We start from the raw sequence: 72089 nt of genomic DNA, 5'->3' as shown, positions 1-72089 counted from the left end.
GTGTTAACCCTTCCACAACCAAATCTGCTTCGAGGGTGTAACCCTATCTAGTTTGCATGTAGCCGTCTTCAGACGGGGCTGTGCAGGCAAAGTAATAGGTGCTGTATCAAATTAAACGTGTTGAAAAGACAAAAAATAACCAGGTTCAATTGAAAGAGAATCTATTGCCTCTGACAATTTAAGATTGTCGTGGATGGATGGATGTTTATTTTTGGCAAAATGCTGTTGAGATCTGTATTTCTAGAATATATTTCTATATTTCTATAGATAACACAGTCTCAAAGAAAACCCCAAATCTGTTTCCAAAAATACTGTAGGGCTGTCTCTAGCGAATCTTTTTAGAAACTTATTTCGTTGAGCACTCAAGTAATCGCCACCCCCAACCCCAACAACAACAACAAAATTAAAGAAAATTACGAAAATGTTTTCTCTATTTCTTACTTTCTGCACTGGGTGGCAAGGAAGGCAGGGGAAGAAGAAGTTTGTTCTCATCTCTCACTTCCTTGTTTTCAACCAATCACACATTTGGTAGTGTCACTGGCCACTATTATTATTACCGAGCTGTTTTTTTAATTATATATATATATATATATATATATATATATATATATATATATATATATATATATATATATATACACACACACACACACACACACACACACACACACACATTTATATATTAGGGATGGAACATTTCATAAAATCCACTGTTCGGTTCGTATCTCGGTTTTCGGCTCAGTTCAATACCGGTTGACTCTTAGGAAAATCAGTTATTTTGTGCACAATTTTTACATTTACTTTTTGAAAACAAGACTGAAAGTATACCTCCACAGAATTATTATTATTATTTTATTTTTGTAGTATTATTTCAATTATTTTTTATCAATCAGAAATATATTTGCTGTTCTATCTATGCCAGCAGCATAGTGATCGGAAGAACAATTAAATGCTCTTCCATTGGATGGCAAAAGGTACAATAAAGCTGTGGATCCACCTGTTGCCATTCATACAACAGAATAGGTCATGGCTTCCTGCAAATACATCAGCTTTTTGTTCAATTAAACCATGATATTTGTGTTTAGTAGTTTACCGCAAGGTTTTTCCTAATGTAAAATAGATGCCTTGGCTCCACAAAGGTTGTAAAACACTGGTCTTAATCTCCTTTAACAACTTAAACTCTTCTGGGAAAGGTTTTCCACAAGGTTTGGGAGTGGGTTTATGGGAATTTATGACCATTTTTCCAGAAGCGCATTTGTGAGATTACACACTGATGTTGGATGAGAAGGACTGGCTCTCAGTCTCCACTCTAATGAATTCAAATGAGTTCTATAGGGTTGAGGTCAGAATTCTGCAGGCCAGTCAAGCTCATCCACATAAAACTCTCTCATCTATGTCTTTATGAACCTTGATTTGTGCACTGACGCGCATTCAAGGTGAAACAGGAAGGGGCCGTCTCCGAACTGTTCCCACAAAGTCGGTATGCTTTGGCATACCAAGACAGTTTGGGTATTACCCACTTCCTGTTCCCACCTGTCTGTGCACCAGTGCACAAATCAAGGTCCATAAAGACATGGATGAGAGAATTTGGTATGGATGAAGTTGACTGACCTGCCCTCAACCTGATAGAACACCTTCGGGTTGATTTCGAGTGGACAGTGACCCAGGCCTTCTAGTCCAACGTCAGTGTGTGACCTCACCTTGTAGAAAGCCTTCCCACAAGAGTTGAAGCTGGTATAGTTGCGAAAGGTAAACCAACATAATATTAAACGATATGGATTTAGAATGTGCCCTCCAACGGACTGGCGACCAGTTCAGGGTGTCGTCTTCCTTTTGCCTGAAGTCAGCTGGGTATGGCTCCAGTGCACCGTGCCCCTGAACACAATAAGTGGAATTGAGAATGGATAGATGGATGGATTTAGAACAGGATATCACTGAAAAATCATATGTGAGTCGAGGCAAGTGAGCGAATACTTTGGCAATATACGTATATATATAAATTGCATTGCCATAAATATATGCAATGCAATTTTGTTACCCCTCCTTGTCTTTATTGATAGTTTCTAACCTTTTTAACCTTTGACATTACTGCATAGATGCAACATATGCGTCTCTTTGTTGCCCCATTTTTTTGCCCCCCCCACACCCCCCACTATCCCCATCCTCTCACCATACATGGCAGATTAATGACAACTAATAACATCTGATGTTCCTCAACATGGTGTCCAGTAATGAGACTCATTCCCAATGGGTAGGCAAGGTGTCACACCTAACAAATTCACAGACTCGGAGTGCAATTAGTCTGAAAAACGCTGGAAAAATACATTATATCAGCACGGGCAAAGACAGTTGAAGGCCGCTAAAAGAAAAATGCCCCTTTGATATCAGGCACCCAACATAGAGGAATGGGGGGGCTCTTTTCCTTCCTCCACATCTTTTTCCACGAGGAGATGTGGACAGGTTACCTTTATGGAAACATTATTCCTCAACTGCTCCATGGCAGGAGTTCATTACAGCGCAGCCCGATGTTGAAATATTCTCAGGGAAATGTCAGCATATGTAAATGAGAAGCCAGCCCTCATTTGGATGTCATGTTTAGTTAAAAGTTGTTGCAACCTTTCTTTCTCACTCACGTCTGGCTTTGTCAAGCGGCGATACTTCCAAAATGACGTACAATAGATCCACTTGGGAAAATAAACAGGAAATGACAAGAACATGTACATTACTGCATTGGTTCGGTTTCCAAAATAATAAACTCTACTGTTTACTGTTTTTCATTGTAGTTGTCCCAACAAGATGACATCAGCTATGGCGTGTCGAGCAACATCCGCGCTGTGACAACTCCTCCGAGAAGCAATATTAGAATAAAATGCTAGCGTTGTAGCAGGATTTCAGAACATCAGAGACATCGCTTTATTTAATTGTTAATTTTCCACCAAAATCGATTAAGGAAATATAGCCAAATGCCCATCCTTGGTATACCATGTTGAAATAAAATGGAGAAAAAACATAGTGATTTGAAGCCTGTTTTAGCAATATTGATTTTATGTTTTGTGGCTGTATTTGTATCAGTACTAGTAAGCCACATTAAATCATGTTGAACTGCATCGATCCCTCAGGGCAGTTTAAATATTAGTGAGCATTAAATCAATATCAATGCGGTCTGTTGTTACACACTAAAAAGGACTCTGGCATGATTCAACATTTATGCAAAACAACAGCTAAAGCCTGGCATGACGTCTTGGCTGGTGCCATGCTCGTGCACTGTGCAGCCCCTGTGGCTACTCCTAGTGATGAAAATGGATAGAGCTTCTATTCACAGTCACCCCGTGCGTGCCGAGCGCCTCCATTCATCGCCTTGCCCAGTCGTTCCCTCGACGTGACAGCTACCATGGGAGGCTAAAGCTAACGCCGAAGCATCAAGCATCCGTGCTCGCTTTGATGCTGGGCTAAATAATTCCCCGCTTTTGCATGTATCAATGCAACAACATCTTAGGGTTCTTTTTTTTTCCAAAAATTCATTTTGTGCCGGGGCAAAGACGATGCCAGCGAGTTCACCTCGAGCCGTGAGGAAATGTGTGTCTTTGAAAAGAATAATGCATTGACTCCAAAAATGAGTCTCTACTGTACCTCAGCGCATGGGTTGAAACTGCGAGAGCGCCGTCAGCCTGATGAAAATTACATTCACATCCCCAGAACTTCTACTTATACAGTCTACATTATGCAACATGAGCATTGGGGCCACGATGTCTAAGTTTGGTAGCATTTCTTAAGCGGGATCAAACTCTGGAGTGAATGTGCATTTGATGAGTTCAACAGTAAAAATATTCACTTTGCACATAGCCCAGTGCAACCTCGAAACTTGAACACAATCTGTTACGTGACTTACAAGTTGTTCCAATTTCATACATTCATCCATTTCCAATCATGCTCGTGCACAAAAGGGTCACAGGTTAAAGGCAGGGTACACCCTGGACTGGTTATCTTCCAATTTCAGTTGATATCCAACCATGTATCCTGTTCAGGGTAGCAGGTGAGCTGGAGCCTATCCCAGCAGACTTCGGGCGAAAGGTGGACTACACCCAGGACTGAACGCAGCACACACATATAGAGACAGACAATGACCAACCCCTATCACATTTATAGCGTCACTGAGTGGGAACTGAACTCATGCTGCCTGCACAGAAGTCAGGCGAATGCACAATTACACTCAGTAATTCCATATTCTATAATGTAAAGTGGATTACTAAAACCTTAACCCAACCCAGAGAATCATCAAATGTTCATTGTTAACAGTCCAGTCAATATTTAAAGCAACACTTTAACATTCGGCGTTTCCATACACATATAACCAATATTAAAAATCAAGTAAAATGAATTTGCAGAGGCGCAGGAATAGGAGCCTGCTGCAGCTGCCGAGGCGCATGAACAGTGAAAGCAGTCGCTTTTCCGCCTGCCGCCACAGAGGTTTGGGAGCACAGGAAACAAGAGAGGCTGAGTGCGCGTGAACTTAGGAAGGTAAGCTCGGAAATACGGGTGGTACGAGACGAGGTGTGCGAGACGACGCCGGGTGATTCCCGCTGGGTCCTTCAATGGTCGCTGCATTCTGTCGAGGTTTGGCGGTGATTGTGGTAAAAAGGCTGGAGGAACCAAGTGCAGAGAAGCAGCAGTGCAAGAATCTCAAAATGATGAATTTATAAAAACAATAAAGGCAAACAAGAATTATAGAGACAGAAAAACACTGAATTAACAAACTCCCAAAAAACTAAGCTCCAAGTCACAAAGAAACAGTAGGGGTAAACTCACAACATAAAACATAACATGACGAGAGAATCGTGACTCGCAGCAACAGGCGACAAATGACAACGCAGCAGCACAGACTGAAAGAAAGCAGGGAACTAAATACAAAACAAATTGACGAGACAAGGAACACCTGGGCCCTCGTGTACAAAGACTAGTGTGGATTCCCCACTGAAACATGGCGTACCCTCAAATCCGGAAAACGCCGTACTGCAAAGGTTCATGCGTAAATGTTGTATGTACGGTATTTGTAATAAATCTTTTGAATTCAAATAGAAGCATTTCGGCATATTAAAGAGGATATCAAAAACTTTGACTCCTATTTGATTACTCGATTTATTATTTGAATACACAGGAAAGGTGTGTACACAGTCACAGCCACCCGCGACATGTTCGGAGGCTTCGTCGTTCCCCGCCTTTCTCTAGTGTCACTCACAAGTTACTCTTTACTTGAATGTTGTTTTCATTGAGTGCTTTCTTACTCTTTCTCAAGTAAATATTTGGATGACGACTTTTTACTTTTACTTGAGTCATATTATTGTAAAGTAACAGTGCTCTTCCTTGAGTACCATATTTGGCTATCTACCCACCTCTGCTCATTAATATGTTTGTTTGTCTCCCACTAACACTTCTTTTTCCATCACTTCCAACTTCATTTTGCGCTGACGGTAATATCACCCGTATCCAAAAAAAAAAAAAAAAAGAAGCCCTCCCTTTGCATGTTCCCGACCCTCCAGCCACGGCACCCTGTGCGATCGCACACTTCACACTTGCCAATTACTGCCACTGCTTCTGTGCTGTCACGACAAAGAAGCAAACGAAAAAGCAAAACCCACTCGTGGAGTTAATATTTTGGAAGCTATGTTATGTCGTGGATAAAGAACGTTTGAACTCCCAAGTTTTGTTTGACATTAGGTATATTTTTCAAGAAAAATGCATTCCACTTCAGAGATTCCACTGCGTATATTCAAAATGGCGAAGTGGTAGATGTCGGGTTTGTTTTGGGGGGCTTGTTTGGAAGGACTCTTATTTGTAATAATACTCCATTGGATGGAATTGATATAAAAATGAACTTTTTGGTCTCATTGACTCTATGCTTATGGTGTGCAGGGTTTCCATCATTTGTTATGAAGTAAATTTATGCTACAATATTGGAAATCCAGTTAGGGAGAAAAGTGATGAGTTTCAGGAAGGCACTGGAATCTCCATGCAAATGCATAATAATCACACATCTACAATATTACAAAAATACCTTGAATTCAATTATCATGTGGACTGAAATAATCCTAATGTTATTGGAAACTCAATTACAGAGGCAAGCCATGTCTGGAAATTAGCTGAACTTAGCGAAGGCAAGTCAGCTCCTTGAATTCATCAAGTATGGATTATCACGATATTACATGTTCACTTTGATTGTGCTGTCCAAAGACAAACATTCACAGTCACTGCTGCACACTCCCCACGTTTGTTTTATTCATGAACTGCTCTCTGATCTATTATACATACAAAACCGATTCTATGCCGATCCCCTCGGGCTAAGAGGCTCAGACATAGAATTAATTATATTATATACACATGCATGATAATTGTGTATGATTCGGTCAAACACTGAGGTATTCCTTTATGTGTGATTACCATTGTTGCTCCACTGGCAATTATTTTCATTAATGTGGCTAATATTGTTCACGTTATTGTTTTGTTATTATGGCCTTTCTCTTGGACCGACTTGCAAATGATCAGCATGTACATACAGTATTTGGCTGCTAATTCATGAATCATGGCATTGCTTGGAAAGCCCATGACTTTAGCATATAATCGACACGCTTATACAGCAAGAAAATGACTCTGAAATTAAACACCAAACTAACACAGATCAGCCGCGAGAGATAAGGGTGCTTATTAAATTAATTTAAAAATATTAATGACATATAACGTCTGCGGGGTGCATAGAGGATACTATGTTTTGTCGTATTGCAATGTTAAACTCATTCACTGCCATTGACAGCTGTTAAATTCAAATATCCATGTTAACATGGAGGACTGGCAGTGAATGAGTTTTAAATTTTGCTTTATTAGTATTTGTGTATAGGTGGACTGATTTGCATGCATGAGCATGATTACAAATACAATTTACCTTCGGAAATTCCAACACGAGGTGAAAGGAAGACTTTAGCAGATTGCAGGAGAATTCAAAAGTCTGTTTTATTTCTCTTTGGCTTTTCTTGTGACACTAGCACAGAAGGTTACCAGTGATGACAAAGAGACGAGGTCTGATGACCAATGAACCGGATGTGGAAGTTATTGCAATGTAAGAAATCTTAATTTAAAATGTTATCTGAAAAAAAAAAAAAAAACTGTCACATAACCAAGTAATCCAAATCAGAGTGCACATTAACAGTTGTAATTGTGTATCCTTGCTGGGAAAATCCCCTGCAATCCGGCATCTGCGGTCCAAGTAATTGATTGTGTTTCAGTCAGTGTGCCCATGTTGATGTCTACGCAAATCGTCAACTTGAAGAGTTCTTCTCAGTTCGAGCTGAGCTCCCCCCCCCCCCCCCCCCCCCGCACCGTCTTTCCAGCCATGGCTGAGCTGGGGGAACGCGCTGCCTTGCTCCGAGACGACTTCAATCCCCTATTATCAGGAGAGTGCACATTGCCGCTCATAAGGGTTTAATTTATTTGTGCCTGTTTCAGCCCAAGATTAAAGTTTAATTGGCACTGACTGGCAGCTCCCAAGTTTGGACTAATTCTCCTTATCGGGAATCCTTACCGAGTCGCTGTGGGCGGTGTGAGGGAAGTCTGCCTTTACACACACACACACACACACACACACACACACACACCTACACACACGCAGACACACTTCAACCAACAGCCAGTAGGCCTACAGTAATCCTTTAATTTAATTGGTTAATATGTTGACTACCTGTGACTACGTGTGTGATCTTTAGGTGCATTTGAGTGGAATTGGGAAAGTTCAAGTTAATACCCCAAAAGTTAATGCATTGCATGTGGATTTGACAGAAAGTAAATAATACACAACCCAATTTGACCTCTTTTATCAGTTTGTTCTAGATCATCATCCAGGTGTGTTTTGTGTGTGTGTTCACATTACCTCAATTGTACATGGTGACCCTTGGTCTCAGGCTAAATATTTGGACATTCACTCATCAAATCTCCAGTTTCATCCATGATGGATTCAGATTTTGTACAGTACTGGAGCAGGGAGGCACACACCTGGGAGCAGTTGCAATCAAATTCCATGGCGCATTTATTTTGTACTTTGTGTGGACAGACTATATCCACTTGTTCGTAGCACATTTTGTTGCAACTTTAGTGGAGTAAAGAATTGAATTGCTTCTACGCTGAGTGTCTGCATTTGTGGTCCAACCAGTCACAAACCACAACAACAGCACTGTGGATGATGCCGCCGCACTTCCCATGAATCATTCTAGCATAAATCATTATTAAGTGCATTACTGTCGAGAGATCCCATTTCCATAAATGCATGTTTATGCCAGAATGATACACAAGCGTAAATAACACTGATAATCTCGGGCTGTGTTTGATCAGCCAAACGTCGGAGGGAGCGATCGCTTGTGACCTGTAATATTAGTGGCAGCTCTTAAAATGCGCCGTACGATTTGCAAAGCTTCATTTAGTGAGTCGGGGAGACGTGCGTGAAATAGAGTTCCTTTGGTCGTAACTAATGTCTCCCGATTTCTAATGAGCGTCACAGCCACAATGCTCCTAAAGTGATAAACACCGGATTAACAGACTCTCTGGAGATGAAATGGAGCCATCATTCTAAAGTCATCTGCTTTGAACAGACAAGCAGATGTATACAGCAAGACAGCACTGTTATCAAGTGAAACTGATGCATTTCATAGCTAAAATCAAATTGACCTGTCATTAAGTCACCTTTTTTTGCATGGCGTGTTGATTTTAAGATGGACTGTCACCTTCTCTCTGTGTCTATTCAACCTCATTTGGCTGTTGTTTCAATAATTTATCCATTGGGCTGGTTGCCATTTTAAATGTTAATATTGTTATTAGAAGTATCAGATGTGTACTTCATATATTTTTTATAGACTACAGCTAGATATCTGTGGTGTTCTCTATAGAATATGGATTTGGGTAGGGTTGCTGAAGGAGCTACTGAATGAATGGAAATATAAAATGTTTTTGGTTTTTTTTCTTCCCTTGGAGCTGTTATGCCTCCAATGATTGTATTGTCCAGGTATCCTAATTCTGTACTTTACGAGGCCATTGTATGGAAAATGTACTTTTTAATTGTTTACATACAAATGGTTGGGCCTGGCCACCCATCAAGAGTGAAGTTAAATAACCAAATGAATCTTTTGTGAGATCCGTATTTCTCAAAATGTGTCTGCGAGCGAGCCATGCTGAAATTTGCGAATTGTGTCAACACAATTCGGCAAATTTACATCATAAACAGACCCGCACTTATCTTCTCCCACTTTATTTCAGAGTTTAAGCGTTTCAGAGCCACCAGAAGAAATAAAGGAATACAAAAATATGAACTGGACATTTTCAGACCGGCTGATGTGTTTTTGTGTCGTTGCAAGTGTGAAGTTCTGTCAGCATGTTTAGATGTGCCGTGTATGTATGGGGGTGGGTGCGAGTGCGTGTGTGGGGTGGGGGGAAAGGAGTAATGAATCCCTAATGAATCCCCCAGGTCTGGTGGTCTTCATTGGTGGCTGCTAATTTCACCTGACACTGGCGAGCCGCCGCTGAGCACGGCCTGGCAACCAATCGGCATGCATCAGTCTCAATCAGACACGCGGACTCACACACACAAACACGCACACACACGGGACCTAGTGCTTATTGCAGGGTCAAGATAGCTATCAGGGTTTCCACATGGAGAGCACCTGATCCTGGCCAGGAGGAGAGTCAACTCCGCCATCCTTCAGGTGCTAAACGTTGTTCCCACTCGTTGTCGCCTCAGTCACACCCTGAGGGAGGGAGAAGGAGCAATCCCGTGTGGCAACGAAACACTTCGACACCTCATCGAGCCTCTTTACGTGACATCTACTCTGAAGCCCTCTGCGCTACCTGAGGAGTAGCTTCTTCAAGATGAGGTTAAGGAATAATTCAATACCAAAAATACTACGGTAAATACCAGCACTTATTCACTACACAAAAGCCATACTCATCTTATTATCGAAATCCGTTGAACAACTTTTACGGAGGATGACGGTGCGATATACGGTGCCGTGAAAAGTTATTTGCCCCTTTCTCAAATTGTACATTTTTTGTATCGTTTCCCCACTTTGATGGTAAAGACCATCAAACAAATGTAAATATCAGACAAAGATAACCGAAGTAAACATAAAATGCAGTTTTTAAATGTGATTTCATTTATTAAGGAAACAAAAACAAAAAAATGAAAGATTTCTTGCCCTGTGTGAAAAAGTAATGGTCCCCGAAACCGAAAAACCGGTTGAGCCGCCCTCACCTATAATCAAGGGTTTTCTGGAAATTGGCATATCTCTGTAGAGATATTTTGGCCCACTCTTCCTTGCAGAATTGTTTTAATTCGGCACCAACTTTCGGCTGATTTCATTTTGTCAGACAGGTTCTATTTACGTGATTTCTTGATTGAACAGGTTTGGGGGTAATCAAGCTTGGGTGTGGTCAGTGAGAGCGTGCTGGAGCCTATCCCAGCTGTCATCGGGCAGGAGGCGGGGTACACCCTGAACTGGTTGCCAGCCAATCGCAGGGCACATACAAACAAACAACCATTAGCACTCACAGTCACACCTACGGGCAATTTAGAGTCTCCAATTTACGCGTGTTTTTGGGATGTGGGAGGAAAGCGGAGTGCCCGGAGAAAAGCCACGCAGGCACGGGGAGAACATGCAAACTCCACACAGGCGGGGCCGGGGATTGAAGCCGGGTCCTCAGAACTGTGAGGCTGACGCTCTAACCAGTCGCCCACCGTTCCGCCCACACAAATAATACAAAAAATAAAATAGAAAAACATGTTCACACCTAAGTATAATTTTTAGAGTTTTCAATTAACCTAACATGCACGTTTTCCTAATGTGGGAGGAAACCCGAGTACCTGGAGCAAGCACAGGGACAACATACAAAAGCCACACAGAAAGGCCACAGTCCGCATACGAAGCCACGACCTCTGAACTTTGAGGTGTGTGTGATAACCAGTCAGCACCACTGTGCCACCTAGTATTACAATGGCAGAAAAAGAAAAAAGAAAAACATAAAATGTATGTAATGGGTTCGATTAGTTTTTTTCGCTTTAGTTGATTTCTCAAATCATACGAGACATTTGCAAAACATGAAGTGCATTTCTTAATAAAAATGTACAAATACCAAAACACCATGGATTACCTGCAAAAGCCTCTTGCAGTCTCTTGCTCAACATCCTTAGTTCATCTCTCAGGAAATATCTGTGCCAACGATCGTGTCAGTGCCATGAGAATGACAAGTCCTTTTTTTTTTTTTTTATTTGTACTGTAATTTGTTGAAAAACCATCTCATTGGGATTCAGAAATGAAAAGACAGAACTGCATAGCACAAAGGGAAAACTAAAAAAAAAAGTAGAAATGTGAACATAGGACAATCCCCTTAGGCAAAACTGTGCATGCAGCGCTGTAGGAATTCCAATGCAGTCTTGCTCCACCTAAGCCCATGATTGAGAAGGCTGTCTACAAGTGGGGTTCTTACAGTATCTCACCAGGAACATACCTTTGTCCTTGGCCTCTTCTGCATCTTCCTCTGTTTTGCCTCCCAACTCCCTCACCACGCAGCCTCACTCCTGGCCCTCTTCTTCTTCTCTCTGGCTGTTGATCCTGCCCAATTCCTTGCCCCTCCAACGTTAGACATTATAACACCGTGTTCTGCTCCAGCTTTGTAGCGTATATACTTGTCAGTTGATGGTTCACGAGATGAACCTTTGAGCTATTTCAGAAAACCGGTTGATCATTGGTTGATCTAATACGTCACACATTTCCCTCTGTTAAAATAAAGTCAAGATTCACCTGGGGGGGAAAAAAGTCTGATGGAAATGTATAAAAAGATGCTTGACATACTTGTTAAACCTATTTGTATGTAAGGACTTAGGCGATCAACCAAAAAGCAATATAAGCAATTGATAATGTAGGAAACAGCAGAGAATTGCACATCATCATTTGCGTGGTTGTACCAAAGAGTTTGCAACTTGTTAAACATAAATGAGAAAATGACCCTTTTGATATGCACAAGTGACACAATGATGTGAAGATTGAACAGGTAGTTTTGAGAATTTCAATTCTGATCTGTGAAATGTACCAAAACAACTTAGAAAAACTGTAATACAAAAAAAAATAAGACTAATCTGTAATCAGCTACAGTACTTTCCACCTACTTATCATCTGCCCACTGGTCCCTGTATTATTATTTTGTTTCCTACTTTGGTCTTGAGCTATGACGAACAAGTTTTGAGTCAGTAGTTGTTTACAAGAGGAAATACAAGACGCAACATTGAAGAATGGCCGTCGTAGTTTACTTTTTTTGGGAAACAATGAATGGTGCTAGCGGTGGGCAAAATTGCTCGAGGCAAATAACACGTCGCTCTCGTCCCCCTCAGTGTGTGCGTGTGTGTGTGTGTGTGTGTGTGTGCTCTTCACATTGGTGGTTTCTCACTGCAGTGGGAAAGAACATTCAAATGTGTGTGGCTATTAAATGTTAATTTGCACAACAGATGAAAGGTAAGTAGAGTGCTTCATCAACTAAAATTCCCTCTGTTGCACAAGTTAAACGGCCTCTTGATTTTGGCATTAATGCAATTTTCCGAATGTAGCCATACTTATCTATCTATTTATTTGTATGCTCTCCGAGTAAGAAAAGATGCAATTCTTGTTTTGTTGGACTAACCAAAACATGAAAAGAAAAAAATCTGGAATTTTGATAGGCACAGAGGTGAAAATGCTTTCTGACAATATAAACAAAATCACAGAAGATATATTTATTGAATACAGCAAGCTTAATGTGTTGATAGATGGGGATTACCACAGCGGTCGCAGAGCTTTCAACACCAATGGATCCGGACAAAGTGCAGAACTCACAAAAGTGTGGACTTAGTGGTTTTCATGTCAGTTTTTAAAGGTAGTCTTAGACATTACTGGTTCCAAGTAAACATATTCTGTACTTAGCAAATGTCATTCAAATCCGAAAAGGGAGGGCCTTTTCTGCAAATGTGTTGTTCTGATAGGTACTTGTTAGTTAGCAACATTATGAAATATAAAGCTTGTGGCACATACTGCATGCAGAGCATTTTTTGGGCAGATCAACATTCTTTTGCGCTTTTCCACAGTGGGGCCACGGCTGACCTACAGGCTATCCCAGCTGACTTTGGACGAGAGGAAGGTTACACCCTGCAGTGGTTGCCAGCCAATCAAGAGCACAATTGTCTGTAAATCCAGGCAATCATTCACCTTCATACAAAGGGGACTATTTAGTTGCTCAATTTAAGAGTCTTCAATTAACCTGGCATGCATGTTTTTGGGATGTGGGAGGAAACCGGAGTGCCCGGAGAAAACCAACGCAGGCATGGGGAGAACATGCAAACTCCACACAGGCGGGGGCGGGGATTGAACCCTGGACCTGAGAACTGTGGGGGAGACGCTCTAACCAGTCAACCACCGTGCCACCACAGTATAATCAAGTATTTAAAAATTACATTTAAAAAAGTACCGTATATTGAACTTGAGTGGACTTTGTTCATAGTTTTAATAGCCGCTACGGTACGTTTTATACATGCAGCAAGAAGAAAAAAAAAGTATTGTTTTTCCCAACCAACTGCAAACACATCGAGACTGAATCATTAAAGACGTGTACACCTGGAGCATGGAGGTGAGTCAAGCACTGCACTCATAGACACCCACACAAAAACCTTCCTGTCAGCAGTGCTCTGATGCTCTCCGTTGGCGTGTAAATACCTGACGGTGTCTCCTAAGCACATCTGTAACAGAGCCACAACACTCAGTCACACCACAGATGCTGAAACAAAGACCCGGCACCAAAGCTCCCGGGTGCTCCCTCTCCCGCTCCCCAGCTTTTGAGCTGATGTCGCCTGACACGGTCACAACATTGTTCTTGCATCGCTACGTCGGGCACGAGGCTGAGCGCTGCGTCGGGACGTACCTGCTTCCTGTTTGAAGGCTCCGTGGAAAGCCATTGTGACGAGCACCTGGTCAGTGTCAGCAGAAGTCAGCATGAGGGCTCCACAGGAGAAAGGGAGACCTGGAGGAAACTAAGGCCTAACATTTCCCTTGGAAGCCTCTTTCGTAGGAATAAATGATGAAAATATCCATCCATCCATCCATCCATTTTCTGAGCCGCTTCTCCTCACGAGGGTCGCGGGCGTGCTGGAGCCAATCCCAGCTGTCATCGGGCAGGAGGCGGGGTACACCCTGAACTGGTTGCCAGCCAATCGCAGGGCACATAGGAACAAACAACCATTCGCACTCACAGTCATGCCTACGGGCAATTTAGAGTCTCCAATTCATGCATGTTTTTGGGATGTGGGAGGAAACGGGAGTGCCCGGAGAAAACCCACGCAGGCACGGGGAGAACATGCAAACTCCCCACAGAGGCGGGGCCGGGGATTGAACCCGGGTCCTCAGAACTGTGAAGCTGACGCTCTAACCAGTCGCCCACCGTGCCGCTGATGAAAATATTAAAAACACAATTTTGCTATTACTTGCTCCATGTTACATCACAAACCACAACTCCTAATGGCACTTTATTAAGGTGTCCATTCTTTATTATGGTTATTATTATTCTCATCCTAAACGAGGAATGGATGTTTGCATATTTTGATTAGAGGATGACAGATTTATGCACATGGTGGCGATGTATCAGCTTTATCGTAATGGGAAAAGGATCATAGCATATGTATGCTGCAGTTTGGCTTAACAATTGTGTTAAAGACGTTAGCTGCAGCGCACCGTCATCCCGCGATTTTCAATAGCGCCTGTCCGTGGGTGCCCGAAGATAGCTGCGATAGGCTATCTGCCATTGGAGAAGGTGCCAATGGCAGATACGACAGCAGTTGAAGTTTTCACCCCTCTCGTCGGCGCGCTGGACAGGGTCGGAGTGGACCGGTCCCGCGCTGTCAGTCTGGCTAGAGATGGTGCGCCCTCAATGACTTGTAAAAAAAGCTGTTGTTGTGACAAAGTTCAAGGAGAAAGTGCAATCTGCAAATGGAGGAGGTGATTTTTGGACTTTTCACTGTAAATTTGCACCAGGAGGCTTTGTGTTGCAAGTCATTAAAGATGGATAACGTCATGAAGGTGGTCATCCAAACTGTTAATTTCATCCAATCCAGAAGCCTGAACCAGCGTCAGTTTGACAGCCTTCTCAGAGAGTAAGACCACATCTGTAGCCTGCCATACCACCCTGAGTTAAGGTGGTTGAGCCGAGGTGCTGCGCTGAGGCATTTCTTTGATTTACGAGAAGAAATTGAACAGTTCACGGCAGGAAAGGGCAAACCAGTGTTAGAATTTCATTTAGCAGAATGGATGCAGGACCTTGCATTTATGGTGGATGTTACAGAGCACCTGAATAACTTGAACAAACAGTTGCAAGTATTATGGCAGCATACGCTCTTTCAAGCTGGAGCTGTCATTGTGGGAGACGCAATTCGCCGGTGGTGATGCAGCTCACTTCCCCCTTCTGGAAAATGTGCGCGCAACCCAACATGTCGCAGACATGAAGCGTTTCGAAGATAAAATAACGGGACTGTTCCGGGAGTTGGCGGCACGGTAGTTGACTGGTTAGAGCGTCTCCCTCACAGTTCGCAGGTCCAGGGTTCAATCCCCGCCCCCGCCTGTGTGGAGTTTGCATGTTCTCCCCGTGCCTGCGTGGGTTTTCTCCGGGCACTCCGGTTTCCTCCCACATCCCAAAAACATGCATGAATTGGAGACTCTAAATTGTCCGTAGGTGTGAATGTGAGTGCAAATGGTTGTTTGTTTGTATGTGGTCTGCGATTGGCTGGCAACCAGTTCAGGGTGTACCCCGCCTCCTGCCCGATGATAGCTGGGATAGGCTCCAGCAGGGCCCGCGACCCTAGTGAGGAGAAGCGGCTCAGAAAAGGGATGGATGGGTGGATGGATGGATGGATGGACGGATGTTCCGGGAGTTTCAGCAACGCTTTCAGATTTTTGGTAAACTGGAGAAAGACTTCAAAGTTTTTTGCTCGCCATTCACCGTCAATCTCTCTGATCTGCCCGTCAACATCCAACTTGAAATAACAGACTTGCAGTGTGACTCAGATTTGAAGGGCAAATTTGCCGCAGCTGGTTTGGACACATATTATCAGAATCTCTTGCCAGGTTACCCCAACTGGAGAGCCCTTGCTGCAAAACCTTTTGTGCATGCTTGGAACCACATATCTTTGTGAGCAAGTTTTCTCTGTAATGAGCATAAATAAAACAAAGCTGCGCTCAAGTAATTCAAGCACAAGCACTTGAATTACATCCTGAAGTTGGCTGCCACTCAGGATGTGACGCCTGATATTGATGTGCTGGTGAAAGCTAAAAGATGCCTGGTATCAGGAGTCAAATACACATATAGTTCTGTGATTTGTGATATACTTCTGTGAATCACTGAGGCATCGTGTGTTTGTGTGTTCTTTGTCCTCAGAATTTTTTTATTTAATAGTGATGCTGTGTTTTTACTATTTTGGACACACTGTCCTCAGGCTCAAGCTTTATGTGTTTAAGTTGATGCGCTATTGTTTTTAATTGATTTTATTTGAACCACAGTCACTTTATTGGTGACTGTGGTTCTTGCCCGTGTTTGGGGAATAGGATTTCATTATTTTGTATCTACATTTCTGCCTGAGAAATGACACCGTGATATAGTTCTAGCATCTAGGTCTAAGCATAACCAAATGCCCGAGCCGCCTCATCTAGCTCCTGTCTATGCGGAGGAGCATCAATATTTATATATAAATATAGAATGCAACTGTGGTTAGCATGTTGGCGTTGTCCTTGATAATTGTTCCAGTTTCGTACATCGCACATAGTCCCTTTAGAAAATTAATTGCCCACCCCTGTGTTAGATGGACAGTTTGGGAATACAGATACTCATTATACACATGGAGTTATAAAACATGTTTTCATTGGCTGTTTGGCAACATACTTTTAACAGTATGCGCAGGACAACAGGGAAAATCTAATTACCGCAATTTCTCTAGATGGCGGCATACGTTGATAAAATGTGAGTCTTTTTCATTTTCTCCTATACCTATGTATAATGCGCACTAGTGACTTTTGACAATTTTTGGGGAGTTAAAAATTGCGCATTATACACAAGAAATTACGGTATGTTAAGCAGTCAAAAATCATTAATTGGAGATACAGGATTTTTGATCATTTTCTGAAATGATTTTACATAATGACATCTGCTTAATGAAAGTAGAACAGCTGCTTTGTGAAAAGAAGTAGGGCATTACAAACAAACGCAACACAAGGAGGACTAGAATGCTTATGAATGTTTTCAGCCTTCCCCCAAATTGAGGACACACTTTTAAGGTCAGCGGAGTGCTGCGGAAGTGCAGCGGGTTGCAGAATGTTGCCGGCACTCGGCTCGGTGAGTTGCTGAATCTCGTCGACGTCTGTGGCAAGGTCACGGCAGGAGGCATAAATGGGACTTGATGGCTCTGTTGTTCCATGTCATCCGCCGTGCTCTCCTCCATACCATTTGGGGACGGCACTGCTGAGTGCAGCTGACATGGTGTACGCACAAAAGAGGCAAGCCGTGCTCGAGAGAAAAAAAAAAAAGGGTGGCAAAAATAGAGCCTATTCCTACTGTGTTGAGACACAAGCTTCAGTTAGCCCACACAATGAATTGCTGATGCATTTCCTGTATTCATCCCAAAGCTTTTTATCCTGCCCGTCACACACTCATCTCTGTGACAAACTAAGAGTATTTTTCGTATTTGTTAAATGGCATGGGGAAAAACTAATGGAAGTGGACCCTAATGCTACTCCAGACTTCTTTTTCTCTTCTTTTGCAAATGCATGCTTTTACTGCAAATTATAACCATAAAAAGAGCCTCTGATCCAACCCATTCTGTTAAATTAATAGAAGCACGCAAAAAAATGTAATGATAGCAATTAAGTCTGGAAAATGCTAATTTTATAGTCAAGGACGATTAGCTCATTTATAGCATGTGCTGGAATTATGCCAGACGAAGGTAATTTAGATCTGGGTTGCTCACGGTTACATCATGATGAATAGGAGATGAGCGGGGCGAAATCACGCACACCTCCAATCACACAACTCTCGATAACATGAGGAACGCGAATGCTGTCAGGGACAACTGCTGGTCCACAGGAAAGAAATGAGAGTGTGGCTGTGTGAGGGTAAAATCTATTTTGCAAAAGAGGGAGAAATATTAGAGTGTTGCAAAAAGGGCACTTGAGCTCTGACCATAAGCTTGAAAAGCTCTGGTGTTGACATCGGTGGCAAAAGATAATGCATTGAGCGGATAAGCATCGTATTTCTTTCGAATAAATGCTGACTTTTACACTGAAAAACATTTCAACAGATAGACACCATAACAGTCTTTTTTTCCTTGCATGCCCTGGTAACCTCGGAATGGTCATTGCCCAAGATTAAAATATTCACATCAAAACTGACATTTGAAAGCAAGGATTTTGAAAGCCTAACTGCATCGGGTAGTGTGAAATGCTCACATAAGTTAATTATTAGAGAAAGGCAGCTGTAATGACATTAATCTTTTATAGGAGGTCTGCCTGGTGCAATGATCTCTAATAGCTTAACATTTCACTTTAGCACTCCCTCCATGCTAGTACAGTACATGATGAACATTGATAGGCCTCATTGGTACCAACAGCTGCCTTTTCATGTGTCATAAAAATGGTTGCTTCCATGCAACTTTTCTTTTTGTCACCTTTGCTGGGAGTCATGATTTTGTTCATTTGCACAAAACTGAGTCATGATAAGTAGAATTCTCTATCATGCATCGTGTATGTGCAGATGTGAACGGGAACAAAAGCAGCAAGAATAGGCAGCATGTATGCGGTGACGATGGATGAATTAGCAATGCTTCACATACAGTATATGGAGATGGGAATGATATCAGCAATATTAACTGACAAATCAAAGAGACCACATTTGGTAACCGTACGTCTGCCTAAAGTTCCAATCGTCACTGTGCTACATGGTTTTAGTCACTCACCTCTTTTTAAACAAAAACTATAGCGTTAAATTAGGACCTTTTTGGTTTTTGCATCTTTTAGCGGTGGTTATCACCCTGGAACTCATTATTTCTATTTTCATTATAGCCCATGGGAGAAAATGTTGTGAAAATGAAATCAGATAACTAAATCAGGCTAACTAAATCTTCAAATTAATCAGAGTCCGAGAATGATAAATCTCAATATGCTTGAGACGTAACGAAACATGATGGTTCATGTTTGATTTGCCCGTCTCAAAAATAATGAACATATCAGAATATAAACAGAGGGAGACACAATTTACTGAGGAATGCGTGTAAATACTCCAGGACAGATTCCAGTATACTTTTAACCTCACTATATCAAAGAGCAAGACATTTGGCTCAAACAGAGAAAATGACCAGTAACGGTCACAAAACCAATAATGCCGTATCACTTTGACAACAGTGATCAAATAAATTCCCAATATTCCTCTATTCACTTGGATTTCTACCGCAGGAGAGGATTTCAGAGCTGGAAATGTATTGTGATAGAATGAGATATATTTCACAGATACTCATTTTTATTTCTTTAAAAAATATATATATATTCTGTAGTTTTATGAGTAACAATTGCACGCAGGTCATACAATGCACCTGGGTTGGACTCTCTTCGGCCCCCATCCATCTCTCACACAGATTGTCCCCTGGTAGGCAGAGGCCTGCCACGTTAATGGAAAAGAGGCGATGCTGGGAGCATAGAGCCTGGAGAAGCCGGAAATGATCCCTCAGGCCATTGCTGCCACAGGATGAAATAGCGAGACTATTACCGTGGAGTTGTAAAGCCCCACACGCTCCACGCACTATCATAATAGAATATTGATTCTATCAGATGCCAGGCCACGGCCTGTCCCCGCAATGAAGAAACGAGCACTAAAGGTCATTGTGCGAAAGAACCGAGTGGGGGAGAGTGAGAAAGAAGAGCAGGAGCCATTGAAACCATCACGATCAAGAGTTGCAACTGTGTGCATAGAGTTAACCCTATACACAGAATTTCCGTTGTTCAATTAAATTCTTGTTCTGTTCAGCATCTGTGTCGCGCACAGCCATAAGTAACGGGAAGCAATTTGAACTATTAATTGTTGATCAAGGCAGTTGGGAAAAGCGCCAAAGGAAAAGGATGACAAAAAGGCACCCACCATGTGAACAGCAGCACAAGCAGGAGACGTTTATGCTTGATTGGAGCAATTTAATGTTTTCTTACCAAAAAAAAATAAAACGCTCACAAATCCTGGGAGGACAGTTAAGAAAATGAGTTTTTAATCATCCAAAAAGCTGCGGTGCCTTGCTTCTCCTGATGGCCCCATATTGAAGACTTAGAGCTATTAGAGGGGGCTTCACTGGAGGAGGCTGTTCAGAGCAACAGTTGGACTGATGTTCCTTAAGGCGCTCGTGGAACAATGGCGTTTATGATGGAACAAAGAAGAAAATTCAGAATTTAAAAAAAGTGAAAAAACCTATAGTATTTTACTGGCAACAACAACAAAATAACACCATCATCGTTATCATCATCGTCATCATCGATCGATTAACAACAGAAATGAATATCCCCTATATTAAAGTAATTAAAAATTTCTTAAAATCAAATACATAAAAATACAACAAATGAGTAAAATATACTAAAAATGTAAACACATATAATACAATCCATTATTTGAGAAATACAATTTCAATGTATATTTTTGATATCATTTATCAGGAGTAGGAATCAACTTAAGCTGGTTAGAAATTTAGAACATTCTTCATGTATTTGAACAATATTTTAGCAAAACAACAAAAGAAACACTGGACTTTGTAAGGGATTCAGGGAGGCATAATGCTAAACATCGCCACACAATCCATTAGGAAATTGACGAATCTTTGCCGTGACATTCTGGCCTTCACAAACTTCATGATGAATTTTGTTTTTGTGGAGCCCTTCCGGAAAATATATTCATGAAATCTCAATGTCAGATGAAACGAGTCATCTTTTAAGCAGAGCTTGACTGTGACACACTATCCCTCATTCCTATTCCAGCCAGGCTTTATTTCGTCAAATAAACACCCATTTGTCTTGTGGTTTTTCTATTTTTCTTTCGCCACTCAGTTCTATGTGTTTTCTTTCTTTTTCTGTTCTCTCACACACACACACACACACAGCACTGGTAATTGAACAGCAGTGATTAAAGAAAACTGCCATTGTAGCATCAAGTATAATCAGTTTGATGAGTCGCGTATATGCTCTCATACTCAAAGTAATGTGATATTGATTTGGCGTTCTCATATACTAGTACTCCTCGCTTACGCCACACTGATGATTGGCTTTTCACAAATTCTGGCATAATGTTTTATTCCCTGAGCCTTCTCTGTATCCCGACATTCCCTCCTTATCCCCAGCTGCGTTTCCATTGTGTTGCCTGATGAAGTTTTTTTGTAACAATCATTTCTTTAATGCCAAAGAACAGGTTTGCATACAATTTGACCAAATCTAGGAATAAACAACTACATTTTCATCCCGTTTCATTCATTGTGCTGCTCTCATTTGTCCCCTCAACTCAACTCAATTCAATTCAACTTTATTTCTAGAACACTTTAACATAATCCACATCGTGTAAGCAAACAACTGCAGTTTTCTAACAGCCTTTCGTTCATCCGCTGTCGAGTAAGACACATTCAGCATGAAAGGTTCAATTCTCCTGTCCCCTTTCGTTCGCTCTCTAATTTCACTTTACTTTATTTTAGTGCCAGCTCTCATCCCTCTCCATATCTCCTCTAGGATGCATTCTTCGTCATTCTAGCATTGCAGACAAACAGCGACGCTTCACTAGCACCGATTTTATCTGCTCAACAAAATACAACTGTCAAAACACTACCATAGTGCAAATGGCCCAGGACAATGCAAAAAGGATGTAAAGTGTAAAATAAGGGCGAAAGTAATGGAACAGCTTGAAAACAATCTGCTGGTGAAGGCACAGAGAACAGCAAGCGCTGATACTCTCGGCTTGGGAATCTCATGGCCAAAAACGCTGAAAATGGTCCACAAAGGGGTAAGACAAACATGTGCTTAGCTTTAACAAATTGGGGATGATCGCTGAAAAAAAGGAATGTATCATATATTGTAGGACTGTCCCTTCTTTCTCATGCAAAATCATGCGGGCAGAGTGATGGAAGTCATAGAGAGGTGGATGAATGATTGGAAGAAAATGACAAATGATGAATGAATCACAGTGGAGGCGTGCAGAACTTTGCAGGTCTCAACACCAAGCCGGTCACTATTGATTAGCGTGTGCGTGATAAAGAAAGTCGAGGACATATAGTACATGCACTTGGTGACTACTTGACATGTGATCTGGAGTCACTGAATATGCAGATGTGTGCATTTTACACACGTGCATGGGTGTGCATGTTTGGTCTATGGATGAAAACATCTCACACACACAACAGAGGGCCTACTCATGGAAAATCAATATGCCAGTGATAGAAATATGCTAGATTGATCCGAGCTCCTCCCAGGCTCTGTCCAAAAGCCAAATAATCACCTCCTGATCTCCTTGCAAAACATTAATATGAATCATAGTGCATGTTCAGGCCAGAAGTAAGATGAAGCTGCCCTAAATGAAGCTGCACAAAAAGTTCAATTGTGATTTTTCATAAATATCTGTGCACTTGTGTTGGTTTATTGTTTATGTAAGAAATATCCAGGTGAGACCTCCTTGGGTTTAATGAAAATACACCATCGTAACACTGTATACATGTGAAATAACCCTCTATTGTTGCTTAAAATTAAAAATAAAACGATTTTCCGAAAAGTGTAATTGATCTGAACAGATGACCAATTGCTTTCAAAATGTCTGATTGTAAAAGATCACCAGATGTTGCAATAGCCCCTAACTATAACAATACAGTTATGTCGCCTTCCATAACAGTGGGAAATTTTATATGTCAGAGCTCCTACTTATAAAGTCTTTGTAGACTGAAGCACAATAATGGTACAACATCCACTCTGCATCAGCATTAATTCAATTAACAAGTAACAAAAACAGAACAAGGCTGCCAATACTCGTTATTTTGTCAGCTATAGTTCAACTCGCTGTATGGATTGTAATGCAACTCTGATGTTAAATGACACACTGATTGAGCTCCTCAGCCATTTTTTTATTTATTTTTTTTAACTTTTGACTGGAGCTCAAACCTTGGAAGTTCCACGTGTGGAATGTCCTACTTCCCAGCAGTTTGGAATGCAGCATGCAGCAGTCATGAACTGGACGTTGTCAGAGTTATTTGTAGTTCCACACTTTTTAAGACGTCTTTTAGTCCTTGTTAACCCTAGCAAGAGTTGAGCATCCATACTTAAAAAAAATATATATATAAATTTGCAATAAAAACATTAAGACATTAATTGATCAATAATGTGTATATCTAGTGATGATGGTTATTCGCTTAAAGAAGTACCTCAAGGCGACGACTTCAGGGTTCGGTTTCAAAGTCAGCTGGGAAAAGGCTCACTCATAGACCTAATGAGGACAAGCAGCTTAGAAAAAAGTTAGATGGACTTTATACTAATGTAATTGCCCGACTTGACAAAAATGTGATATAGTTACTGCAATGTCATTTGTTGTAGATAGTAGGTATGTTCGATACCACTTTTTTTTTCAGACCGATACCAGTACGAGTATTCACTCTTGAATACTCGCTGATATCGAGTACCGATACCGCTAGTACTTTTGATACATAAAATTTCAATTAACAAAATGCCACAATTGTGAACAAAGACCCTTCTTTATGACGCACATAATGATTTGCCCCCTCCTGGTAGCCGTCACCTTATTGTGGTGGTGGGGTTTGTGTGTCCCAATGATCCTAGGATCTAAGTTGTCTGGGGCTTCACGCCCCTGCTAGGGTCACCCATGGCAAACAGGTCCTAGGTGAGGAACCAGACAAAGCACGGCTAAAAGACCCCTATGATGAAAATGATAAATGGATCTAGGTTTCCCTTGCCGGGACGCGGGCCACCGGGGCCCCCCTCTGGAGCCAGCCGCGGAGGTGGGGCTCGAAGGCGAGCGCCTGGTGGCCGGGCATCCATGGGGCCCGGCCGGGCACAGCCCAAAAGGGTAACGTGGGTCCCCCTTCCCATGGGCTCACCACCAGTGGAAGGGGCCATAGGGGTCGGGTGCAGTGCGAGCTGGACGGTGGCCGAAGGGAGGGACCTTGGTGATCTGATCCCCGGCTACAGAAATTGGCTCTAGGGACGTGGAACGTCACCTCTCTGGCAGGGAAGGAGCCCGAGCTGCTGTGTGAGGTCGAGAGGTTCCGACTAGATATAGTCGGACTCGCCTCCACGCACGGCTTGGGCTCCGGTACCAGTCCTCTCGATAGGGGTTGGACCGAGCAGGTGTGGGTATACTTATTGCCCCCCGGCTCGGCGCCTGTACGTTGGGGTTCACCCCAGTGGACGAGAGGGTAGCCTCCCTCCGCCTTTGGGTGGGTGAACGGGTCCTGACTGTTTTTTTGTGCCTATGCACCAAACAGCAGTTCAGAGTACCCACCTTTTTTGGAGTCCTTGGAGGGGGTGCTGGAGGAGGACTGAAACAATGACAGCTTTTTTGCCTTCAGTATTGGTGGCTGGTATCAGCAGAACCTGACGAGGACCTGATAGCTTGAAAAAGGTAAGATACCTGGTTTCGATATGCGCCCATCCCTAGCTTAAAGCATCGTGTAAAATCGTATCACAGAGGTATTGTCCACCAAGCGAGTAACTCGACACATTTTGCGAACTGCATAGTTTGGTTAATTTGGATAATGTGCATCAGTTAATATTGCTAAAGAAAACAGGCAGACTCAAATGATCATGTCATCTTAATTGGAGCAAATCCATATTTTTCACATCAGCAGTTGCTTTAAATCATCTTAAATGTATAATGTATCATTGCCGCCATGCAATTGACTGGTGACCTCTATAGGGTCGCCTCACACTCAACGTCAGTTGGGATAGGTTCTTGCTCACCCGCAACCCTGAGGACTGGTGGTATAGGAAATAGATGAAAATTGATGACACAATAGTATCAAGATAGACATTCATAAAATAAAGCCATGTTGAATGTATGGTTGGACTTTTTGCAAATGCCAGAAATGCAGATGTAATTGAGATTTGGATGCAATTGTATGTGCTTATGTGTTAGCAGTGTGGCTGTGATGCAGATGAAAACAAATGTGGACAAAAGAAAAATGTTCCTCACATGTGTAGCATTTTTCCCAAGGCTGGATGAGCCAACTGAGTGCGCCATTGTTACCTTGCCACACTATCGTCAACACCGCCACTTTGTGAGTGATGACTCTCCTCCAGGAGCTAACAGCTGTATGTGCAAATCATGCATATAAATCAATTACAGGGGCCCTATGTACTTTAAATGTGCCCATTAATTAAGGCAGTGTCAGAGCCAATGAACCGTGAAGTTCATTACATTTTTAGCATTGAAACCCTGGATTATTTGAAGAGTCTGCGCAATGATTGGGCTGATAGCTCAATGTCAGGAAAATGACTTGGAAATGAAGTGTCAGTAATGTTGTGTGTTTTAATGTTGTGAGGGGAGGCGTCGAGCTGACTCATGAATTTAACACTAGAGGGTGGATCAAAAAGAAATGTGGAAGAACAACAGCAATATGACCAGTGACATGGGCCGCTTTAAACTCATTTTCCACTGCACAGCCAGCTTGACACCGCTCTGTAAACCACTGATCCCTTTTTTTCCATTGGCAAAAACATGTAGTACCAAGCACTATTATTACAGCATGGTCAGTTGTGGTGCAATACCATTTGGGCAATGTAAACAACAGCTGGTTGCCCATTGGTCAAGGAGTTTTGTCATCATGGCATCGATGTAACATTTAATGTAAACATGTAACAAGGAATGACAGAAAATAAACACATTTTGCTGTGCCTTATTTCTGGACAAAGCAGTAATATTACTGTTTATGATATTAGGTGCACTATTAGATACACATATAAATTACAGAAATATCTGTTTAATTGGAGCAGAATTTACATATGCAAAGTGTATTAGCAAGGTTTCAAATTGAACATGTGAAAGACATTTCAGAGGGGCTTCAAGTTATTGAAAGTTAATATGAATTTAAAATTAACATACTCAAATAAATATGCTCATCCATCCATTCTCTGAGCCGCTTATCCGCACAAGGGTTGCGGGCCTGCCGGAGCCTATCCCAGCTATCATCGGGCAGGAGGCGGGGTACACCCTGAACTGGTTGCCAGCCAATCGCAGGGCACATACAAACAAACGACAATTCGCACACACATTCATACCTACGGGCAATTTAGAGTCTTCAATTAGCCTACCCGGCACGTTTTTGGGATGTGGGAGGAAACCGGTGTGCCCGGAGAAAAACCACGCAGGCACAAGGAGATCATGCAAACTCCACACAGGCGGGGCCGGGAATTGAACCCCCGTCCTCAGAACTGTGAGGCAGACGGTCTAACCAGTCGCCCACTGTGCCGCCTAAAGTAACTATATCTATAAATACTGTATTGTATTGATTTAAAAAAATAATACATTATCTACATTTGCTGTGCACCAAATGTGAAACATACTGAAAGTTGGTGTGCAATGATACAGATAGAGACATTCAGCTGTAGTTTGAGTTTAGGCCACATGTGGACGTGTGCCATGTTCCTTTGTGCCACACTTCTTCAAGTTGCTGTGAGATGACAGGAGGGGGCGGGGGGGGGGTTCAGAGAAAAGAAGCTGGGCCCAGCTGCCTGGCATTAAGCAATGACCTCTGCATAATGAAAGATGGCGGCTACATTTCCCACTCATTACAAGGTTCCACACTGTGACAAGATTTGCATATTCATATATTTTTTTTCACTCCACCTCCCCTCCCTTTTTTCGCCCACTGCAAATGATTTCTCCTGTGAGCAGGACATCTGCCCACCCGACTCTACTCAAATAAATAAATATGTGTGCAGGCAGGCACGTGATCTATCCAGATGCCACTAAAATATGGCACAACGTTGACATGCTCGTACGGGCCTTCTGTCCTTTTTTCCTTCCTTTTGCAAGTGTTTTCCACGGCTTAAACACCAGGATATCATGTTCAGGGTCAGCAAAGAAGAATACAGCTAGGATGAAAACACCTGACAGAGGTCTTGAACGTATATATCTGATTTGCATATTAGCGCTTTTGAACAAAACAATGCTTGTAACTCTTGTTCTGTGTTCCTCTAATCACTGAATCAGTCCATAAGGGATTGGGCTTGACCAGGGGTGGGCAAACTACGGCCCGTGGGCCGCATCAGGACCGTTGGTCATTTCAAGCCGGCCTGCCAAAGTTTGGTGCAGAATCGCCCATATGATATCAAAATCATGACTACATTCATTTGACCTTGTCCTGTAATGCCAAGTGGTTCCACCAGGTTGTCCTGTAATGCCCAGTGGTTCCACCAGGTAGCACAGTAGGTACAGTGATACGTTGACTTGACTTTGGTTGTTCTGTTTTTACTCTGCTACTGCTCTGAACCCTTCTTCAACCATGAGTGGGCCAAAGAAAAGAAAAGTCGACAGTGACTGCCAAGTGTTTAATATAGAATGGAATACAAAATACTTTTTCAATGAAGTCCGGTCAAAGGCTGTATCATAATCAGAATCATCTTTATTTGCCAAGTATGTTAAAACCACACAAGGAATTTGTCTCCGGTAGTTGGAGCCGCTCTAGAACGAGCAGTAATGTGGTAATGCCGGTACAATTATTATTATTTTGGGACAATTTCACAAAAATGGGCAGAGTCCTCTTGCAATTAGAGAAGTTTGAAATGACTAATAGAACAATAGTTGGGTGCAATGACCATTGTGCAAAGGGCACAGCGATTTAAAGAAATTGATGCAGTTTAAAGTGACAAGTAGTGCGATAATCTGGGACAATGTCGATTGTGCAAATGTTGCAGATACTCCTCAGTCAGTGTGCAAGTGGTGCAGATGCTACTCTGGCATGAGTGGCCAGTATTGGTCAACAACAGATAGCAAATAGTGCAGCGTGGCAAGACTAATACAGTGAGTGCATGAGTAATGTATAATTGGCCCGACAGAGATGTGACAACAAACTCCAGAAAAAATTGTCATCATGTTGCAATGGAGTTGTAAGTTAACTGTTTAAGAAGTTAACGCAAAAAGAATGTAGCATCTTATCAATGTTTAAAACAAAGTTAAGTTGAAGGTGCAAATACTTTGATTAGCCCCCTAGTTTTCTTATGAAGGTTCAATGCACTTGTTTATGAAATTTGTTTTGATAAATAAATATGGATTTTAAAATATATTAAATATGTAAATCTACTATATAATATATACGTACAGTATTCATGAAATATTATATAAATTAACATTTATTTTTATTTTGTTGGGTAGTGTAGGACTTTGCGACTTGACCTGGGACTTGCCTGTCTCGACTTGGGACTTGACTCGGGACATGAGGGCAAAGACTTGAGACTTACTCTGACTTGTAAAGCAATGACTTGGTCCGACCTCTGCTATTTACTAATGTTATAGCTCCACAATTTTCTTTGCATATTTTTATTAACTTCTAACATGTATAATGTATTCAGAAACAAATCTGTGAATTCACTTTATAGGGTCTTAAAGTTTAGTTTTGGAAGGTCAAGTGAGGATAGTACGATTGAAACAGTTGTTAGTGTAACGTGCCAGCCTCCCATAACATGTAAATAACGTTTCAGAGTATAAGGCATAGCAACGAATTTCAATATAATTTTTTTGTGATTTAAAAATCAATCATGAAAGTATTGAAAGTACAAAAATAAACATGCAAAGCAGCCAAAGTGTGAATTTGAATCCCTTTCATTTATTGGGTAAGTTTAATTCAAATGAATCAGGCTTTGCCCAAAGAGTTGCCGATATCAACAAGTAGCATAATGATCTCGGCAGCACTTCTGAATGCAAACTGTGTTATGTGAATACCTCAAGCTGAGGGCTATATGAATATAGAATTTGACGTGTTTTATTTTTTCATCCCTCCCTCTCCTTGTCACTTGGGCTACATCCCCAGGTTGACTAGGCTCTAAGCAGAGCAGAGAGATGCAGACACACACATATACACACACACACACTAACTTCAAAAACTTGCAGTTCTTTCATAAAAGCTCTGCAAAATTTGTTTTTCTTTTAACATAAATCAGTAAATGTGTGGCGCTGACACCTAGCGGCATGTCTTTGCCCCCCCCCCTCCCATAATGTTTTTCTCCCAGGGACCAATTTGAATTTTAGATTATGTGGAAACGGTGTTTGTCCTCAGCAATCAAATATTTGAACCAGTGCAGTACCTTCAACCACTCTGCAGCTTCACCCTTTAGCAACATTTGTAAAAGGCTTTGTTGGTGCGATGAAAAAGGTGCGAGTATGGTAAAAGAAGCCTTTTTTCAAAATGATCAGTAGAAATGAACCAAAACGAAAACAGATCAGAAGAGAAAGTTTCTGTGCTTTATTGGAAATGCTTTTACCACTAAAATCTACCAGTGCACTATTTTCCAACTCGCACATTATTCTGGGTAAAGTCAGTTGCAGTATAAGCTCTTGAAATGTGCTCAAAATTGCTCATGAAAGCAATTAACAATACTGCACTGCTTACTTCAGCAAGATGAGAATATTTTGCTTACAGTACATTGTGAATTCCACCACTACATCCATGTTCTAATCCACGTTTTAATGAGAAAAAAATACAATATGAGACACATCTACTATTTCCATCCGTTTTCTTTACCGCTTCTCCTCACAAGGGTCGGGGGCGTGCTGGAGCCTATCCCAGCTATCGCCGGGCGAGAGGCGAGCTACACACCGACAGGCAATTTAGAGCCTTAAATTAACCTACCCCGCATGTTTTTGGGATGTGGGAGGAAACCCAAGTGCCCGGAGAAAAGCCACGCAGGCACGGGGAGAACATGCAAACTCCACACAGGCGAGGCTGGGATTTCAACCCCGGTCCTCAGAACTGGGAGGCAGACGTGCTAACCAGTCGGTCACGGCGCCACCACAGCTACTATTTAATAAACTAAAATGTATATAATACACGCAATAAAAAAAGAATACAGCAATATTATAACAATATAATAAAATGATAGAGTTGTCAGAAAGGTCCCTTGTCATCACATTGAACTTACTCAAAGTAAATGAGACTTTCTCATCTGTTGAAGTTTTTACACCCATCTCCTGTCTTGTCGAAGTAATGGATGCCATGCTAGGGCATCTTTTTAATCATGGACATACATAAAATATAGCTCGATCCGAACAGTAACAAACAGTACAGTGAGGCAGAGAACAGGGCGATGCTGGCAGTGTCAATGCGAAAAAAACCTAAATCGCTATGACAAATGATATGTGAGGAGTGACGAAGGTATAGGCCACATGGCGACGAGCAAGAGAATCTTGCCATCTATTCTGTGAGAGGCCGTATCTCTGCTTAATGTTGGTAATGTGAGTGCTTGAATTGGGCCGGGGGGGTCTGGGTTTTTTAGCTCTGGCTTGTGTCAAAGCAGATAGACATATAAGACATACAACATGGTCATTCTATCTAGCACAACAATATGTCTAATTTTAAAAATACACAAATGAATAAATACAAACTGCAACTTTTTGGATTTCATTTTTGTTCACCATTTACTGTTGAACACAAACATTAATCTTTTTATTTTTATTTTTGGCTTTTGTCTAAATAAATATGAGCTAACCCATATTAAACAAACTGCACGTTTGTCTTTGACTGATGTTCGATGTCTTGTGAAATAGATCCACTATTGGGCGCCATTAAAACCAGGAAAGGAATCACCATGAGTTGGTTGGAGTGCAATAATACAAACACCAATTTCAGTGAAGTTGGGACATTGTATAAAATGTAAATCAAAGCAAAACACATTCATCCATCCATTTTCTTTTACCCCTTCTCCTCATTGGGGTCGCGGGCTGCTGGAGCCTTTCCCAGCTATCTTCGGGCGGGAACCATCAACTGGTTGCCAGCCAATCGCAGGGCACATATAAACAAACAACCATTTGCACTCACATTCACACCTACGGGCAATTTAGAGTCTTCAATCAACCTACCACACATGTTTTTGGGATGTGGGAGGAAACCGGAGTGCCCGGAGAAAACACAATGATTTCCAAATCCTTTTCAACCTATATTCAATTGAATACACTACAAAGACGAGATATTTAAAAGTTCAAACTGATAAACTTTATTGTTTTTTTGTTGTTGCAATTATTCACTCATTTTGAATTTGATGCCTGCAACACATAACAAAAAAGATGGGAGAGGGGCATGTTACATCACCTTTCCTTTTAACACCACCCAGTAAGTGTTTGGTAACTGAGGACACTAATTGCTGAAGCTTTGCAGGTATAATTCTTTTTTATGTACAACATCAGTTGCTCAACAGTCCGGAATCTCCATGGTCGTATTTTGTGCTTCATGATGCACCACACATTGTCACAGAGACAGGTCTGGACTGCTGGCAGGCCAATCTAGTTCTCACACTCTTTTACAACGAAGCCACTCTGTTGTAGCACGTGCGGAATGTGGCTTGCCATTGTCTTACTGAAATAAGCAGGGATGTCCATGAAAAAGACGTTGCTTGGATGGCAGCATATGTTGCTCCAAAATCTATATGTACCTTTTAGCATTAATGGTGTCTTCACAGATGTGCAAGTTACCCATTTGATCACGCAGTTGCTCACAAAGTGGCGAACCTCTCCCAATCCTTGCTTGTGAACAACTAACTGAGTCTTTTCGGGGATGATCCTTTTTTTTTTTTTTTTACTCAATCATGACACTCACCTGTTTCCAATTAACCTGTTCGCCTGTGGAAGTCAATTACTTTAGTTTAGCACGGCGGATTAGCAATCTATAAAATCTTTAAAGGCTGGCCCTCTACGACATCTGCCCCTGATCCCTATCATCCCGGTGCACCACGGCTGGGACACATGCTAATAAGCTCCCAGCCTTTAATTAAGCAATATGTGTAAGTAGCCGGCCATTATGGCCTGATTTGTGAGCCACTTCATTACACTAAGCACCGACTAGCAGACACGTATTCAATACAAATCAAGATGGCTGGAATATTATCCCGCTTGGGAAGCCGAAAAGTGATGTTTTATCACTTAATTTGAGATCAGTAACTTTTACATTAGTTACTGCCTAGTTGCATTAACAAGTTTTCATCCAATTTGCATCTTCTACTTGTAATTGGATTGAATTTCTGGCTTTAACGTATAATTATCATTGCTATCTCGAAGTATCTGTTGATTCAACATTTCATTCATTCAAGTGTCAAAACATTGCTTCCAAACAAGCTGAAAGTTCGAGTTACGCTGGAATCAATGGGAGCGTTCACCTGAGTTCCATTTTAAAACAGTAAATTAATAGACCTAATTTCATTCCGGAAGCATTGCAGCGCTTCTCAGAATAAGAAAAGTACATTGACTCATCTGAATCAAATGCGAAAATTCTGATTCAGCGTTTGTTGTTTTTTTTAATGCAAAAATTGACTCGACTTATGAACCACTCGTTCGTAGCTCTAATATTTACTAATAGTATTTTTTTTATGAATTCCAGGATTATGAGAAAATTCTTGTTCTCCTTAATTTGCAGTAAAATTAAGGTTATGTGGTGGGAGGTGCCATCCCGTTATATTTTTATGGTGACAGTCTTATATAGGCGTTACGGTGGAGTAATGGTTAGCATATCTGCCACGCAGTTGAGAGGTTCTGGGTAAACAGCTCGGCTCTTGTGCGGAGTCTGCATGTTCTCTTTGTTTGTGTCGGTTTTCTGCGGGTCGTCCAGCCTCCTCCAACATGCCAAAAACATAAAACATTCATTCATTTTCTGAGCCGCTTCTCCTCACTAGGGTCGCGGGCGTGCTGGAGCCAATCCCAGCTGTCATCGGGCAGGAGGCGGGGTACACCCTGAACTGGTTGCCAGCCAATCGCAGGGCACATAGGAACAAACAACCATTCACACTCACAGTCATGCCTACAGGCAATTTAGAGTCTCCAATTCATGCATGTTTTTGGGATGTGGGAGGAAACCGGAGTGCCCGGAGAAAACCCACGCAGGCACGGGGAGAACATGCAAACTCCACACAGGCGGGGCCGGGGATTGAACCCGGGTCCTCAGAACTGTGAGGCTGACGCTCTAACCAGTCGGCCACCGTGCCGTCACATAAAACATTGAAGACTGTAAATAGTCTATAGTTGTTAGGTTGTATCAATGTTTGCCCAATGACAGCTCTCATAAGCTCCATCTCTCCCATGACCCTTACGAGGAAAAACACTATAGAAGAAGGATGGATGGATAAATTGATAAATACTGACAAAGCTCAACATATACCTCGCACCCTGAGTCAAAGTGACAGTTGTTATATGACAGTAGTTTAGTGTTCAAACCTTTTCGCCCCTTGCTTTATTCTTATTGGTTGGGGTCTTGTGCTTAACTGGAGTCATACCTGCTTCCTCCTTCTGGCTCAACACGAGGGCACCCTGAGGGAACAGAGACGCCATTAGAACTGTGCAAATTCAGTTAAACAAACGACGGGAAGAAAATGTTTGCACAAGTAGGAGGCTTGCATGTTTGACATGAGGCAGTTGTGTCTCCTCCAATGTGTACTTGTCATTATGTTTTATCATTTTGTGGGGAAAAAAATGCAAGCCTAATTCTTTTACATCACTCACGTCCAAAAAGCTTATGTCTTTTCCGTAGCTGGTGGGTGACGTCTGAGGTGTCCTGAGCCATCCTCTGAGGTCCTGATCGCTGGCCTGCAAAGGGTGTCATCCGGGTTGTATTGTCTAAGCCTTCCAGGTCACCAATCACCTTCAGGAAAATGTAACAAATATACAAATGCATGAACTAAGCGACTAGCTTGAACAGAGTAGCTTCAGCAAAGCCTGGGTTCATCGAGCAGACAGTTAGACAAAATACTTTGCTATTATTCTCTGGCAGGGCTGTGACCAGTGTTGTTATGTAAAGTCTACTTCTGTCCTGTGAATAAGTCGGAATGAAGACTTCATTTGAGACAAAAAGTCTCGGCCTACTTCACAGGTGTGAAAACTCAAAAGGCCCGGGTGCCAGATATGGCCCGCCACATTATTTTATGTTGCCTGCGAAAGCAAATCCTATTCGTCAACTTCCATGATTCTGGCTAAAATCTGGAACAAATTTTTCCATCCATCCATCCATCCATCCAATTTCTGAGCCGCTTCTCCTCACTAGGGTCACGGGCCTATCCCAGCTATCATCGGGCAGGAGGCGGGGTACACACTCAACTGGTTGCCAGCCAATCGCATGGCACATACAAACAAACAACCATTCACACTCACATTCCCACCGAAGGGCAATTTAGAGTTGTCAATTAACCTAACATGCATGTTTTTGGGATGTGGATGGAAATCGGAGTGCCCGGAGAAAACCCACGCAGGCACGGGTAGAACATGCAAACTCCACACAGGCGGGGCAGGGGATTGTACCCCGGTCCTCAGAACTGTGAGGCAGATGCTCTAACCAGTCGTCCACCATGCCGCTACCAAATTTTTCAATTGTCATATTTAATCAGTAATGTTGAGATATTGCAGGCATTTTTTATTTCCAAAAATCCCTTGTTACAGTAACTTGAACAATTGTTGATCAAACTATTATCCTTTACTTTTGATTTCAAAACTAGTTATCCATCAGTTTTTTTGTGTATATGTAATAATATGATGAGGCGATTAAACATTTATATGGTTTTGCTGTCATAACGGCCCTTTCAGGGAAGCCATAACTACATTGTTGCCCGCAACATATATGAGTTTGACACCGCTGGCCTGCGTGATGTTTGTGAAGTTTAAACGAATAATTGCATCGTTTACTAATAAACTGTTAACATCGTCGATGGGGAAGGGGGGCACCTGAACCTGTTTGGATGCCACCCCCCAATCCTAATATGGATCACTACCAAAGTAAAGACGTTCATAGATACAAACTTCTAGCATATTCCTGAATTAAGAAAATGTGATGGTACTCACGGATCTGCACCACCTCAAACTTAAAAAAAGAAAATTAGTTCTTCTTTCCTTATCTATCCAACACTATTTCAAGAAAATAATTTAAGTCATGTTTGCTAATCCTGCAATGAACAAATGAAAACCTCAACCATGACCTCCATGGCACTATAGGTACAGTGGAGACCTCTGCCAAGGCCAACCACATTATCGATCTAATTTAGATCGTTGACATTTGGTACGCTATACACACTTGAATTATTTTGTAATCAGGCATATGCGGTAACAATTGCCTGATGTAAAAATAATTTTATTTTGCAAAGTTGACAAAAGGTTTGTGGAAAAATTCCTGAAAATGAAACAACAACTTTATCTCATCCCTCAAGAACCCATCCATCCATCCATTTTCTTCACCGCTTCTCCTCACGAGGGTCGCGGGCGTGCTGGAGCCTGTCCCAGCTATCATCGGGCAGGAGGCAGGGTACACCCTGAACTGGTTGCCAGCCAATCCACTCCATTCACTTCTGTTCCATGTGGAAAAATGTCACCAGGCACTGGTTTTACAGTAGCAAATTGCAGAGATAAAACAGCCAAGTTGAAAATGCCGGAGAGAGTTTCTTTATCTGAAACTTGTACAAACTTGCCAGATAATTACATGCGGTGTACTTTGGAGAAGTCCTCCTGCTAAGCAGATATGGCTGCCAGCGAGGCATTAATCTCCTCATGCAACATACAGTATATAGCCAAGGACATTCTCCTCTGTCTTGTAGCCACACACATAGACACACACACACACACATGCACACACGCACACACACACACACACACACACACACACACGTGGCGTACAGAGCACACTCAATCCTTTATAAATCAGATTCATATTTCTGAGGGCTGACGATGACCTCATGGCAAATGAAGCGTGGGTCCTCCAGCACCAAAGCGGCAATCAAACTAGTGGCGGAGTAATTACAAAAAAGAGAGGCAGGGGGGAGAATTGATGTGTTTTGTCAATTAATGTTGCTGCAAGGTGTTTTTCAAAAGGTTAACCTCTTCATATTCTCTGCATGTTAAATTAGGTCAATATTGGTGCGGCCAAGACCCAAATGGCTTGCCAGGTGAGTGGTGATGACAAAGGGAAGCTCCTTCATGACAGAGTTCATGGGTTGTCAGCTAGGAATTAGTCCTACTTGCGCTTCTTAGTCATCATCTCTGTGTGGAGTTTGTGTCATATTATTTAGATAAGTCTATTCTTCCTAATTTGGTGGAACAGTTTGTTGAAGTCCCTTTCCTGTCCCCAGTTAACACCATGGGCTGATTGCCAGCCAAACACAAGTCAAATATAGACACATCTCCAGGGAGCAGACATCATCATTGCGGAGATCTACACAGAAGGGGGTCATCTGATCAGAGAACAGCTGATTGGGAAGATCTGGACCCCAGAAGAAATGCCCTAGGGGTGGAGAGACTCAATGATTGTCACAATCTACAAACAAAAGGGGGACACCATGGAATATCTCTCCTGTCAACCGCTGAAAAAGATTTGCCCCTTTCACAAACAATCATCTCAAGTCTATCGCTGAAAAGATCCTGTCCGAGGAACAATGCAGATTCTGACCATTTAGAGGGACAACATACATAATGTTCACCATCTGATAACCGCAGGAGAAATACAATGAACAGCATCAGCCACTCTAGCTTGCCTTAATTGACCTCACCAAGGCATTTGACAGTTTGTGCTGTCCCTTGCTGTGAAAGATCCTAAAGAAGACAGGCTGCCCCAAAATGTTGGTCAGCATCATCCTAATTCTCCACAAGAACATTCCCGCCTCAGTTCTCATCAATGGTGACAATACCGAATCCGAAAAAAGTTAAAACTGGCGTAAAACAGGGCTCTGTCTTTGCACCGCTCATTATTCTCTTCATCTTTGTAGCTACCATGCTCAACATGATCAGGGACAACATTCCACTAGGAATCAATATCGAGTATCAAACCGATGGAAAAGGTTTCAACCTCATTCAATTGAGGGCCAAGACCAAGGTACACCAGATCTCACTCTTGGACTTCCAGTATGCTGAGGACAACAGTTGTCTCATTGTCCACTGAAGAAGGAAAGATATCCTGGAAGTATTCAATTATGCTTCCACCAAGGACAACATCTCGAGAAGACATTTCGGATGTGTGTGCCGGAACAACATATGGCAGACTCCACACTCGTGTCACACTCACGTCTCCACCTTGGGAAAGAAAACAAGACACTGGAGTACAAAGTAGTTGTGATGCCAACACTGCTTTACAGATCCAAGACTTGGACAAGGTACTGTAGTGATATGATATGATATTATATGATGTGATATGAAGAACAATATCGCAGATAAAAGAGGCCCAAATGAGCTTCTTCCGCAGGGTGTCCGGGATCTCCCTTTGAGATAGGGTGGGAATCTCAGTCATCCAGAAGGGGCTCAGGTTTGAGTCGCTGCTCGCATGCCTGCTGTACATGGACACCTCACCAGTGAGGTGTTCTGGGCATGTTCCACCAGGAGGACGCCTCGGGAAAAACCCAAGACTATGTCTCTCGGCTGACCTGGGAATACCTTGTAGTTCCCCTAGAACAGCTGGATGAAGTGGCTGGGGACAGGGAAGTCTGAGCTTACCTGCTTAGGATGCTGCCACCGTGACCCGACCCCGGATAAGCGGAGGATGGCTGGATGGATGGACAGACAGTAAGCAGCAAGTTGAATATTTCCCAGTGGTCTTGAACGCATAAGTTTTGGGCAGGCGCCCCAATACTTCTGTCTAGCCTTTTTCAAAAAAATCCAGACTGAAGCATAATACATAATGGACAAAAGCAATTGCAGTATAAAACAGCAGAAGGTGTACAGTGTTTTGAAACGACATACCCTCTCCAAAAGTGTTTCAGCACATCGCCCAGAAAAAAAAGAGAACAAGCACTGCTGAAATTGCAAGTGAAAAGTCTTTTCTATTTATCCTTGTCGCTGGAGATACTCTTCATCAGCGTTTTTTTTTTCTTTTGGCGCCATAAATAATTTGCGGGGAGAGGTAATAGTCAAGCTGGCGGAGCCTTAGTTGTGCATCTTTAATGGAAGTTTTACAGAACCAGAGCCAGTTTTTGCATATGCTGCCGCCACCCATATGGAGTGAGGAGACAAAAACGAGAGCACAGTTGTCCGCCGACACTTAAGCACTAGCCCGCAAGGAAAAGAGCGACACGGGGGGACATAAACCCACTGTGGTTTTAGGAGGAAAGATAATGACTTTGCCTGCATTAATTTCTTCATCAGCCATCTTGTTTCTGCAGACAGAGCGCTTACGAGGCCTTCATTGAAGGTCCTCCGTTATATGGATGCCGTTCCTTGTGTCATTTCGGCCCTAACTGTTGTTGTCAGCAGTGCTTTTTGTGAGCTGGCATCTGTGGAACATCTGTTTCATAGGTAATGAGTGTTTGCAAAGCTACACCTCACTTTACCTTCAATGTCTTTTTTTCGCTACATGCATGCACACTGATGACAAGGTTTTGTCTTGTTGTGATTCCGCTCAACAATTCCACCGGCATGGTCAATATCACAGAAGCGCCCTGGGCCATATGCAGAGTGAGAGCATATGAGGGATCATTAATATTAACTTTCTTTGAGTGGAAGTCAATAAAGACCTCATTATTGTGACATTTTACCACACATTTGCACCATTTCATTCACACCAAATATTCATCTTTCAAAACGGGGAGAAAATACTTCAAACAACATACAGTAACTGGTTGAATAATAGCTTAATAATCAATAGGCATTTTCATTTTTCACAACTGCTTCGCTTTTTCTCACATTTCAGCAAACAGGACACACCTGACTGTTGGGTTCCTTCCAAACAGTGTCTAACAACGTCCATAGCTCAGAGCCATTCTTCGGGGACTTGAATTGTTAAGGTGTTCGTTTAGACAAATTTAGGCTGTAAATGTGTGAGTAATATGCAAAGCCGCTGGCCCCCCGGCGCTGTGGTCATGTTAGTCTAAGGGAGGAGCTCCTCCTCCGGGGCATTGGCGTCCAGGACGCTGCCTATGAAAACAGAGCACTTTAAAGGAAATGAGCCATCCGTCAATATTGCCTCAGTAAATGGAAGCAGCCGTCTTAAGGAGCACAATTAGCCTTGGTAACTAGCTGGGAAGAGAGTGGAGTCACGTTATTACATATTTAAATCAGGTTCAATATTTGTATCACTGTCGATCTCGGAGGGCAGGTTTCACCAAAGATTTTACAACTGAAAAAAGGTTGTTTTTAAAATGAAACACAAACACATTTTCTCTGCCATGTAGAAAACAACATCGAAGAATATAACTTCCTTAAATATACGTTGTACTGTCTATAGAAAGTCATATATTTGCATTCTAGATGCATTAACTAATATTACTTTAGTCCACCACTTTGGTCAATATATCCAAAGGTTTCCACACAAAACGGGGCCCTAGTCAATATCACAACTTACATACATATACAGTATACATGTATGTGCTGATGTTACAGCAATACCTGTTAGGTTTCAGTTTGGGTCTTCAGATTTGGTTTCAGAACCACGAATATACCTTATAATCAAGCTGCTTTCTGTTTTGTTTTCTATTGTCTAATCTATTCCTCTTTTTATTGCTATTTATCTCAAAGGAGCTATCCCTGTACTGTACATCTGGAGGGCAATTTGTACATAGCACCCTGTTGCGTGTTTATCTTAATGTCAAAATATAAACCGCCAATAAAAATCAGCTTTTGAGTGTTAGAAATGCCCCTTGGTGATTCTTGGATGCTCACATATACATAAAACCAGTCTATATATTCAGGGGAGGATTAGTTTGGAATATGCATAAGAGGCCAGAGCTGCAAGGCGGAGGGGGGGATGGCATGTTTCACTCTCTTGACGACGCCATTCTGTTGATACTGCGGGTCCCCTCTACCAGCGGGTGAAATGCCATCAGCGTCTCTTGTGGTGAAGTTGCAAAGAACAGACAGAAGCACCCAAGGGAAGCATACATCCTTCACTTCACCTGACTTTTATGAAACTCTTCTACATTAAAAGAACAGAAGTTATTCAGTGATGTATTTGTGATAATGTGCTTTGTTTGGATAGTTTGCCCAGATGTGTGATCTAAGTCTGCAGGCTACACACGCAAGCACGCACGCACGCACGCACACGCACACCATCGCACCATCGTTTACACTCTCCACCAGTCAAATAATGACAGAGGGCTATTAGGAGGTAATAGACCCTCACAGCTAATAGTTAGCATCTACGTATGTATATATACGCCACCTCCTTCCTTCCTTCCTTCCTTCCTTCTCCCCTCATTTCTCTGACAGCCAAACTTCCAAATATTAATACAGTGGAGATGATGCAGGTTGCTCTCAGGGGGACTGACAGGAATGATTGAGGAAATGAATAAATGCAGCACTTGTCACGTAGCACTAATGAAGCAATGTTTCACAGCGCAATGTCTTGTCAAAAGTCAGATGAAAGACTTGGCGATGTAATTAAATTCCCCAACTGCTCCTCTCTGTTGATTCAGTAAGGCTGACATTGTTGTCAAGCTGTAGTTTCAATGCAGTGTTAACAAGCACTTGGTATTTGGTAAGCAGTGACTACAACAGATCTTTTGAAAGAAGTTATGATTTGTTTCTGGGGGCAAATCCTTTCTCTTCTATTTGAGAAGGAAACACCATTTTACATTTGTTTTTGCCCAAGGAAAACCTTTTGATTATAGTTATTCACCCTCTTGCACCACACAGCTGTACTGTTGTCTGTGGATTTGACTCGATAATGAAGCAGCTAGTAACCTCCCTCCCTCCACACAAACAGAGAGGGCAGGGTCAGGATAAAAAGAGGGAGTGTTTAGGAATCAGAATCCCACCCATCTTTCCACCCTCTCTCCCCACCTTTATCCTGTTCTTCTCGCTTGTATGAAACAAAAAAAAAGAAAAGAAAGCCAAAAGAACACTGTCAGGGGACAACAGGTGAACTTGCACAAGTTAATACGATGATGCACATTGTTACTTTTTGAAAAGAAAGCATTCTAATCTTTACATTATTGACACTGATCATGTTTGATTTTGCAGCTGTTGCCCAGTGTATCCAGCAAGTGTGACGTCTAAATGCCATACCTCAATGATGGCCCCATCTGGTTGTCGGAGGAAATGTCTGTATCTTTGCTTGAGCCCGCTTACGTAGAGCGTGTAGATGGCCACGTGGGTGCTGGTCTCTCCCTGTGGTAGGGGAGAGGGCTTCCTATGTGGGTCATCTACGGGGGTTGCAGAACCAGCCAATGGGTCCTCTGCTGTCCAGATATAGTCATAGACTGCCACCTAGTCACACACACAATGGGAAATAGATTTATTCTAACATATGTCCGACTTTAAATCTGCATTTTACAGTATTATTCAATAACACAGATGGAAAAAAAATCTTTCTGGTTTTAAAAGAGTAATGGGTTCACCATTAAGATAATCAAACTAAATGCAATCACGGATGTTTGAAAAATATCGTGCAAAATTATGAAATGAGAACAGTGACAACAAAATTATCTTATATGCAAGATCAAATTCTCTACTTCAATATATTATCTAAAGTTAGCGGTACCTCTCCAACTGCTGTAAAAAAACAAAACGTTTTGTTTGTTGTTTTTTACAAAATTGTACAGTGGCCACCAAGTGTAAACTTGAGGCATACGACATAATGAAAATACTTTTATTTAAAACAAATTTTAATATACAGCTTCGGACAAGCCCTGCTGGAGTTCACTAGGTGATGCTAATTGTTACTAGTACATGAATCCTATGGGGCCCACTCAGTGGCAGGTTGTATACAGGTTCATGCATACATACGCTTAAACCTGATAGCAGGCCTGTTCACTGTGCGTGTGTATATTTGGCACTTACACACCTGTAATGCTCTGCCCTTCTCTATTAGGGTGAGACACAGGCAGCAAGCAGAGCGTGTAACATGTTATATAGGTCATGCAACTCGAAGTCATCCATGTGTGAAGATCATGGAAGCTCTCTCTCAAAGTGTGCGCTGGTAAAGGCTCCAATGTGTCCTGAGCGCGCAATTTTGGTGGATTTTACACAAGAGAATATCAAGAGAATGTATTCTACCAAGTGAATGTAAACAACATACACAACCCCAATTCCAATGAAGTTGCGACGTTGTGTTAAACATAAATAAAAACACAATACAATGAGTTGCAAATCATGTTCAACCTATATTTAATTGAATACACTACAAATACACGATATTTAATGCTCAAACTGATAAACTTGATTGTTTTTAGCAAATAATCATTAACTTAGAATTTTATGGCTGCAACACGTTCCAAAAAAGCTGGGACAGGGTCATGTTTACCACTGTATTACATCACCTTTTCTTTTAACAACATTCAATAAACGTTTGGGAACTGAGGACACTAATTGTTGAAGTTTTGTATGTGGAATTCTTTCCCATTCTTGCTTGACGTACAGCTTCAGCTGTTCAACAGTCCGGGGTCTCCGTTCTCGTATTTTACGCTTCATAATGCGCCACACATTTTCAATGGGAGACGGGTCTGGACTGCTGGCAGGACAGTCAAGCGCCCTGCACTCTTTTTCTGCGAAGCCACGCTGTTGTTACACGTGCAGAATGCGGTTTGGCATTTTCTTGCTGAAATAAGCAGGGGCGTGTGTCCATGAAAAAGACATCGCTTGGATGGCAGCATATGTTTCTCCAAAACCTCTATGTATAGTGGCACTAACACAGCCCCATACCATCACAGATGCTGGCTTTTGAACCTTTTGAACCTGAACAGATGCTGGCTTTTGAACCTGAATTTGAAATGTGGACTCATCAGACCATACAACACTTTTCCACTTTTCATCAGTCCTTCTTAGATGAGCTCGGGCCCAGAGAAGCCGGCGGCATTTCTGGGTGTTGTTGATAAATGGCTTTTGATTTGCATAGTAGAGTTTCAAGTTGCACTTACGGATGTAGCGCCGAACTGTATTTACTGACATTGGTTTTCTGAAATGTTCCTGAGCCCATGTGGTGATATCCTTTACACATTGATGTTGATTTTTGATGAAGTGGCGCCCGAGGGATCGAAGGTCACGGGCATTTTATGTTGGTTTTTGGCCTTGCCGCTTACATGCAGTGATTTCTCCAGATTCTCTGAACCCTTTGCTGATATTATGGACCGTAGATGATGAAATCCCGAAATTCCTTGCAATTGTACGTTGAGGAACATTGTCCTTAAACTGTTGGACTATTTTCTCATGCACTTGTTCACAAAGAGGTGACCCTCGCCCCATCTTTGCTTGTGAATGACTGAGCAATTCAGGGAAGCTCCTTTTCTACCCAATCATGGCACCCACCTGTTCCCAATGAGCCTGTTCACCTGTGGGATGTTCCAAACAGGTGTTTGATGAGCATTCCTCAACTTTCTCAGTCTTTTTTTGCCACCTGTCCCAGCTTTTTTTTGCAACGTGTTGCAGCCATAAAATTCTAAGTTAATGATTATTTACTAAAAACAATAAAGTTTATCAGTTTGAACATTAAATATCTTGTCTTTGTCGTGTTTGCAATTAAATATAGGTTGAACATGATTTGCAAATCATTGTATTCTGTTTTTATTTATTTATAACACAACGTCACAACTTCAATGGAATTGGGGTTGTACGACTTTTGTATTACCTCCAAGATTAATCCAATGTGAAAGAAATAAAAAAAGCATGAAAATATACTCTCACATTAGAATTCCGTATAAAATCGATGAACTCGCCAAAGCATACAGAAAAATGTGGCGTCACAAAGAGGAACTTTTCAATAGCAAAATTCAAGGTGACCCCATAATTGGCAGTGTAATTATGACTCCTCTGAAAACACAGAAACTGTTGGAAGAAAAAAAAGGGCTCATTCAATGGGCCATGAGTGTCACGGTCAAGCTGAAGGAGAGGTTTAATTTAGTGGTGTATCGATGTCAGGCGGCACCTCTAAACACTTATCCAAATACAACTCAAGGCACTTTACAGAGAAAACAGTGAGGCCTATTACCTATCTTGTAATTAGAGACACTGCATAAGCTCGAAAGCAGGCAGTCTCGCAATTAGAAAGGTGTGTATGTGTTTTTGTCTTTCTGTCATTGTGGGGCTCAACCCCTGATATATTGAGAGCATATTTCTTCTCATTTTGACATATTGGATGTTCCATACAAGTAAGATGCTAGGATGAACTTATTTCACTCCATGTGCGCGCATGTCCATACATTCAAACTGTGTGTGCATTTCCAGGCATTGGTCTATTTGATTAGTATTTATCCTAATTTGGTGTTATTACCTTCACCGAGTAGGTTATGTTTTCATTGGCATGTGTGTTTCCGTTTTACTTCTATTTAATTGTATGCAACGATCTTGGGTATATTTTTCACAAATCCCGATCATATACTTATAAATTGCATAAACTGTATGAAATAATAATGCAATAATTAAAGAATGATTTCAGACCTATTGTCTGGTCCAAATTAGTCAAGGGTTTTATTCCGACTCACAGTTATGTTCCATCACTTTAAAAAAACATTGTTCTCTTGTTCTCTTACCGGCGTAAAGAGTTTAAACACAAAGAATCTTTGTTATGTATATGAAACAGTGCTAATACGTAAACGTGACACAAAATTAGCATTTGTTGATAATGTTGCCTGTGTGCACCGTAATTTGAGTTCCCTATTAGAATTACTGTTTTCACACCAAGCGAAATAAACCACACAAGGTGGAACACAACCTGTGTATCCTTTGTTCTTTCCATCTTCAATCGCCAATTCAAAAAGGAAAAAGTGACTGATTTTATTCTTATTTTATAATAGATTTATAGACCAGTAGCAGAACTTTAAAATCTATTCTAAAGCTGACTGGAAGCCAGCTTTATCTGTTTTAGACAGTGACACACCACCTCAATTGAACTGTAGTGATCTGGAGACACTGCTAGATATAACTGTGTGTCATCTGCATAGCTATGATAGTCAAAAAGTTCAGAAGACTCTGACCCAAGGGTAGCATATACAGGCTGAACAGGAGGGGTCCAAGAACTGACCCTTGAGGGATGTATGGGGTCTTGAAGTATCTGATTCGGGGGGGGGGGGGGGGTTATTGTGAGCTTGTCAACTGCAGAAAACACAGTGCAAGTATTGTTGCAATTCTTACTGATGATTTCAGAAAGGTGTTGCTGTCTAGCCCTGACTAACTCTTAGTTAAAATTACAAAGATGTTGTCTGTAGAGGTCGTAGTCAATTTGGAGTTCAGTTTTTCTCCACTTACATTCTGCTTTCAGCCTTTGAATAGGGCCAAAACGTCCGACTTACAATCATAACCATCCATTCTCTGAACTGCTGAACTAAATATCATCAATACCAAACTCGGTCCCGTGGCCCGTTTGTCAGTCTGCTACATGTGGAACGTCACGCGACCAAACCAGCTTAAAGGGCTTCCTGTGCATGTTACGTGAACAACCATAACTACAGGATGATGACATGAGTGTTTGAAGCCGAACTTAACTTTTGCTTTCGTTATGGCTAGTGTCTTCAGACAAAAGTTAAATACATGTACTGTATATTATTTAGTTATACAAATATGATGTGATATACATCAACACGAAGAAAGCCTAAACATGGGATATTCTGATCTTTGGTGGCTCTGTGTTAAACAAAAGGCAATGTAGATGTTTAAAGATCCTACGGGTGCTTTGTGCTTTCCCATTCCGCCATTTACCTGTGCTGGGAGGAAATGCTTTCACCTGTTTTTTTTTTGGCGAGAGTCAAGTTGCTCGTCAAGGATGGGAACACCAAGTCGCGTTAGAAGCTTTATGGTTAGAGCTGGTAGAATATGAAGCCACTTTGGTTAAATGCACCTGCTTGGCTGTCTCTTTGTCCTGTTCATGATTCGCCCTGAAAGAAAGAGATTTTTTTCCCCCTCTTCGCCATGGTACGGTCCTTCGCTAATTAGCATGTGAAATCCAGTTGACAAGGCCAAACAAAAGCTTTAAAATGTGTTTGTATGTCAGGTTTGGGTGATGCCATTTCATGCAATGCACCATGGCTCTCATGGTGCATCACGGCTGAGACAAAACAACTGGAAAGAGCATTAGAGGCTCCTCACTACGACTGTTCTGGTCTGGTTTTGCTCCATCATGGTGCCTTCTTGCTTTCTTTTAAGAGTTTGAGTGCTCTTGCCACGCCGCCATTGTTCCATTTGATAGCACTAAGTGACTGATTTAGGTTCAATGCCTGCATGGAGCAGACAGGCCAGCTGTGGTTTAAGCAGATAGCATTCAAGTGAGCTAACCCAATTCAAAGCCAATCAGGCTGGGATTTATTGTAGGGGTCTGTATTTAGAAATCTGATAGAGTCTGCATCAGTCCCTTGACTGGCATCACGAGAGACAGACCTTATGTATTTTGGCTGAGGACTATAAATGGCAAACCATGTTTTCCAGCAAGGACATAAATTTCAGGATTTGTAGACATTACGGCAAATGGAGAACGGGCAAGGGCAACGGGGGCACAGGAAGTGTGGATGGCACAGCTGCAGAAATGGTTCACAAAGACAGTAAGCCTGTCTTTCTCAGGGTAAATGTGATTTTGTACTAACCAAATTATAGCAGAGTGCATCTGAATACATACAAAAAGTGCTTCAATAGAGAGGGACAACTGATATTTTTTTTTTTTTCTCGCGTCAATCATTTTCATTCAAGTGCCTGTAAATATAAAGCCTGTCCATGTCATTAAAAAACTTGAGAAAAAAAACATTAGTAAAACTGTAGCATCAATTGTAATCAAATATCAAACAAATATTGATTAAACCTATAGCTAAAAGACAGCATACAGTTTGCAATGAAAAACGAAATAATAATAATAATAATAGTAATAATACATCTCCATGGCACGGTGGACAACTGCCTCACAGTTCGGAGGACCGGGGTTCAAATCCGGCCTTTCCTGTGGGGAGTCAGCATGTTCTCCGGGTACTCCGGTTTCTTCCCACATCCCAAAAACATGCATGGTTGGTTAATTGAAGACTCTAAATTGCTTATAGTTCATTTTGCACGTTCTGTGAGGAGCAGTGGTGGGTAGACTAGCCAAACATTGTGCTCAAATAAGAGTACTGTTACCTTAGAATAATATGACTCAAGTAAGAGTAAAAAGTAGTCCTCCAAATATTTAGAAACAAATTGCTATAACTGATTTTGCATCTTCACATACTAAAAAGGCAGGTGCAAACCGACATGCACAGTGGTCCCAGCCGCAGAGCAGGCAAAATTAGAACTTTAATGCTTGTTCAAACATTAGTGAAATGCCAGAAAAAAAAATATCACAACATATTGTCTATTGAGCAATGCAATTTTGACGCTTTGAATGGTCTAAGGATAGCTTGGAGCCAGTCCTCAAGTCATGCCAAATCACCAAACTGACGAAACTCCTTTTTTTTTTTTTTTTCTGCATGGATCATCTTAGCGCACTGTGACAATTGGTGATTGCTTCTTCCCGAATTATTAATATTAGAAAAAAGCTGGACGATACGTACTGTATGACACAGTGCAGTTGTACACTACATCAAACTCTAACTACAATAGCAGTTACCGTAATTTTTGGTGTATAATGCACATTCCCCCCCCCCCCACAAAAAAAATTGTAAGAAGTCAGTAGTGCGCATTATACATAGGAATAGGTGAAAATGAAAAAAAGTTCACATTTTATAGATGTATGCCGCCACCTAGAGGTTACCAAAAAGCTGTACATTTTAATTCCAATATGCCGCCACCACCTCGAGGTTATGAAAAAGGTGTAGCCTACACTTTCATAGCCAATATGACAGGGTATGACTGCATATATGTACAGTTGTGCTCATAAGTTTACATACCGTGGCAGAATTTGCAAAATCCGTTTTTTAAGTACGACTGATGACTGAACAACAACCATCATTAATTTATTTATGGTTATGTTTTGTTGAATGATAATGCATTTCTGAAATGCTTGACAGTTTAATTTGAATCCCATTAAAACAACATTAAATGTGTTTCGTTTTATTTTTTTTAAGAATTGTACCCATCTTACAAATTCTGCCTGTGTAATCAAACATATGAGCACAACTGTGTGTTTTCTCATTTACTAAATAAAAGTAGGGCTGTGGATTCCAAAATAAGAGCAAGTAAATAAAGTAAAATGAATAAATCAAGTAAATAAAAAGAAACTATTACGTGTTCAAATAAAGTGCTTAACTTCAGAATAATTCTTTGAAAAAACAAACAAAATACAGATAATACAGATAATACTTAATGTTTTGATAATATGGGTATTTTAAAAACACATTATTCATCATTAATTAATTCCCGTCAAAGTACAAGCTCTGGAATTCACCCAAAATGGCTGCCTCAAACCAAAATGGGCAACTTCCTGTTCAATTTCAAACATGGTTTCTTGAGGCTTTTCGGAACGGCCTGTTAATGAGAGACGTCCATGCATTTTTGGGTCGATCTGTGAAACTGGTGGCAGTGACAATTTTTTTTATTTCCCTTGGTGCACTAATAACTGAGTTTTGAGAGGTCATACTTCGGACCCCTAAAATCCATACATTTTTACCAGGATACATGGCCCAGCAAAAACTGTTGCGTTTTCAGGCATGTTAAAGTCCCCCAAAAGGTGATTCATTCATCAGAAGTACAGTATAATAAACAACTATTCTAAGAGGGTCTTCTCTGGATCTAATAATAATAAAGGATAACATAGTTAGTTGAAGTACTCAAGTCTTTCTTGCAACAATCGTTGTCTCCTAAATTAAATAAAAGCCACCTTCATTCTGACTGTCTCAGACATTCATTTTTTAGCTTTTTTCCCAGCATTCTCAATGTTCATCCTTGGAAGGAAGACCTGCTCCTTCACTCACCCAGACCATGATACTTTTTGGTTTGGACTGCTGCTCCCGCTTGACTTTAATTTACAGTGGGGGAAATAATTAGAATCTCACTTTTGTGACGAGTCGAGTGAAAATGTAAACAATGCCTCCCTGCGGGCGGGTGCTTCATCACTTTGACAGGTGTATTTGAATTTGCTTGGGTGGCAGACAGGCTTGGTTATTTATGTATCATTCTCACATGGAAGGAGAGGCTGAGGATAGGACTATAGTATTCTGATGGAGGCCAATGAGGATACTGAAGCTCTGTGGCGTTGCAGGTGTTAGTTTGGAAATGGGGAGAATCAAAAGAGTTGTTTCCATCAGGCACCAGTTTGGGACTATACACCCATGTGTGTGGTTCCACTGTTAAAAGTTTGAATGGTAGAAACATGATTTTACAGTGATACCGTGGAGTATGAATGACTGAAAAGTTGTAGGAATTAGAGTTTGGGGAAAAACACGTCTCATAGTTGGAGTCAGCACAGCTCGTAAGGTCTCATTTTAGCCAGCATCAAATGAATAACGAAATTGCTGAGTGTATGCAGATGTTTTGCCTCTGCTTTTCTGTAAATAACAATTTAAAAAAATAAATGCATACATACATACAGTACATACATATATGCATATACAGTACACATATACGCACACATACATGCATATGTACATACTGTAGATACATACATACACACATACTGTACATATGCAGGGATCTCGTTTGATGTGCGACCCGCGTCTCAGACGCACAAAAATTAGCTGGGACGCATAAAGTACGATCAATCAGAGATAGTGTCAAACGGCGTGTGTGCGTGTGTGTGTGTGTGTGTGTGTGTGTGTGTGTGTGTATGTGAGCACGTACGTTTGATAATACGGGCGCTCGGGTACACGAAGCTGAGTTTTCTGACGGCGAGACGATAGCTGCACAGTTAGTGGAATTATTGGAATTAGTTCCAAAGCCTAACGCCACTGCGACAATGTGGGAACATTTTGGATTCAAGTCAGATGATCGCGGCCCTCCTGCTAATACCAACAAGGTGGTGTGACGAATTTGGCACCCCTACTGGAAATGCCAGCCCGTGCAGCTGCACATATCGCACATACCAAAAACTGCCACTGCTAGTGGGATACAAAGCCGCTTGCCAACTAAAAATTCAGAAAAAGTATTGACTTTTTACTTTACCACCAAGCTGTTCTTTTTGAAAAAATAAAAACCTTATTTATAAACATTATATAATTGCTTCGCAAATCTTTACTTCCAATGATGGTTTGGTTTTAGCTTGGTAAATAAATTAAAGGTAAAAAATACCAAAGTGGCCCTCACACCCTTTTTCTGGACCGTATGTGGTCCTTGAAAGAAAAAGTTTGGAAACCCCTGGTTTAAGTGATGCACTGACGACACCACTGGTGCAGTGGGCATTGATGGCATCATTTGGAGACCAACCATGCAAGCGATTATTGTCAAGTGTTAGTGAAGAGATAGACTCGGTTGCTTCTTTTGTCCACAGACGCACACACGCGCGCACACACACACACACACACACACACACACACACACGCACACAGTTGCTCGTGAAAGCCTCATACGGTGAGCATGCGTACATTGCCAGTGCCTGCGGGCCCTTGGGGCCAGGCAGCATGGATGAGGGGGAGGAAAGGTTTGTGGAGAGATGGGAAGAAGGGTGAGGAAGGGTGAGAGGAATATGCACCGTGCAGAGGCTATCTAATCTATAGAGGGTCAACGCCCCCTCTCCTGCCATCCCCCAATATTGCTGCCATGGAATTGACCCCAGGTTCAAGGCCTGCTTGGTGCAGCACTGGCTTTGGCTTAATACCACATAGACACTGACCATGCGGAAGTACGAAAGAACACATTGCCAACACAAATGAATTGGGCTCATTCACAATTTTGACATAGCAAGTGCACGTTGTGGAGTGTAATACACACGAACAAGGCTCATATGTCAAGGTTCACACTGCACAAACGCTCATCCACAAATAAACTAATGCACACACATACACAAGCACACCGTGGGTTCCTGAAATACACACATGCAAGACGACGAAGGGTTCCGACACACAGTGAGCGGCCGGGAACATGTGAAAGCACAAAGCATAAAAGAGCAATCGACATACATGCATGGATAAGCCAAGCAATGTCAGCCATTAGAATGGAAATAGATATGCTATTATTCTAAATCTGGCCAATATGTGGATGGTTGGCAGATATAATTGGAGCATCTTGAAAATGGCATGGATGCACACTGTCTGATTTGGCCACAGCAAAGGTCTATGTCTTGTTAAACGCACCACTGGACAAGACAGGCAACCCATTCACATTTGCATGCAGGAAACACAGACACGCACACACGCACGCATGTGCGCCCATGCATGCACACACACACACACACACACAGAGTGACAAAACAGCAAACACACTATAGTGGTTTCCATCGGCTTCAGCACTCATTACTGTGCCTATCCAGCAAAACTACTGCCTATAACCATCTCGAGTGGAATAATCACAGCTAAAGTAGTGCGACAACACCGCATCCTAAACTAGCACACAATCAGATTGGATTTAGAAAAATGAAAAACAAGCAACGCTGGCTATAAAGAGTCAGAATAAACTGACTTTTAAAAGAAGATTATCCGGAGAGATAATATAGTTGAGTGGCTGAGATAATCCTGAAAATAAGATATGCATAATTTACTGTTACTAATCTCCTTTGCGGGAAAATAAAGCCTATTGCCAGCCGAGAGTAAACATCTCACATCACAGACCATCTCTTACTTCTACACCATGTCTGACTCAGGACACCACTTTCTTAGTTATGTACATTTATTTATGTGCATACTGTACCTTTACCTGGCAATCGCATATGAAATGAACAAGTTATTTGAATATCGAATTATTGAATATTCAAACCCTAAAAGTTTTCAATTCATCAAATAAACATAGAAACCTGGAAAACATATGGCTGTATATATATATATATATATATATATATATATATATATATATATATATATATATATATATTAAAATTGTAGAAAAGTTTCAATTGAAAAAGTGAGAGTACAATATTTTACAAATTCATTAATCACAGGGGAAAATACTTTTCAGAAGTCCCATTACGACCTCAATTCATCCATCCATCCATTCTCAACACCGCTTATCCTGGTTAGGGTCGCGTGGCGCTGGAGCCTATCCCAGCTGACTTTGGGCGAAAGGCCGACTACACCTTGAACTGGTCGCCAGTCAGTCGCAGGGCACATACAGACACGGACAACCACTCGCTCTCACATTCACACCGTCACTGAGTGGGAACTGAATGCACTCTGGCCGCACCAAAGTCAGGCGAGTGTACCACTACACCATCAGTGACCGACCTCCGTTTTATATTAAAAATAAGCTTCATTGTTTCTTGAAATGAACTGTCTAGTTTCCATTAGCGATAAGCTATAACAATCTAAATTTAAAAAAATATATATATATATATAAATCAGGAAATTTATGACTGTGTGTAGTGAATGTATGACTAACTTTCTGTATTTATCAATTTCAATAAAATAAATTAGAATGAATGTTTTCTACAACATTCAAATTTATTGAAATGCACTTGTAGATACCGTATATTAATTAGTTCTTATTAGTTTGATCATTGACCTGCATCAAATAATCACAATAATAAACTAAATGTAAGCATTATGAAAAAAGTAACATCACTACAAAATAAAAGCTACAATTTGAAATGAAATAGTTGTTATTCATAACAATAAAGTTGTGATATGGTGAACAAATACATGTATGTAAACAAATAGTCAATGTTTTGGCACATCTTTTTTCGGATTTGTTGCATTATCATGTTATGGTATGGTACATGGTATTACCCAATTATTATGCCGGTACACTACTCACATAAAGTAGGAATATTCGGCTTTCGGGTGAATGTTGAACCTAAAATGCACCTAACTTAATTTGACCTTTTTAAAACTTTTGAATGTCCAACTGTTCAATGTTTCAGTACTTTTATGGACAACTTGCTGTTCTAGACAGAGAGCTAAACATCCAAATTCACAACATTTGATCCATGAATGGACCAATACATTTTCGAGGACGTCCACTTCCATGCCTTTCTGTGGCACTTCCGGTCTCTCTGTGTTCCTAAAATTCCAAATAGCGGCCGCTACATTGCGTGTTCGAGCTAACAGATTACGTGCGCTGCATTTCCTAGGATCCCAAATAGTCATATTGCTAAATGTAACGTTCACTCACTTGAAAAGAGTGCGTGTGTCGTCGGCAACAATTGTAAAAGTGATGGGGACTGTGTTTAAAAGGGGGTTTTGCGCTTTAGGTAACACTGATGTTTTTGTCACCATGGAACATTTGAGAGACCGCAAAAGTGCAAAATAAAGTTTAAGGTGAGGGAATTGGAAGTGTTAGTGGTAGAAAAATTAATATATTACTGATTAAAAGAAAATTATTCGATCTTTCTGCTAATTTTAGGATAGTCATTAACCGCATAAAGAACATGTATTGTTTGGTTTAGTTGTGTGTGTGTGTGTGTTTCACCTTTATCTTTGCGCTTTAGTTTGAGTTGACCACTGCTTTTGCACATTAGTACTTACCGAAGTCTTTGACCTTTTCAGGAACGCGGCCGTGTAGCATTTGCAGTCATTTCTCATATTGAGCTCACAAATACGCAGACTGTGTGGATGCTGTGCTTCCTGCCCTTGCCTCCCTGTTATTGCCTCAGGCCATCGGGGCCCAAAGCTCTGTCCACTTAAAAAAAAAAAAACACACACAAAAAAGCAGCCATCCTCTGCAATAGAAGAAGCCACTTTAATGTGACATGCACATGCAAGCACACAAAAAGGTTCATGTGCATGTACTCGCCCAGTGTATGACTGTACTTTGACGAATATAATTCAGATGAGCACTGAATTGAAATGTTTGCACATGCAGTCAAGCATATAAAAAAAAACTTTGACCAATGAGAGCTGCAGTAACCACCCCACCACCCGCTCATTGCTCAAATTGACCAATGCTATGCCCCTCCGGTTTGACCTACACCGCCGAAGCACTCAGCTGCTTCTCAGAGGCCTGGTGTTCCTTTGCTGCTGTTATGGGTTCCTGTTCAAGGAGCTTTGGCTTCTATTGTTACTAAGTGACAGCATTTCCTGTGTATTCCGTCATGGCCTGCCACCCTCTCTGTCTGCCTGACTTCCCCCTGCAGCTTCCTCGTTATTTACGGTTACTTTTGCGTCTCATGTGGCTTGGCTCTCCATTCACTGCACGATGACCGCAGACTGGTAAATGGATCCAATTGTCATTTTAATTGCATATTAGCTTGTTTGTATTGTAAAACTAAAAATGTCGGCACATAAAGTTACCGGCACTTTATTAAGTCCACCCATACAAGTATAAACAAATCCAAAAATAAAATAATGCTCAGTGGTTAAAATAATCCATTCATCCATTTTCTGTACCGCTTATCCTGACTAGGGTGGCTGGTGAGCTGGCACCTATCTCAGCTAAATGTGGGCGAGAGGCGGGGTACACCCTGAAGTGTTTGCCAGCCAATTGCAGGGCATGGATAAAATCAAAGCCATTTTAACAATAGGCTCACCGATGGAGAGCGGCGCAACATAACACTGATATTTTCTCTTTACTTTGTTGGCACGGGGAGCAAAATACTAGGAACTAATCAATATAAAGCAGTGTAATGCAAGCTATGATAGTAATGATAAAAAATGTTTTGTTAAAATAGTACCTCTCTGACAGTATCAAGCCTAACCTTTATTACTCCCACAATGGGGAAATTTGCAATACAAATGTTTTATAAATGGAATAAAGCATCATGAATAACATTCAAGATACTCTAACAGCTGCAACTTTTGACTCTTGGCAGGTTTTCAGCCTGCCAACCATGTCAATGCTGCAAAGCACCTTGGGTGTTCCCAAATTTGTCTGCCCGTAATCCATTACCTTGACACACGAAGACAAACGGCATGAAGGAGTGCGAGTGTTGATGCAATCAGGTTGCGAAAACATCTCCGGGGCCACAGCATAAACCGCCTCCCGGCCTCTTCTGCTTTCTATTTAATCTGTCCTCTCCTTCAATTATCCCGATGTCACCACCACCGGGAAACTTTGCTTTTAGATGAATTAGCAGCAAACGAGGTTTGCAGCGGTTAAGCTGCCGCCACACTCTGTCACTGCCATAGCGATGGCTCTGACAAAACAGTTTGCATACCTGTTAAGGTCTTACAGAATTTAACACCTCCCTTTTATGTTCAGTGATCTGGAGTGGTTGACAGGAGCCAATTAATAAGGTCGATGTGCATCACTCCCTATACATAATTAATGGGGCTCATTACTGAAACAGTAGTAGATCGCTAAAATCCTTCATAGCTCAGAACATGCTAGTTTTATCAGCGGTGGGATCACAGGATGTTTTGGGTTGAACTGTTTTGAGCACATTTCCAATTGACAAATTGTCACATTTTCTTGATTATTTTATGTCCACCAGTACATAAGTGGCCCATTTGTGTGAGAGGTATGATATTGCTAGGGTTCCCGGTTCTACTATGTTTAGTTCATCAGCAGCTTGCGTAACGGACAACTACGGTGGACGCTGTGGAGAGTTTGCCACCTGGTCCTAATATAGTATGCAGTGTTTGCATTATTGTATAAATGATGATATAGAACCACAACCACAATTATAAATTTTGACTTTAAGTGACACTGGAAATGATATTGTGATATTTATGTCTGCTTTTTTCATGTTTTTCAGGTTCCATGTCCAACATTATGCATACTTTCTCCAAACGGGCATAACCAGTCTTCTAAATTTCAAGATGATTGCAATGTTCTAGAACCAAGACCTTTAAGAATGCTGCGGACCATGGCTCCAAAATTGCATTATTCAAATTTGTCAGATAAGATCAGGGGTATGAATATTCTTCGACATGTCAATATAATGAATCTATTAAAATGTTTGAGAAAATAGCAGGTCATTGATGAGGAGAAGATTTCAGAAGAGTTTAAGATGTTATAATTTGCAGAGGGTGCACCAATGTCATATTAAACCCTATGAATTAAGAATGGGATGTAATTTAAAATCGTATGTGAGTCAAGGCATGTGAGCGAATACTTTTGGCAACATAGTGTAGCTTCAAACTAAATGCTTGGACTGATCATTGCAGAGATTCTGAAATATCAGGTTCTGTGGACAGTTTTTTTGCTGACTATACAGTATAAGGCTGATAGGCTCCAATCTTTCTTGAGTAGGCAAGTTAACTGAAAACCCTTTTCCACATTCTTTTACCTTACATCTGACAGCTAAACCCCAACTATTAATGCAGGAAGGTAAGACAAATAATGGGTGCGTGCGTTTTTTTATTTTTATTTTTTTAGGCCCAGATTTACTTTGTCAAACGTCATATCCTTTTCAGAATGCATCATTTAATGCATTTCTGTTCGCTTGATATCAGAAAATTAAACATAGAGTTTGTTTTCCCTTTCCCTCATTCCTCCTTTCTCCCAGCCAGCTAATGAAGGCCTTGTGGCCTACACTTATTAAAATTTCGTCCTTGCCTCTGATATTAATTGGGTTCGTAACAAGAAATGTGGCGGATTCATTATTTAATTGCAGGGGCACATTTGGAATACAGCTTCTGAAATGTATTTTTAATGAAAAACACTGCATCCTGACCTAATCATATCAACCTAATTAGGGATGCAAAAAATCATTAGAGTTGCAAAATATTAGTTGCAGCTCTTGTCGGCTGCTCCATTGCTTGCCTTCATGAATTTTCACATTTATAATTTTCCCTGTATGTGATAAATAGTTAATAAGGGGAAAATGACACAAGAAATTGCACGTGGGCAAATTAGTCTTAAGTTAGGAAAGTGACCCTCAATGGAGACTTGGTATCCCTAATTATAAAATAATGACAAATCAGCGTGTCTTATTTTGATGAAAAATAACGCTATGGTGCAAAGTGTATTAGCCGTCATTTAAATGACATGCTCTATCTGTTAAGTCAAACTATTAGTTGAAGGTTGGATTGTTTTTTTAGTATTTAAGGTCTAATAGTCTGCAATAAAAAAAATTATATTTATTGCCAGGGCTAGGCTATATACTGTAGACAAACTAGAGTATTTGAAAATCTACGCTCCCTACCCAACAAAATGGACGAGCTTCATCTTCTCACAAAGACCAGTAAAGACTTCGGACGTTCCGCTGCCCTGTGCTTCACGGACACATGGCTTTGTGAATGCATCCCCGATGGCGCCGTAATGCTTCCGTGCTTCCAACTACATTGGGCAGACCGTGTCACGGAGCTATCGGAGAAAACGAAGGCCTGTGGGATATGCTTGTATAGCAACGAGAACGAGTGTACCAACGTCAACACACACTGCAGCCAAGACTTAGAGTCGCTGCTTTTGAACATTCTACTCGCCGCGCGAGTTCACTTCATTCATACTTGCGGGTGTCTACATTCCTCCTCAAGGTAACACGAATGCCACACTGCTAACGCTTGTTGAACAAGTAAACATTTTTTAAAACGCACCCAGATTCAACCCTCATTATTCTTGGGGACTTTAACAAAGCTAAATTGAACCACAAACTCCCTAAATGCAAGCAACGCACAGACTGTCCTACCAGGGAAAACAACAGTCAAGACCACTGCTATACCACACTAAATGAGGTATACAGTGCTATCTCCTGTGCAGCTCTGGGCTGATCACTGCTTAATTCACTCAATACCAACATACAGGAAAAACGTAAATGCACGAAGCCTGTGGTGAAAACAGTTTACCGCTAACGACTCTAAGTCAGTCTGCCGTGGATTACAATCACTAACCGACTACAAGCGACCATCCCCCCAAGCGGAGAACAAAAGAGGACTAGCTGACGACTTGAACACCTTCTACTGCATAATTGAAAAGGACACTTTCACACCCCACACCCACCCAGCCGCACCACCAACCACCATCACGCCTCTTACTCCCCCGTTGACCATCTGCGAACTGGATGTGGGATGTATCTTCAAACAACAAAAGATCAACAAAGCAGTGGGCCCAGACCTGCCTCAAAGTCTGGGCAGGCCAGCTCGCTCCAGTCTTCAAAGTGATCTTCAATAGATCTCTGGTACATCTTAAAGTGCCATCCAAATGCTCTACCATCATCCCACTCCCAAGAAACCTGCATTCTCGGGTCTGAATGACTACAGGCCTGTCGCCCTGGCATCTGTGGTCATGAAGTCCTTTGAACGCCTTGTGCTGGACCACCTCAAGTGCGTCATCCTGCTGTCTCCTGCAGAGCCCCCTGCCGTTTGTCTACTGAGCAAAGCATGGCCTGCCACGGGAGCTGTTGAGGCAGTTCTACACAGCAGTCATCGAATCAGTCCTGTCTTCATCCATCACAGTCTGGTTCGGTGCTACCACAAAAAAGGACAAACTCTGACTGCAACGGAGAATCAAAACTGCTGAAAAAAATTGCCGGTACCCCCCTACCCACCCTTGGGGACTTGCACGCTGCCAGAAGTAAGGCAAGAGCATGCAAAATCCTCTTGGACCCTCCACATCCTGGTCACCACCTCTTCCAGCTCCTTCCCTTAGGTAGGCGCGAACAAACAATGCAAACAAATACTAGCAGACGTTCCAACATCTTCTTCCCTCTTGCCATTAACTTCTTAAACATTTAACTTACAATTCCATTGTAACATGCTGCCAATTTTGTGTTGAAATTGTTGTCACATCTCTGTCGGGCCAATTATTTGTGCACTCACTGTAGTAGTCTTGTCAATCTCCACTATTTGCATAACTGTTGAACAATATTGGCCACTCGTGCTTGAGAAGTATGTGCACCATTTGCACGATAACACATTACCGGTAACCTTTCATTGCTCAGTGACTCTCCATACTGTGTTTTTATGTTTTTACGTCTGAAAAGTATTTTCTGTCAAATGGCTGTCTGTTGTCGTACTGGAGCAGCTCCAACTATCGGAGACAAATTCCTTGTGTGTTTTTGACATACTTGGCAAATAAAGATGAATGTGATTTTGATAAACATAGAGCTAATAAGTAATTAAATTGTTTTCTCCCCTAAAAGTCAAAGTGATGCATACATTTCTTGACACTCAGTCTAGATAGACAATTCAAAGGAAATGCCTATATTTTAATATTTGGGTGGGCATATAACTTGTGCAAGTAAAGAGCAAAGGGAGTTAATGAAAATGGCAAACACAGAGCGATGTATGCCACTACAAATCCAACACACTAAATTAAAGAGGGGCCTGTAGTTTGATGGCCACGTTCTATTTCGCTTATCTCAACAAGTCACATTTTCAATCACTATGCAAAAGATTTGACATCTGGTGTCGGCTTGGTGCTAATAGACTTCCCGTTGCTGAGGCGTTGCCATGGACCTACGCCACACTGTCAAACATGCGGCAGTTTCACTCCAGCGATACTAATTTCATGTGGAACGACATTGATGTAAAGTAGAATTCTGCACTTGTGACATCAACTTGTCCACCGCACCTTAAGATAGTACCCAATCAAGCAAATTCACACGCATCATAAATGCATGTTGACTGAGCAGTCTATTTTCCTGAAACATCTTTGTAATGTGGTTTTCACAGACTAATCAGCCAGCTTCCTAGCTGGATTTCTGTTTGGGTAATTATCCTGTACTAATTACAATGAAGCTAAATACCTCAGAGATAAGTTTTCAGTTTTCTAAAATGTAACTAAAGAAAATTGAATGATACACAATTGATACAATTCTATACACAGTTACACTAGTTTAGTCAAGTTGGTTTTTTTCCTCGCATGTGTCCAGATATACCAAAAGATAATACACTTATAATAAACTAATTATTATTATTATTATGTAAATTAATGTTTGTTACTGCATTTGAACCAGTCGAGGGAAGAGTCCATCCAGACCAACTAATTGTCTGAGTGGTGTGACAGGAAATACTTTATCGGTAGATCTCAGCTGACTTTGGGCGAGAGGTGGAGTACACCTTGAATTGGTAGATGTTTGATCGCCATGTTTTCAGAATATGGGAGGAAGCCGTAGTACCAGGATAAACACCACACAAGCACAAGGAGAACATGCAACTTTCACACAGAAAGGCAGAGGTTCAAACCAGAATCCTTTGTGGCTGTGACACAGGCATATTAACTACTGGCTGACATCATTATTTTGGAGTTGTTCCATCACTGTTGCAGCACGAGGATGTAAGGTCTTAATTTATTTCTTATTTATTTATCATTTAAAATGTCACCATTAGCCCAATTACTCAACAAAGGGTGAAAGAGAAAAGATTATCTCGAGAGCCATTAGAAGGGACTGCAGTATAGGGAATATCCTACCTTGCGCCTCTCGCCGTTAAAGCCCCTCCATTGCTCTGCCTTCTTGATGATGTAGCTAAGCTCCTGATTGGACAGCTCCAAGTCTTGAGGTAGGAAGTAAGTCCCCTCCTTGGCTGTGAGCCTTTGGAAGATGTCCAGCATGCGGCCATTGTTGTGAAATCTAGAGGGTGTGGAGTCAGAAAAGAAGCAAAAATGTGGGAGTGGAAGCAGGCGGAATGCCAGCCTGAATCACTGTCTCCTCTCTCTTAAGATCGTGTGGGGTCAAATACCTAACCAAGACAGTATACGCAAAGCTGTGAATATAATACATATGAGTCTGTTTTGTCTGTCACAATGGCTCTTTTTAGCAATCATTGCAAAGAAAAAAAAAGACTCTGAAGACAAATATGGATCACAAGATGCAATGGCTCAAAACATTTCCAAGTGCAAATAGAATCAAATACGTTGCCCTTTGAGTAGGAAGCACTTTGCTCTCACACCGACTTCAGCAATGTCTGTCTATGTGTGTGTTTGTTTGTGTGTGTGATGTGGCTAGTAATGTGTGGGAGTCCAATCCTGACGTGGCCGGTTGTAGATGAGTTTGGAGAGTCCAGTCTGAGTCACAAGGAAAGACTCAAGAACAAACAGATGGCATATTGATCCAAAGATGCTTTTCACAAAGCCACATATGGATGCAGGCAGCCAACCTTGAAAAGGAATCACCATGTCTGTAAAACAAAAATACTGCATTGGCTGAACATCAAAAAAAGACGACTTTATGCCCTTCCATAGAGATTTTAGTCTGTCAGAGGGTAATCAGCTCTCAAACAAAACCAACATTAAGGAGACAGGAATTTATGCATGGAAGTGGTGAAAAGCTTTGAACGCAGCGTCATCCCCGCTCCCTCTTGGGATGCAGATGTTTGGAGTATCTTGACCTCACACACAACAAGAGCATGCATCTATTTTCATTCTACACTTGAATCACGTTTCTCATTCATTTACAGTATGCGGTCTCTTGAGGAAGTCCTCCATATCTTTGCATCATCTCTTCAAACCACATTGGCATTGAATGATGTTCATCCTGCCAATGTATACAATTTATACCCAAATACAGTGAACTTTTGATTCCACCATGGTTGATAAATAGTGATATCAATCCCAATGTAAAACCATGGGGGCGTAGAAACAAAGACTCGTAAGGTAATGGAACACTAATTCATCACCCGTATCACCCGTATAATGAGATGGTTGTAACATCAGTGTCACATGCATTTGCGGTTGGGGTGAGGGGGCACGGGGGGGTCAGGGTGATTTTAGGGGGGCTACGTGGGGCAAGGGTGGGGGCAAGTACTGACAACCCCCCCCGACAACCGCCACTGGTCACATGCCCCTCTGTAGAGTTTGTTTGGTGTTTCAAAAAGGATTGATGTGTACAACCTTCAATCACTGAATTCATTTCTGCAGCCAGTGAATAAAGATTGTTTCAAATGTAATTAAAAGAGGATAAAATTCCATTCTATCTAGCCATATGTCCTGAGGCCTTTCTTTTCCGAAATGGGTCACGCTCCGTGTCAGAGCCCTTGCAGCCAACAGGAAAGGGTAACCCACAAAATTACCAGCCTTGCTTCAGCTTAGTGGCCTACATTCAATACAGATCTTTGTGGCGCTTGATTGGCAGAAGCCATTATTCCTGGCTGCAGTTTTAACATTGTCTATTTAGCAGGAGTCCGATAACACACCCGCTTACTTAAATTAGATGGCACCCTCTCCTTTGCCGCTAATCTCCAACTGATGAATTCAATGAGGGTTTTCTTACATTTGTGCAATTAATCGGAGCTGGCCTGAAACATGGCTGCGAGAACACACCTTGAATGAAGACTCTGTTACTTCAGTTATAAGCAGGTGTGCACATACAAATGTTGGTCTTGTTCTCAAAGCAGCACCAGAGGTTGTTTCTTGGTGCTGATTTTTTTTCTCGACCCACCGACCACACCGACAGTATGGGACCGTGCGATCATCTCATTTGGCAAAGTACTCTCGGGAAGCAGTTCCCAATCTTTTTTTCACCGCATGTTTTTAGTAATGTAACTAACAATGTAATGTATTTACATTGCTTTAATGTGTTTAAAGTAAGTACAATTTAGGGCTGGGCGATATGAGAAAAAAATCCAATCATGATAATTTTTTGGTCATGCCAGTCGATACGGATACACTGTATATATTGCAATATAAAACAAATCACATTTGTTTCAATCTTAAATGTTCCCTGTTACTTTTAACCTTTTGATTTAACTATTTTCTGTAAAACATTGAACATGACATGGAATATTATACAACTGTGTCAGACAAATCAAATGTATACATTCACAAATCTATAATCTGTCCATGCAAAAGTTTTCAAGTTTTCCAATTCCAATTGACACTCAGGGAGTTGGTATTGAGGGTCCATGATTTTAGTCATCCACATGAATCCCTTATTTTACACCATGCTTACTAGTAGCATGTCTTTTGTGATACAATTTGTTCATTGTTTTTGTTGTTGTTTTTTGGGGCGGGATTAACCCTTGCTCTGGTCTGGGATTGTATTCTTGCATTTGCGCGTGCTCTATGGCACTGCATCAGAAGATAATTGGTATTCTATGTCTTTGTGGCAACGTAAATTCTGTTTCTCGTCAGACTTTGCAGAACCCAAATAGTTCGAACCTTTAGGCCCTTTCTTGTCAACAGTGTCATCTGTTGCGCCTTGAGCTGTGTTTCATTTTCTTTTCTTTTTTCAGTGCTCCCCCACTGCTGAGGCACACGGCCGCAAGCAGTAGGCTACAAACATTAGCGCCTGTTGCATCTCACTGCTAATGTGCCGTGTGCTTCAACCTAACTTAGCATGGTTCTTTTCATGCCACATAATAGGTTGAGCGTGGAACTGGCTATTCATATTATCTGTCCAAACATGGACAAATGCAATCTCTCGAAGTCTATTGACCCCATCTCAAATTTCTTATAAAGATGCAATGGCTCAAAACATTTCCAAGTACAAATAAAATCAAATATGTTGCCCTTTGAGTAGGGAGCACTTAACTCACACACCAACTTCATATAAATATGTATATTTATTGTTTTATCGCCCAGCCTTAAAAGACATATTATATTTTGACATGCCGTCATGGCCGCTGCACAGCAAGACTTAGACGCGTACGAAGCACGCTGCCTCTGACCTCAGCTACTATCGCCTTCTGGCGAGTTGCGCCGTTTTGTGATGGAGTTACACGGCTTACCTAGCGCCTGAGGTCAGTTGAATTGAGAGAGGAAAGAATCAGTTCATAAAGTGATTCCATTCACTTTTACTCAAAGTATTTGTTTGTTTGAGCGTGTCGTTTGCGAACAACACAACAATACTACTATAATTCTCTTTTGTTTTATGCTCTCTTTGTTTGTGTTAAAAAGTAGTTCTTTAAAGGTTGACAATTAAAATGTAACATCTATTGTAATTTCCATTAGCCCGTCTACAGTGTTTCACATTATATGTTAGCATTAAGCTAGCATACATTTGTTAGACAAAATCATATGGTTTGGTTGAACATTTTCTTAAAATATCCATCTATCCATCCATTTTCTGTACCGCTTATTCTTTTAATAAGTTTAAATGTGTTTCATGCATGTGGGAGGGGTAAAACTATATAAAAATATATTTGGCTTCTCATGGCTTTTCACCTAAATAACTAAACAGGGGTTCACTGTATCTCATGGTGTGTTTCAAAAAACAAAATCAGAAATTTCCAACCTTAGCTGAGGAAAAGTGCAAGAGAATGCTGACTGCATAATATATACATAATCTGACCTCACGAGTGGCACCACATATTTAATGGTTATACTACGGTAAATATCAGTAGTCATCACAAATCTACTGCTCATGAAAATTGGTGGAAAAATATATCCTATTTGAGTAGAAGAATGGCTGTCAATAAAAAGATGGCGGTTGTTGTTGTTCCACACTAGTTTTAGGCAAACTGACTTTAATGTACTTAACTTTCAACCTAAGAAGCTCCAAATCAGGTATTTCCTAATTCCATGATATATACAGGAGAATGTTGTTACAGTCTCCACAAATTGTTTCAGAGCCCTATGACTTGTGTTTCGGTCTTTCTCTGAATTCATGCATCCCATAAGATGTAGTCTTATTGAATGCCAGAAATGTAAAGCTGCCAATCATACTACAATATACTCAACACTCCCTGCTTACCACAAAGGTGTTATCTTTATAGAAAACACGGTCACTTTAGTAAACCACATCCATCTTTTAAGCTCTCAAAGCAGTGTATTTCCTCTTATTTAAAAAAAAAAACTTGTTAATAACATTTTGTTTTATATTATACTTGTTATTATCCCTTAAAGTATGATGCAAGAGTTTGTTTTTCTGTTCAAGAAGCTCCTGACAAACACAATGATTCAGCACGGGTGACCTCAATCTCTAAGACGTGTGCGACACACAGACGCTGTCAGATGAGTCTTCGTCATATACAAGATACAGTATATCTGGTCTATTTCAATATGCATGAAGGCTTCAGTGATACCAGCCATGCAAAGCATTCAGCCTAATAGGATCATGTAAGAGGGTTATATGTTCACGCTATATCAAAACACATTTGAACTTTTGGATTAGGAATGCTTTCAATGTTCCAACCGATACCACGGTATGGTGGGTATGAAAAAGCAGCTGTGTGGTGCATATGTGTATATCTGCCTTTGTGTTTATGTAAACTCAGTGTGCTGATGTGTGAGGTCCACGCAAACCTGCATAATTCCATTCGACTGTGAAATCAAAAAGCATCAGATCAACATTTGTTCCATTTTCCGTAATTTTTTCCTGGGTGGATGGGTTAGGACCAGCACACAATGTTGCGGAGGTGGAAGAGAGAGTTATTTCTGAATTTATGTTTAAGTATAGTCTGCTGGTGAGAGCCGAGCCAGAGTGTTGCAAGGAAGGTGTTCCTCTTCATTGTCAGATTGTCCCTACATGTTGCTTCAGTTTAGAAATTGCCGCGACTTTCATTGTTCTCACAACTTGCGCTACCATGCTTCGCGACCACTGGGGAGGTGTAAAATGGAGCTCAAAAATGGAATTCACATATAGCAATTGGAACCTTGGATGCATGTCCATTGCATTTTGTTTCTGATGACGTATCTTCAGTATACAGTAAGCAGCATTGCTAAGGGCAATTAGTAGCATTAACAATTGCACTGCGAGAGGAAAGATTAGCCACTTACAAAATACCTGAAGTACATTCTGTTGGATAGCAGTGGATTGAAGAAGGAAATGTGAAACTCGGTGAAATGGTACCTCCTTTTTTCTACAACCCCAATTCCAATGAAGGGACGTTGTGTTACACAAATTAAAACAGAATACAATGATTTGCAAAGCATGCTCAACTTCTATTTAATTGAATACACTACAAAGACAAGATATGTAACGTTCAAACTGATAGACTTTATTGTTTTTAGCAAATCATCATTAACTTGGAATTTTATGGCTGCAACATATTCCAAAAAAGCTGGGACAGGATCATGTTTACCACTGTGTTACGTCGCCTTTTCTTTTAACAACATTCAATAAACGTTTGGGAACTGAGGAAACTAATTGTTGAAGCTTTGTCGATGGAATTCTTTCCCATTCTTGCTTGATGTACAGCTTCAGCTGTTCAAAAGTCCAAGGTCTCCGTTGTCATATTTTACGCTTCATAATGCGGCACACATTTTCAATTGGAGGCAGGTCTGGACTGCAGGCAGGCCAGTCAAGTACCCGCACTCTTTTACTACGTTGTTGTAACACGTGCAGGATGTGGTTTGGCATTGTCTTGCTGAAATAAGCAGGGGCGTCCATGAAAAAGACTTGCTTGGATGGCAGCATATGTTTCTCCAAAACCTGTATGTACCTTTCAGCAATAACGGTGAGTTTCAAGTTGCACTTACGGATGTAGCGCCGAACCATATTTACGGACATAGGTTTTCAGAAGTGTTCCTGAGCCCATGTGGTGATATCCTTTACACATTGATGTCGGTTTTTGATGCAGTGCCGCAGGAGGGGATCGAAGGTCACGGGCATTCAACGTTGGTTTTCGGCCTTGCCGCTTACATGCAGTGATTTCTCCAGATTCTCTGAACCTTTTGATGATATTATGGACCGTAGATGATGAAATGCCGAAATTCCTTGCAATTGTACATTGAGGAACATTGTCCTTAAACTGTTCGACTATTTTCTCACACACTTGTTCACAAAGAGGTGACCCTCGTCCCATCTTTGCTTGTCAATGACTGAGGAATTCAGGGAAGTTCCTTTTCTACCCAATCATGGCACCCACCTGTTCCCAATTAGCCTGTTAACCTGTGGGATGTTACAAACAGGTGTTTGATGAGCATTCCTCAACTTTCTCAGTCTTTTTTTGCTACCTTTCCCAGCTTTTTTGGAACATGTAGCAGCCATAAAATTCTAAGTTAATGATTATTTGCTAAAAACAATAAAGATGATCAGTTTGAACATTAAATATCTTGTCTTTGTAGTTTATTCAATTAAATATAGATTGAACATGATTTGCAAATCATTGTATTCTGTTTTTATTTATGTTTAATACATCGTCCCAACTTCATTGGAATTGGGGTTGCATTAAGCTTCAATGTACATCAGCACAAGCATCTTAATTCAGTCCTGTGAGTCTCACCTGAGCAGGTAAATGCAGAGGATGGTAATGGACAGAAGAGAGACGACTGCGTAAAGGAAGACAGTGATGGCCACCCCGGCTGCGCCCGATTGGTCGACTCTGTGGAAGTGCCAGAAAAGCTTGGCAGCATCCCCCACTGGTCTGTCTGGGTTGTAGGATAGACGCTGAGATGACAAATACATGTACTGTATTTTGACATAATAACACCCAACGCAAGGCAAAATCTACTGAGATCCAGTACAAGAACTACACATAAAATGAAAAGTTTAGTATTTCTGATTGTTAGATTTTGTCAGTCGCTGCTAAAAATGTTATCCTTTTCATATGGGAAAAAATGGCATGTCATCAAGGCTCTCAATGCAAAGAGATAGTATAATGAAATTCTGCAAACATGCGTCAATCTCATGTTGCCTGTCAAGAACCAAACTCGCGGATTGACGCAAGGTGACAATTTCCACAATTTGGGAGTCGAAAGAACGTTCCTGACCACAACCAAACTAAAGACTATCAGCTTTGGTGTGACCAACACAGCCACATTTGCCGACATGCAACGAGTGGAATGCCATCCAATAGCAGCGTGTGACCAGCTGTGGGGAGAGGTGTATATTGTTCTTCCACATGCTACTGCGGCTCCTGAGCGTTTGTGAAGTAAAAAAAAACACAAAAAGGTGTCATATTGGATCTTATTCAATTGGGCAGGTGACTAAGGCCTGGTGCATACATAAGGATTTTTCAACTTTTAAAAGATTGTTTGTCTGTGACAGACCACACACATGAAGATTAAAAAAATAAATAAAATAAAAAAATCAGGCATTCAACAGTCTTGGTTGTACTGTGTGTGGTGTGCTCCGATAATCTCAACACATAACACCACACACATAAAGATTCCCTTCTACCACCGATCCAGAAACAGGTCCTCTGAGGCAGAGATCTTACAAAGAGGCAGAGGTCTTACAAAAACGAAAAAGAGCAGACACTTCCGGATTTGCGCTGATGTTTTCAGAGTGTTTCCGAAGGGTCCAGAGGCGGGAGTGTTGGAGAGTGGCGATGTCGTCAATAAAAAGACTTACTTCTTGCTCTCTGGGGAACCCACCGTTATGTAAAAAAAGACATCGGATAGGACATGTTTGTTTTTATTCACGGCCGTTTCCTTGTTCGTCAGTCAGGTTGCTTCTTTGATTGACTGCATACCGGTTCATGTCACAATTCACAGCGTCATGACTCAGAGAGTAGTCGGCTTTCGCCACACAAATTCATATTTTTGGACGTAAGTATCGAACATGTTCAATATTTAAGATTGTCGGCCCCAACTCGTTTCTGAACCTATCATCGGGACAAATCCATTTATAACACACCTCAAATCAAAGGATAATCTTATTGGATCATCTAATCAGACATAAGATAGTTTGGCCATTGACATCATTGGTCAGGAAGGGGCAAAATCGTGACACAAACAGTCCCATTGTTTTTATATATTATGTGTACCGGGCCTTACCAACATGATAAGATTCTTAGTGCAGACAGGAAGAAATAAGGATGATTGGCTGAAGCATTATTGTTAATGATATGGTTTATGGTTTAAAACCTGTATTGTTTAAACTTGACATACAGCAAATTTGTAATTATTGCAATCAGAAAAACATCTCTCCCTGTGATAAAAAAAAAGACACACAGAGCTAACCTTCCACTTTTTCTCTCATACTCTACTCACCATTTTTTATGTAATCTAAAGTCACTTTGCCAAGACAAAGTGAACTCCTATTTAAAGTGCACAAGTGTCCAAGTTATTTTTAAGTGACTTACCCCAAGGACAGCATCCACTGCAAGGACTGCCAGAGGGTGCAGGACTGTCCACACTCCCTGAGCCATGATAAACTTTGACGTGAAGGAAGGGAGTGAGCCAAATATCTGTTGACAGCCCCATCTGATCAGAACCAGCAGGAACGTTACTGCGTTCAAGGTCAGGGGACCCACCACCACCATGGCCAGCTCCTCACGGGTGTGGAGCAAAGAACTCTGGTACACGAGGTCCACAGTGTGTGCATGGAATTGAAATCTGGTGGGGTGGAAATTATGTGCATGTGTCAATATGCATGTGGCAGATTTGTGTTTATGACGTTGTGCCACTTCGGGGCAATTGTTTCCAGCCATTCACACACAATATATAATTTGTGAATGATGCAATCATTTTGAATTAATTTGACAACCTCATCATTAAAATCGTCTGCTCTACTGCTTTTTAGTACCTAAGAACATATGTGTGTATGAATTCAGCAAGCATTGGCACTGGAAAATAAAGACAAGACGAGACAGAAAAAATCATCTCATACTGCAAAACAACAGGAGCTTCACCTGCAAGAGAGTTTGCAAGATCGACTCCCCATTTACAGCAAGCCTCATGAGCTCCTTAATCTTCCCATCAGTCAGAAGAAGGAAAAGCAGTGGTAACACAGGACAGGTCTGCTTTCTGCTCATTAAGTCCCATCTGATTCTGCCTATTCCAGATTCTCTTCATTAATCTCGAAGGAGAGGTCTACTGGAGTTTCATATGAAGCAAAACTCCAAAAATGCCACTGCAGATTATACATTTGTCACAGTATTGTTCATTAGACATTCTATTTCAATTTTAAAATTGAGATCTTTGTGTTGCATGGAGCCACAATCTGCAAAAATTTCAACAATTCCTTTTTTTTTCTGTCAATATGGGGTGCTGTGTGTACATTAATGAGGGAAAAAAATGACCTGAAATGATTTTAACAAAGGGCTGCAATATAACAAAGACTGAAAACCTTAAGGGGGTCTGAATACTTTCCGTACCCACCGTAAGTATACACTCTGGGGCTGCTCCGTGCGATGTTTGAAGCATTATAATTTACCGTAACAAGGGTGCTAATCTTAATAGCATGTCCAAACAGGTCCCTCTGAGGGTCACTTTAATATTATAGGTGATTCACTGTGTATTGCAGTACACCAACATCACAGCAGATCCTGCAATGACTATTGTGCACGCGTATTTCGCAATGAAGATGCTCAAACAAAATATCGTGCAGCCCTAGTAAAAGCACGGTCTGAAGTTGCACTGTAACACAGCCACAGGAAGTCACCAAAACACAGAATAAAAAGCCTGCGCGATGTAAACATACAGTGGAACCTTGACATAGCGGCTTAATAGGGGCAGGGGCTTGTCCGTTACAGCCGATTGTCCGTTGCTTTGAAGCAATTTCTTCTATTTTTTATGTGGCCCTATGCACCCATATTAATGTACAGTACAAAATGATTGTTTTGTACCTTTTTTTTTGGCCTAAAAAGCCCAGTACAGTACAAAGTTATTGTAAATAAATATAAAAAAAGCTTGAAATTGTTTGGTAGGTCATGGTTACGTTGTCGAGGCAGGTCGCGTTCATGAGCTGCGAGCAATCAGTGTGTTTCCTAGTTCCAAATCTGTTGCCATAGATGAAGGGTTTGACCCCCCCAAAGAAAATGCTAATGTACCAAAAATAGCATCTTCCAGACTCAGAGACTTGTGTTTCATATTTCGCAGAGTTAACACCGCCGCCATGGCACTCTCTCTCTGCACAGGGCTCTATGCCCAATCAACAATAAACAGAAACATCATCACCATGGTCGAGTTGGACCTAGTCATTGTATATCTGTGACCCAGAACTACATCAGTCCCATTCTCTGCCTGCATTGGCCACAGCGGTTGTTGTGGCCAATGCAGGCTGTTGTTGTTAAACAACAGCGGCCATTTCTGGAACTAAGATACTTTGTCAACGGCAGTTTAAGTGACAAATGAAAACTATTTTTGGACACACTGTTCAGTCCCTACGGTCCATCTCATCCGATATCTGTTACATCGGGGGTCCGTTATATTTAGGTTCCACTGTACTCACAACAGTGACGGGGAATGGCGGAGCAAGAAAGGGGACATTTGAGAGGACTGAATACGAGGTAGAACTTCTTCTTTGGACCGAAAGTTCAGATTGCCACCAAGGTATAGAAGGTCTGACATGGTAATCCACCATTGTTGTTGTAAATGATGACAATGGTCACACGAGGACTGGGACAACCATGTCATTGTTTCAGCAAAGATGCGTATGACATGCGAGGGCAGCTTTTTGAGATTTTATCCACTCTGGGACCTGGTTAAAAAAAAAAAACAATAGTGTTCCGGCTCCCAAAACGCCGGCTCCTTCGGGGCATAACCTTTGCGGATACAAAAAAACAAACAAAAAAAAAACAAAACGTTTTTCTGTGTGGACAGGACCCAGAATTCCGACTAAACCCTCATGTTGGTGTTACTGATTATTTCATTGTGTGTGAATGCCTGTACAAAGGTGCAATATCTCATCTTCACTGATATTAATGTATGACGGTTCAACAGGATACAGAAGAACGCGCTACAAAAGCCACTATACATTTATGTTGTCAGCGTGTGCGTGCAAATCAGTGTAAGCCCCTCCCCATCCTTACAGTCGTGTGTGTACGTGTGTTTATCAAAGGAACTGAACTCACTTGTTGACAGGAACTGCTATGGCCTGAAGGTAGAGCCACTGGCTGCAGTAATGCAGGTAGAGCCTCACAAACCACATCAAAGCCAGCAGCAGCATAATGAGGACGAGCTGCAAAACAGAGTCCCGCCAGCTACCACGTGGTTGTTGTTGTTGTTGGTTATGGTGTTGCCGTAGCAACGGCAGACCCAACTCGGATGGCAGCATGCAGAGGGCCAAGTGGACTGGGTTGGACAGTTGAGAAGAACTCGAGCCGCCGTGTGGAGGTCTGTCATAAAACAATGAATGATAAAATCAGCACACATGACAACATTAACTAGCAATAGGTTACAAACTAACATGGCACAACTTAATTAGATCAAATATTGCCATAGGGGGGGAAAAAAAAAAAAATCATTTGTTGGGTGTGATTATGTTTTCCTTTTCTTGATTT

The 72089-nt window shown here is 41.4% G+C and overlaps 1 protein-coding gene across 1 annotated transcript; it reads right to left on the bottom strand.

Moving 5' to 3' along the window:
* Window positions 1–29727: 29727 nt before the first annotated feature.
* On the bottom strand, window positions 29728–69131 carry ofcc1 (orofacial cleft 1 candidate 1). The gene is made up of 6 exons (XM_061666472.1): window positions 68949–69131; window positions 67146–67309; window positions 60454–60613; window positions 41260–41460; window positions 33796–33934; window positions 29728–33603 (listed from the first exon to the last, which is right to left on the bottom strand). The coding sequence occupies exons 1-6, from the start codon at window positions 69126–69128 to the stop codon at window positions 33554–33556; spliced, it is 894 nt and encodes a 297-aa protein (XP_061522456.1). The 5' UTR covers window positions 69129–69131; the 3' UTR covers window positions 29728–33553.
* Between the last annotated feature and the right edge of the window lie 2958 nt (window positions 69132–72089).

This window comes from Phycodurus eques, chromosome 21, assembly GCF_024500275.1.
Source record: "Phycodurus eques isolate BA_2022a chromosome 21, UOR_Pequ_1.1, whole genome shotgun sequence".
Lineage (NCBI taxonomy): Eukaryota > Metazoa > Chordata > Actinopteri > Syngnathiformes > Syngnathidae > Phycodurus > Phycodurus eques.
The sequence above is the reverse complement of the archived record's forward strand: the minus strand, read 5'-3'. Positions and strand labels throughout refer to the sequence as shown.

Excerpts from the sequence above, each read along its gene's own strand:
- ofcc1 (XM_061666472.1), bottom strand. The coding sequence starts at position 69,128 with ATGGTGGTGGTGGGTCCCCTGACCTTGAACGCAGTAACGTTCCTGCTG. Across the intron at positions 67,310-68,948 it reads CAGTGGATGCTGTCCTTGGG|CGTCTATCCTACAACCCAGA; the intron begins GTAAGTCACTTA and ends TTGTCATCTCAG. Across the intron at positions 41,461-60,453 it reads TTAACGGCGAGAGGCGCAAG|GTGGCAGTCTATGACTATAT; the intron begins GTAGGATATTCC and ends GTGTGTGACTAG.